The sequence below is a fragment of the Mauremys reevesii genome, linkage group 14 (assembly GCF_016161935.1).
Source record: "Mauremys reevesii isolate NIE-2019 linkage group 14, ASM1616193v1, whole genome shotgun sequence".
NCBI classification, from domain to species: Eukaryota; Metazoa; Chordata; order Testudines; family Geoemydidae; genus Mauremys; species Mauremys reevesii.
Genome location: NC_052636.1, coordinates 14,842,470 through 14,902,039, shown reverse-complemented (window position 1 = coordinate 14,902,039; position 59,570 = coordinate 14,842,470). Strand labels below are relative to the sequence as shown.

The 59,570-nt window shown below is 66.6% G+C and overlaps 6 protein-coding genes across 6 annotated transcripts; 4 read left to right on the top strand and 2 right to left on the bottom strand.

Moving 5' to 3' along the window:
- Positions 1-1,147: 1,147 nt before the first annotated feature.
- On the bottom strand, positions 1,148-23,648 carry EPHB4 (EPH receptor B4). Its single transcript, XM_039499929.1, is given in 17 exon segments — positions 1,148-2,667; positions 2,849-3,004; positions 3,337-3,530; positions 4,229-4,378; positions 4,650-4,865; positions 5,965-6,212; positions 9,797-9,892; positions 9,895-9,909; positions 10,068-10,135; positions 10,277-10,379; positions 12,128-12,293; positions 12,773-12,894; positions 13,452-13,781; positions 14,771-14,926; positions 16,858-17,542; positions 18,361-18,431; positions 21,349-23,648. Coding segments are annotated over 17 exon segments (2,952 nt in total). The 5' UTR covers positions 21,401-23,648; the 3' UTR covers positions 1,148-2,543.
- A 6,819-nt stretch (positions 23,649-30,467) lies between these two features.
- On the top strand, positions 30,468-32,807 carry LOC120381790 (stress-associated endoplasmic reticulum protein 1-like). Its single transcript, XM_039499928.1, has 3 exons — positions 30,468-30,797; positions 31,708-31,783; positions 32,386-32,807. Exons 1-3 carry the CDS (start codon positions 30,714-30,716, stop codon positions 32,424-32,426), a joined length of 201 nt encoding a protein of 66 aa, XP_039355862.1. The 5' UTR covers positions 30,468-30,713; the 3' UTR covers positions 32,427-32,807.
- Positions 32,808-35,470: 2,663 nt separating this feature from the next.
- On the top strand, positions 35,471-51,544 carry SRRT (serrate, RNA effector molecule). Its single transcript, XM_039499930.1, has 19 exons — positions 35,471-35,596; positions 35,880-36,008; positions 38,708-38,857; positions 38,941-39,129; positions 42,219-42,388; positions 42,729-42,898; positions 43,121-43,222; positions 43,371-43,479; positions 44,356-44,528; positions 44,610-44,671; positions 44,742-44,820; positions 45,930-46,121; positions 47,259-47,429; positions 48,686-48,839; positions 49,620-49,813; positions 49,906-50,062; positions 50,655-50,744; positions 51,078-51,174; positions 51,280-51,544. Exons 1-19 carry the CDS (start codon positions 35,478-35,480, stop codon positions 51,353-51,355), a joined length of 2,583 nt encoding a protein of 860 aa, XP_039355864.1. The 5' UTR covers positions 35,471-35,477; the 3' UTR covers positions 51,356-51,544.
- Positions 51,545-52,227: 683 nt separating this feature from the next.
- LOC120381778 (UDP-GlcNAc:betaGal beta-1,3-N-acetylglucosaminyltransferase 9-like) lies at positions 52,228-53,573 on the bottom strand. The gene is made up of 2 exons (XM_039499905.1): positions 53,024-53,573; positions 52,228-52,707 (listed from the first exon to the last, which is right to left on the bottom strand). Exons 1-2 carry the CDS (start codon positions 53,565-53,567, stop codon positions 52,244-52,246), a joined length of 1,008 nt encoding a protein of 335 aa, XP_039355839.1. The 5' UTR covers positions 53,568-53,573; the 3' UTR covers positions 52,228-52,243.
- A 2,106-nt stretch (positions 53,574-55,679) lies between these two features.
- Positions 55,680-56,757, top strand: LOC120381519 (UDP-GlcNAc:betaGal beta-1,3-N-acetylglucosaminyltransferase 9-like). The gene is made up of 2 exons (XM_039499697.1): positions 55,680-56,310; positions 56,720-56,757. Exons 1-2 carry the CDS (start codon positions 55,755-55,757, stop codon positions 56,755-56,757), a joined length of 594 nt encoding a protein of 197 aa, XP_039355631.1. The 5' UTR covers positions 55,680-55,754.
- A 101-nt stretch (positions 56,758-56,858) lies between these two features.
- Positions 56,859-58,525, top strand: LOC120381776 (UDP-GlcNAc:betaGal beta-1,3-N-acetylglucosaminyltransferase 9-like). Its single transcript, XM_039499904.1, has 2 exons — positions 56,859-57,411; positions 58,022-58,525. The coding sequence occupies exons 1-2, from the start codon at positions 56,859-56,861 to the stop codon at positions 58,483-58,485; spliced, it is 1,017 nt and encodes a 338-aa protein (XP_039355838.1). The 3' UTR covers positions 58,486-58,525.
- The last annotated feature ends 1,045 nt before the right edge of the window (positions 58,526-59,570 follow it).

Genomic DNA, 59,570 nt, shown 5'->3' with positions numbered 1-59,570 from the left:
CTTCCTTCCTCGCCCCCCCACCCCGCTTCCTGTTCCTGCCCCCGCTGCTGGGGGTCACATAAACAGCAGCTGCTGAAAAAAACCCCACCCTCCTCCCAGAGCCGGGAGAGAACCCAGGAGTCCTGGCTCCCAGCCCCCCTGCTCTAACCCACCAGCCCCCACTCCCCTCCCAGAGCCGGGGAGAGAACCCAGGAGTCCTGGCTCCCAGCCCCCCTGCTCTGACCCACCAGCCCCCACTCCCCTCCCAGAGCCGGGGAGAGAACCCAGGAGTCCTGGCTCCCAGCCCCCCTGCTCTAACCCACCAGCCCCCACTCCCCTCCCAGAGCCTGGGAGAGAACCCAGGAGTCCTAGCTCCCAGCCCCCCCTGCTCTGACCCACCAGCCTCCACTCCCCTCCCAGAGCCGGGGAGAGAACCCAGGAGTCCTGGCTCCCAGCCCCCCCTGCTCTGACCCACCAGCCCCCACTCCCCTCCCAGAGCCGGGGAGAGAACCCAGGAGTCCTGGCTCCCGGCCCCCCTGCTCTAACCACCAGCCCCGCTCCTCCCAGAGCCGGGGAGAGAACCCAGGAGTCCTGGCTCCTAGCCCCCCCTGCTCTAACCACCAGCCCCCGCTCCCCTCCCAGAGCCGGGGAGAGAACCCAGGAATCCTGGCTCCCGGCCTCCCCCTGCTCTAACCCACCAGCCCCCACACCCCTCCCAGAGCCGGGGGGAGAACCCAGGAGTCCTGGAACCCCGCTCTAACCCACCAGCCCCACTCCTCCCAGAGCCGGGAGAGAACCCAGGAGTTCTGGCTCCCAGCCCCCTGCTCTGACCCCCAGCCCTCACTCCTCCCAGAGCCGGGGAGAGAACCCCGGAATCCTGGCTCCCGGCCTCCCCCTGCTCTAACCCACCAGCCCCCACTCCCCTCCCAGAGCCGGGGGGAGAACCCAGGAGTCCGGGCTCCCAGCCCCCCAGTTTAGTGTCTCACCGAGTGCACTGTGCCCCCTGACCCAACCAACGTGCAACCCCAGTTGCACATGAGGGGGCGGGGCTGAATCATGCCCCTCCCTCTCTGATGCCCCCCAGGTGAAATCGACACCCCCCCCACCATGTGATACCTCGGTCGACTTCCTTCCAGAGCTGAGTGAATCCCACTTTATTTGGGGGGGCGGCGGCGGGGACACCCCAAATCCACCTCGGCTCAGGGGGGAGGGGGAGTCCGATACCCCACACGCTGTCCCAGCTCTGGGGGGGCTGGACATTAGCTCCCCCCCCGGGTTAAATTCCCCTTCAATATGAAGGCGAAAGTCCGGTGACCGCTGATGACCTCACCCCCCCCAATGTCCTGCCGCGACGACCTCATGGCCCGATGACATCACGGGCCTGCAATGATGACATCACAGGGCTCCTGATGGGGTGACATCACAGCCGCTCCTGGTGACATCACGGGGCAGTCGCTGGGGGATGACATCACCCCCTCGTTTCTGGCCGTCCCCGGTCAATGACATCACTGGGCAGCCATGACATCACCGCTGTCCATAGTCACTCTTTGGTTTCATGGGGTGGGGGGGGCAGAGCCAAGTTTATAGCCCCCCCCAATGGTGGGGGAGGGGCCTAGAGATTCAAGTAGATGCTGGGGGGGTCTCCCCCTCCCAGGGGACCCCCCCCCGATTACATCACTGCCCCTCAACTCTTTACGAGGGAGGAGGCTTCTGGCGGAAGGGCGGCCATCTTGCTCCCCAGCGGCCATCTTGGAGCCTGACCGCAGAGCGGCCATCTTGGATTCCCCACCGAAGGCCGCCCGACTTCGGAGACCACCCAAGGGCAGCCATCTTGGTCTCCCCAACCAGTGGTGGCCATCTTGAGACACCCCCCCCCCGACCACCAATTGGTGGCCATCCTGGGAACCTGACAGGGTCCTGAGGGCTGCCCGGCAACCAAGCAAGAGCGGCCCTCTTGGGAGACTGAAGTGCGGCCATCTTGGCAGTTGACCGAAGGGCCCGTCGGCCATCTTGAGACCCCCCTGACCACCAACGGGCGGCCATCCTGGGAACCTGACAGGGTCCTGAGGGCTGCCCGGCAACCAAGCAAGAGCGGCCCTCTTGGGATCCCCACGCAAGAGCAGCCATCTTGGGAAACTGAAGTGCGGCCATCTTGGCAGTTGACCGAAGGGCCCGTCGGCCATCTTGAGACCCCCTGACCACCAACGGGCGGCCATCCTGGGAACCTGACAGGGTCCTGAGGGCTGCCCGGCAACCAAGCAAGAACGGCCCTCTTGGGATCCCCAAGCAAGAGCGGCCATCTTGGGAGACTGAAGTGCGGCCATCTTGGCAGTTGACCGAAGGGCCCGTCGGCCATCTTGGAACCATCGACCAATAGCCCCCCCCAATATTCTCCCTGCTCAGATAGACAAAGTGCAAGCCCTGAGGGGTTGGGGGGGCAGGGGTCCCCCAAGTTCCTGGTTCAAGACCTGCCCCTGCAGCAAAGTCAGGGTCCCGTTAGAAACCCAGGGTCCGGTTCGTTCCCAGCTCCAGGGGACCAGGCAGGACTCGAGCCCCGAATCGGGTCAGAATCGGCTCCCGGCCGCCCCTCCGGACGGGGCGGCTTTGCTCTGGATCCGCATGTTCTGGACGCTGGAGAGAATCTTCTTCTGGTGGCCGGCCAGGGTCACCCCGATTCGGAGCAGGTCCCTGAGGGGGCAGAGAGATGGGGGGTTAGCAGCCCCCCCAACTCCGCCGGTGCCCCTCACTCCCGACCCGCAGCCCCCCCAGCTCCGCCGGTGCCCCTCACTCCCGACCCGCAGCCCCTGCCGGCCCAGCCCCCCCCGCCTCGCCGGTGCCCCCCCGCCCCACGGCCCCGGGGGTCGCTCACTCGCTGGAGATCTGGCTGAGCAGCTCGAGGGAGCTGAATCCGGCCGTGCTGAACTTCTCCTCGTAGCAGCCCATGTCGAGGGCCTGGAGCCAGTCGCTGACGGAGCCGAAGGAGGCGCCGTGGGGGGCCCGCTGGTCCAGGAGGGGGTGGGACGGCCTGGGGGGAGGGGCCGGGTTAGAGAGGGGCTGCTCCGTCTGAGACCAGGGGGGGGGTTAGCCCATGGGGGGGCCGGAATGGGGGGGTGGCTGCAGCCCCACCCCCAGGGAGCTGAGAGAGGGGGAGGTGCGGGGGGAACCCCCAAAGAACGGGGGGGAGGGGAACCGGGGGCCCCTAACCCCACCCTTCCCTTCTGTCAAGCCCCCCAATTCCTACCCCAGGTCCTGCCACTCTGAGCCCCCCCAGATCTCAGCCCCTCCCAGCCCAGCCGCTCTGAGCCCCCCATATCCCAGCCCCCCCGGCCCAGCCGCTCCCCGCCCCGAGGCTCTCACCCGGCGCCGTCCCGGGAGACGATGCGCAGACTGGCCGGGTTGCGGATCAGCTTGTCGAGGGAGCTGACGAGCTGGGCGAAGCGGGGCCGGGCGCTTCGCTCCTTCTGCCAGCAGTCGAGCATGAGCTGGTGCAGCGCCGTGGGGCAGGCGGGCGGGGGGGGCAGGCGGTAATCCTGCTCGATGGCGTTGATCACCTGCGAGCACGGCGCGGCTCAGACACGGGGGGGAGAGCTCGACGGGGACCCCTCGCCCGGCGCTGAGATGCGGCCACCTCTGGGGCGGGGCGGCCGGTTACCCAGGGACCCCTCGCCCAGCGCTGAGATGCGGCCACCTCTGGGGCGGGGCGGCCGGTTACCCAGGGACCCCTCGCCCGGCGCTGAGATGCAGCCACCTCTGGGGTGGGGCGGCCAGTTACCCAGGGACCCCTCGCCCGGCGCTGAGATGCGGCCACCTCTGGGGCGGGGCGGCCGGTTACCCGGGGACCCCTCGCCTGGCGCTAAGATGCGCCCAGCTCTGGGGCGGGGCGGGCGGTTACTCAAGGACCCCTCGCCCGGCGCTGAGATGCGGCCACCTCTGGGGCGGGGCGGCCGGTGACCCAGGGACCCCTCGCCCGGCGTTGAGATGCAGCCACCTCTGGGGTGGGGCGGCCAGTTACCCAGGGACCCCTCGCCCGGCGCTGAGATGCGGCCACCTCTGGGGCGGGGCGGCCGGTTACCCGGGGACCCCTCGCCTGGCGCTAAGATGCGCCCAGCTCTGGGGCGGGGCGGCCGGTTACTCAAGGACCCCTCGCCCGGCGCTGAGATGCAGCCACCTCTGGGGCGGGGCAGCTCGTTAACAACCACCCAGAACGGCTCTGACCCAGCCCAGGGCTGCGGGGGCGGGGGGTACTCACGTCCTGGTTGGACATGTCCCAGTAGGGCCGCTCCCCGAAGGACATCACCTCCCACATGACGATCCCATAGCTCCAGGCATCGCTGGCCGAGGTGAACTTGCGGAAAGCGATGGCCTCGGGGGCCGTCCAGCGAATGGGGATCTTCCCGCCCTGGGGACGAGGCGGGTGAGAGAGTCCCGGCTCCCAGCCCCCACCCCCCCCACTCAGCCCCCACTCCCCTCCCAGAGCCGGGGAGAGAACCCAGGAGTCCTGGCTCCCAGCCCCCCCTGCTCTAACCCACCAGCCCCCACTCCTCCCAGAGCCAGGAGAGAACCCAGGCGTCCTGGCTCCCAGCCCCCCCGGCTCTGACCCCCCAGCCCCCGCTCCCCTCCCAGAGTCCTGCCCCCCCGAGGCGGCGCGAACCCCGGCGTCCGGGCCCTACCAGGGAGCTGGTGTAGGTGGGGTCGGAGGAGTTCTCCTCCAGGAAGCGGGAGAGGCCGAAGTCGGAGACTTTGCAGACCAGGTTGCAGTTGACCAGGATGTTGCGGGCGGCCAGGTCCCGGTGCACGTAGCTCATCTCGGCCAGGTAGCGCATCCCCGAGGCGATGCCCCGCAGCATCCCCACCAGCTGGATGGGCGTGAACTGCCCCTCGTTCAGCTGGGGGGCAGACGGGGGCGGGGTCAGCGTGGGGCGGGGCCTCAGGGGCAGGGGGGGTCAATGCAGGGCGGGGCTCCAGGAGCAGGGCCGATGGGTTTGGAGGCGGGGTTCCAGGGACAAGGGCGGGGCTACGGAATCAGGGGCGGGACCCCAGGGCGCGTGGGGGTGGGGTCACAGCGGCAGGGGCGGGGCCCCAGGGGCTGGGGGCGGGGCTACAGAGGCAGGACCTTTGGGGGTGGGGTCACAGTGGCAGGGGAAGGAGTCGAGCGCCCCGTTCTCCATGGGCTGGGTGGTTTGGGGGTGTCTGGGGGTTTTCGGGGGTCCCTCCCCCCGTACCCGCAGGAAGGAGTCGAGCGCCCCATTCTCCATGGGCCTGGGCAGTTTGGGGGTGTCTGGGGTTTTGGGGGGGTCCCTCCCCCCGTACTGGGGCCCCCCGTACCCGCAGGAAGGAGTCGAGTGCGCCGTTCTCCATGGGCTGGGCGGTTTGGGGGTGTCTGGGGTTTTGGGGGGTCCCTCCCCCCGTACCCCCGAGGAAGAGAGTCAGCCCCGTTCTCCAGGGGCGGGGGGGTTGGGGGGGGCGGGGGGTGGGGGGGGGGTCCCTCCCCGCGTACTGGGGCCCCCCGTACCCGCAGGAAGGAGTCGAGCGCCCCGTTCTCCATGGGCTGGGTGGTTTGGGGGTGTCTGGGGTTTTGGGGGGTCCCTCCCCCCGTACGGGGCCCCCCGTACCCGCAGGAAGGAGTCGAGCGCCCCGTTCTCCATGGGCTGGGTGGTTTGGGGGTGTCTGGGGTTTTTGGGGGGTCCCTCCCCCCATACCCGCAGGAAGGAGTCGAGCGCCCCGTTCTCCATGGGCTGGGTGGTTTGGGGGTGTGTGGGGTTTTGGGGGGTCCCTCCCCCCGTACGGGGCCCCCCGTACCCGCAGGAAGGAGTCGAGCGCCCCGTTCTCCATGGGGTGGGCGGTTTGGGGGTGTGTGGGGTTTTTGGGGGGTCCCTCCCCCCATACCCGCAGGAAGGAGTCGAGTGCCCTGTTCTCCATGGGCTGGGCGGTTTGGGGGTGTCTGGGTTTTTGGGGGTCCCTCCCCCCGTACGGGGCCCCCCGTACCCGCAGGAAGGAGTCGAGCGCCCCGTTCTCCATGAACTCGGTGAGGATCATGACTGGGGTGCTGCTGGTCACCACCCCCTCCAGCCGGATGATGTTGGGGTGCTCGAACTGCCCCATGATGCTGGCCTCGCTGAGGAACTCCCGGCGCTGCCGCTCCGTGTACCCCCCCTTCAGCGTCTTGATGGCCACGCAGCTCTCCTTCTTCCCGGGCACCTTGAGCCGGCCCCGGCACACCTCCCCGAACTCCCCTGCCGGGCCGAGCGGGATGGGGCAGACAGAAAGAAAGAAAGGAGTGAGAAAAGAAACCAAAAGAAAGAAAGAAAGAAAGAATGAGAAAAAGATATGAATGAGAAAAGAAAGGAAGAAAGGATTAATGAGAAAGAAAGAAAGAAAGAAAGAAAGAAAGAAAGAAATGAGTGAGAAAAGAAAGCAAACGAAAGAAAGAATAAGAAAAAGAAATGAATGAGGAAAGAAAGAAAGGATTAATGAGAGAGAAAGAAAGAAAGAAAAAGAAAGAAAGAAAGAAATGAGTGAGAAAAGAAAGCAAAATAATTAATGAGAAAAAAGAAAGAAAGAAATGAGTGAGAAAAGAAACAGAAAGAAAGAAGTGAGAAAAGACACCAAAATAATTAATAAGAAAATGAAATGAGTGAGAAAAGAAACCAAAAGAAAGAAAGAAAGAAAGTGAGAAAAGAAACTGAAAGAAAGAAATGAGTGAGAAAAGAAACCAAAAGAAAAGAATTAATGAGAAAAGAAAAGAAAGGAAGAAAGGATTAATGAGAAAGAAAGAAAGAAAGACATGAGTGAGAAAAGAAACAGAAAGAAAGAAAGGAGTGAGAAAATAAACTGAAAGAAAGAAAGTGAGAAAAGAAATGAAAGAAAAAAGAACGAAAGAAAGAAAGTGAGAAAAGAAACCAAAAGAATTAATGAGAAAAAGAAATGAGTGAGAAAAGAAACCAAAAGAAAGAAAGAAAGAAAGAAAGTGAGAAAAGAAACTGAAAGAAAGAAATGAGTGAGAAAAGAAACCAAAAGAAAAGAATTAATGAGAAAAGAAAAGAAAGGAAGAAAGGATTAATGAGAAAGAAAGAAAGAAAGACATGAGTGAGAAAAGAAACAGAAAGAAAGAAAGGAGTGAGAAAATAAACTGAAAGAAAGAAAGAAAGTGAGAAAAGAAACGAAAGAAAAAAGAACGAAAGAAAGAAAGTGAGAAAAGAAACCAAAAGAATTAATGAGAAAAAGAAATGAGTGAGAAAAGAAACCAAAAGAAAGAAGTGAGTGAGAAAATAAACTGAAAGAAAGAAAGAAATGAATGAGAAAAGAAACCAAAAGAATTAAAGAGAAAGAAAAAATAAGAAAAATGAATGAGAAAAGAAAACGAAGAAAGAAAGAACGAAAGGAAGGAATGAGAAAAGCAAGGAAAGGAAGAACAAGAGCGGGGGAAGGAGGGAATGAACCAATGAGCTGGGAGAGAAACGAAAGGAAAGAGAGAAGGAGACTGATGCACGGGAAAGCGGGAATGAGACGGGCGAGGAAGGAGGAATGAAGGAGAGAGGGAACGAGGCGGGAGAGAGAAGGAAGGAGCCCGCGGGTGCAGCCAGAGAACGGGCGAGGAAGGAGGCCGGAGAGAGGCGGCAGCAGAGGCCGAGCGGCCGCGGGAGCGAACCAGGCGGGTGAACGAGGGAACGAAGAAGGGGGCTGGGCGGAGAGAGGGGGCCCAGGCCCAAGAGAGGTGGGGGTCGGGTCAGGGGCTCAGGGAGTTCAGGGGCCAGTTTGGGGTCAGGGGCTGGTTTGGGGATTCAGGGGCCGGTTTGGGGGTTCAGGGGTCGGGGCTCAGGGGAGTTCAGGGGCCAGTTTGGGGTCAGGGGCTGGTTTGGGTGGGCAGGGGCAGGGCTCGGGGAGTTCAGGGGCCGGTTTGGGGTTCAGGGACCGGTTTGGGGGCAGGGGTCGGGGCTCAGGGGAGTTCAGGGGCCGGTTTGGGGTTATGTGGGGTCAGGGCTCAGGGAGTTCAGGGGCCGGTTTGGGGTCAGGGCCAGTTTGGGGTTCAGGGGTCGGGTCTCAGGGGTTCAGGGGCCGGTTTGAGGGGCAGGGGCCGGTTTGGGGTCCGGGGCCGGTTTGGGGTTCAGAGGGTCGGGGCTCAGGGGTTCAGGGGCCAGTTTGGGGGCAGGGGCTGGTTTGGGGTTCAGGGGTCAGGGAGTTCAGGGGCCGGTTTGGGGTTCAGGGGTTGGGGCTCGGGGAGTTCAGGGGCGGTTTGAGGGGCAGGGGCGGTTTGGGGTTCAGGGGTTGGGGCTCAGGGGTTCAGGGGCCGGTTTGAGGGGCAGGGGCCGGTTTGGGGTTCAGGGTGGGGCTCAGGGGTTCAGGGGCCAGTTTGAGGGGCAGGGGCCGGTTTGAGGGGCAGAGGGTCGGGGCTCAGGGGTTCAGGGGCCGGTTTGGGGTCCGGGCCGATTTGGGGTTCAGGGGTGGGGCTCAGGGGTTCAGGGGCCGGTTTGAGGCAGGGGCCGGTTTGGGGGCAGAGGGTGGGGCTCAGGGGTTCAGGGGCCGGTTTGGGGTTCAGGGAGTTCAGGGGCCGGTTTGAGGGGCAGGGGCCGGTTTGGGGTTCAGGGGTGGGGCTCAGGGGATTCAGGGGCCGGTTTGAGGGGCAGGGGCCGCTTTGGGGGTTCAGGGGTCGGGGCTCGGGGAGTTCAGGGGCGGTTTGGGGGTCCGGGGCGGTTTGGGGTTCAGGGTCAGGGCTCAGGGGTTCAGGGGCCGGTTTGAGGGGCAGGGGCCGGTTTGGGGGTTCAGAGGGGTCAGGGCTCAGGGGTTCAGGGGCCGGTTTGAGGGGCAGGGGCCGGTTTGGGGTTCAGGGGTCGGGGCTCAGGGGTTCAGGGGCCGGTTTGGGGCAGGGCCGGTTTGAGGGGCAGGGGCCGGTTTGGGGTTCAGGGTCAGGGCTCGGGAGTTCAGGGGCCGGTTTGGGGTCCGGGGCGGTTTGGGGGTTCAGGGGTCAGGGCTCAGGGGTTCAGGGGCCGGTTTGGGGTCGGGGCCGGTTTGGGGCAGGGGCTCGGGGAGTTCAGGGGCCGGTTTGGGGCAGGGGCCGGTTTGGGGGTTCAGGGGTCAGGGCTCAGGGAGTTCAGGGACCGGTTTGGGGGCAGGGGCCGGTTTGAGGGGCAGGGGCCGGTTTGGGGTTCAGAGGGTCGGGGCTCAGGGGTTCAGGGGCCGGTTTGGGGGCTATGGGGGTTCAGGGGCCGGTTTGAGGGGCGGTTTGAGGCAGGGGCCGGTTTGGGGGTCGGGGCCGGTTTGGGGGTTCAGGGGTCAGGGCTCAGGGGAGTTCAGGGGCCGGTTTGCGGGGTCCGGGGCCAGTTTGGGGTTCAGGGTGGGGCTCAGGGGTTCAGGGGCCGGTTTGGGGCAGGGGCCGGTTTGAGGGGCAGGGGCCGGTTTGGGGTTCAGAGGGTCGGGGCTCAGGGGTTCAGGGGCCGGTTTGAGGGGCAGGGGCCGGTTTGGGGGTTCAGGGCGGTTTGAGGGGCAGGGGCCGGTTTGGGGGTTCAGGGGTCGGGGCTCAGGGGTTCAGGGACCGGTTTGGGGCAGGGGCCGGTTTGAGAGGGCAGGGGCCGGTTTGGGGGTTCAGAGGGTCGGGGCTCAGGGGTTCAGGGCCGGTTTGGGGTCCGGGCCGGTTTGGGGTTCAGGGGTCAGGGCTCAGGGGAGTTCAGGGCCGGTTTGCGGGTCGGGGCCGGTTGGGGGTTCAGGGGTCGGGCCTCAGGGGTTCAGGGGCGGTTTGGGGGGGCCGGGGGCGGTGGGGGGGGTCAGAGGGGTCGGGGCTCAGGGGGGTTCAGGGGCCGGTTTGGGGGGGCAGGGGGCTCACCGGCGCCGATCACCTCCTCGATTTTCACGTAGGAGACGTCGATCTCTTTGGCGAATTCCCGCACGGCCTCGTTGGGGTCCTCGTAGGTGAAGGGTCGATGTAGAGTTTGGTGCCTGGGGTGTCCCGGGGGAGGGACGGTTAGAGCCACTCACCCCAGCCCCTCCTTCTGCCCTGGCCCCCCACTTGCCCCCCGCCCTGCCCCCTCCTCACCCCCGAACCCCACCCCTCTTCCCTGCCCCCTCCGTCCCCCCCCATTCCCCCCCCCACTCACCGTGCCCAATGAGGTACTGGCCGTGTTTGTCCGAGTATTCGGGGTCTCGTCCCCCCGCCCCATGTTTCCTGCCGGGGGAGGGAGAGTGAATTGGGGGGGCCGCCAAGAACACCCCCCCCCCGGAACCACCCTGGGGAGAATGTGGCCAGCCCCAGCCCCCCCGCGGCCCTTCCCTGCCCCCCAATCGCCCGGGTGGGGGGGGGTCTCACCTGACGCAGATCACAGCCACTGCCACCACCGCCAGCACCAGCAGGGCCCCCACGGCGGCCGCCCCCACGATCAGCCCCAGCTGCTCCGCCCGGCCCCCCGCCTCTGGGGAGAGAGACGCCGTCAGGGGGCTGCCCCGGGGTGGGGGTGGGGCAGGCCAGCGTCACCCCCAACCTGCCCGGCTCAGGGGGAGAGACGCCGCCCGGTCTGGCCGGCGCTGAGACGCCAAAGGGCCTGGGAGGGGAAACTGAGGCAGGCCGCCCGCTGCACTGGAACAGGCCACAAGCGGGGGAGGGGCAGCCCCTGGGACGCTGGGGCACATCCCGGCGGGCGGACGGGGCGGCGCTAGGAACCCAGACGGCGGATGGGGAACACCGGCGCCGCCGGGGAGCGGAGAATCGTGTATCCACCCTCTCCGGCAGCCTGCTGTCACGGGCAGCCTGGCACCCCCGTGCAACCTTCCTCCTCGTGCAACCTGGCATCCCCGTGCAACCTTCCTTGTGCAACTTCCCTCCTCGTGCATCCTGGCACCCCCGTGCAACCTTCCTCGTGCAACCACCCTCCTTGTGCAACCTGGCACCCACGTGCAACTGTCCTCTTTGTGCAACCTCCTTCCTCGTGCAACCTGGCACCCACCTGCAAACTTCCTCCTCAAGCAACCTGGCACCCCCCGTGCAACCTTCATCCTCGTGCAACTTGGAACCCCCGTGCAACCTCCCTCCTTGTGCAACCTTCCTCCTCGTGCAACCTGGCACCCCCGTGCAACCTTCCTCCTTGTGCAACCTTCCTCCTTGTGCAACCTGGCACCCCCATGCAACCTTCCTCCTTGTGCAAACTTCCTCCTCGTGCAACCTGGCACCCCCGTGCAACCGTCCTCCTTGTGCAAACTTCCTCCTCATGCAACCTGGCACCCCCTTGCAACCATCCTCCTCGTGCAACCTCCCTCCTTGTGCAACCTGGCACCCCTGTGCAACCATCCTCCTCGTGCAACCTCCCTCCTTGTGCAACCTGGCACCCCCATGCAACCTTCCTCCTTGTGCAAACTTCCTCATGCAACCTGGCATCCCCGTGCAACCTTTCTCCTTGTGCAACCTCCCTCCTTGTGCAACCTGGCACCCCCGTGCAACCTTCCTTGTGCAACCTCCCTCCTTGTGCAACCTGGCGCCCACGTGCAACCATCCTTCTCATGCAACCTGGCACCCCCCGTGCAACCTTCATCCTCGTGCAACTTGGAACCCCCGTGCAACCTTCCTCCTTGTGCAAACTTCCTCCTCGTGCAACCTGGCATCTCCGTGCAACCTTCCTCCTTGTGCAAACTTCCTCCTCGTGCAACCTGGCATCTCCGTGCAACCTTCCTCCTTGTGCACACTTCCTCCTCATGCAACCTGGCACCCCCATGCAACCTTCCTCGTGCAACTTCCCTCCTTGTGCAACCTGGCACCCCCGTGCAACCGTCCTCCTTGTGCAAACTTCCTCCTCATGCAACCTGGCACCCCCGTGCAACCTTCCTTGTGCAACCTCCCTCCTTGTGCAACCTGGCACCACTGTGCAACCATCCTCCTAGTGCAACCTCCCTCCTCGTGTAACCTGGCACCCCCGTGCAACCTTCCTCCTTGTGCAAACTTCCTCCTCATGCAACCTGGCACCCCCATGCAACCTTCCTTGTGCAACCTCCCTCCTTGTGCAACCTGGCACCCACGTGCAACCATCCTCCTCGTGCAACCTCCCTCCCCGTGCAACCTGGCCCCGTTGGAACCTGGCCCTGGGCCCGACGCCCGGCGTGAGCGTCGACGCCCGTTGGAACCAGACGCTCGGGGGGGTTGTTCAGGCTGGGGGGGGCGGGGGGGACTCACCAGTGCCCTGCACGGGGACGAGGAACTCCGGCCCGAACTCCCCGTACCCGGCCTCGGAGCGGGCGCGGACCCGCACCCCATAGGACGCCCCCCGGCGCAGCTCCTGCAGCGTCACCTGGGCCTCCGACGCCTTCAGGAACATGGGGGACTCCCCGCCCGGCGCGCCCTGGGGGGGCCGTGGGGAGGGGGGGGTCGGTCCCGGCTCCGCGGGGCAGAGACCTCCCCTCCCCCCCGCTGCCCCCCTCCGACCCTCCCCTCACCTCCCCACGGACCCCCAATCCCCTTCCCTGGTCCCCTCTCATTCCCTCCCCCCCGCTGCCCCCCTCTTGATCCTCCCCACGGCCCCCAATCCCCTCCCCACTGCCCCTCCGATCCTCCCCACAACCCCCATCCCTCCCCTGGTCCCCTCCCCACTGCCCCCGCCGATCCTCCCCGCGGCCCCCCAGTCCCCTCCCCTGGTTCCCTCCCCCACTGCCCCCTCCGATCCTCCCCTCACCCCCCCACAACCCCCAATCCCCTCCCCTGGTCCCCTCTCCCCCCCGATATCCCCACCTCTGATCCCTGACCCCTTCCCTGTCCGCTCCCCAGCTCCTCTCCACCCCGAGGCCCCCTCCCCCCACAGGCCCTGCCGAGCCCCCCCCTCACCGTCTCGGAGTATTTCACCGCGTAGTCCAGGATGCGCCCGCGGGGGGGGGGGGGCACCGGCCAGCGCAGAACCATCCCGGTCGGGGACAGAGACCCCTGGACCTTGTCCACGGGGGGGGGCACTGGGGGGAGACGCCAAGTCAGGGCTGCGGGTCGGGAGTGAGGGGCACCGGCCGGGCAGGGGGCTGCGGGTCGGGAGTGATGGGCACCTGCCGGGCAGGGGGCTGCGGGTCGGGAGTGAGGGGCACCGGCCGGGCAGGGGCTGCGGGTCGGGAGTGAGGGGCACCGGCGGGCGGGGCTGCGGGTCGGGTGTGTGGGGCACCGGCGGGGCGGGGGGCTGCGGGTCGGGAGTGAGGGGCACTGGCCAGGCCGGGGGCTGCGGGTCGGGAGTGAGGGGCACCGGCCGGGCGGGGGCTGCGGGTCGGGAGTGAGGGGCACCGACGGGCAGGGGGCTGCGGGTCGGGAGTGAGGGGCACCGCCGGGCGGGGCTGCGGGTCGGGAGTGAGGGGCACCGGCCGGGCAGGGGCTGCGAGTCGGGAGTGAGGCACCGGCCGGCGGGCGGGGCTGCGGGTCGGGAGTGAGGGGCACCGACGGGCAGGGGGCTGCGGGTCGGGAGTGAGGGGCACCGGCCGGGCGGGGGGCTGCGGGTCGGGAGTGAGGGGCACCGGCCGTCACTCACCGTCCTTGTTGGTGGTGACGTTGACCAGCTCGGCCTGGGGCGGGTTGGGGCTCAGCTCCGACACCCCATTGACGGCCTGGATCTCGAAGCTGTAGGTGACGTAGGGCTGCAGGCCCTGGACGCTCACCCCCGGCTCCGCCAGCCCGGCCGCGCTGGGGGCGAAGCTGAGGCGGGTGCAGCGCTGGCAGGGCCGCCCCTCGGGGCACTCGGAGCAGAGCACGTTGTAGGTCACGTCCCGGCGGCCCCCACTCTCCAGGGGCTCGCTCCAGGCCAGCACCACCCCCGAGCCGTTGATCTGGGGCACGATGCTGCGCGGGGCCGAGGGGGTCGCTGCGGGGGGGGGGGAGAAGAGATGGAACCCAGGCGTCCGGGCTCCCAGCCCCCCCCCTGCTCTGACCCACCAGCCCCCACTCCCCTCCCAGAGCCAGGGAGAACCCAGGCGTCCGGGCTCCCAGCCCCCTGCTCTAACCCCCAGCCCCACTCCTCCCAGAGCCGGGGAGAGAACCCCGGCGTCCGGGCTCCCCGCCCCCCCTGCTCTAACCACCAGCCCCCACTCCCCTCCCAGAGCCGGGGGGAGAACCCAGGAGTCCTGGCTCCCAGCCCCCCCTGCTCCAACCCACCAGCCCCCACCTGCCTCCCAGAGCCGGGGAGAGAACCCAGGAGTCCTGGCTCCCAGCCCCCCTGCTCTGACCCACCAGCCCCCACTCCCCACCCCGAGCCGGGGCGCGAACCCCGGCGTCCTGGCGCCCAGCCCCCCCTGGTCCAAACCACCAGCCCCCACCTGCCTCCCAGAGCCGGGGAGAGAACCCAGGAGTCCTGGCTCCCAGCCCCCCCTGCTCTAACCCACCAGCCCCACTCCTCCCAGAGCCGGGAGAACCCAGGAGTCCTGGCTCCCAGCCCCTGCTCCAACCCACCAGCCCCACCTGCCTCCCAGAGCCGGGAGAGAACCCAGGAGTCCTGGCTCCCAGCCCCTGCTCTGACCCACCAGCCCCCACTCCCCTCCCAGAGCCGGGAGAGAACCCAGGAGTCCTGGCTCCCAGCCCCCCCTGCTCTAACCACCAGCCCCCACTCCCCTCCCAGAGCCGGGGCGAGAACCCAGGAGTCCTGGCTCCCAGCCCCCCCAGCTCTAACCCACCAGCCCCCACTCCCCTCCCAGAGCCGGGGAGAGAACCCAGGAGTCCTGGCTCCCAGCCCCCCCCTGCTCTGACCCCCCAGCCCCCACTCCCCTCCCAGAGCCGGGGGGAGAACCCAGGAGTCCTGGCTCCCAGCCCCCGCTGCTCTAACCCACCAGCCCCCACTCCCCTCCCAGGGTGACTCACTGGTGCAGGGGGAGCCGGGGGGGTCGGCGCTGGCACGGAAGTACCCGTTGCGGCAGGAGCAGATGGAGGCGCCAGGCGCTGAGGAATGGCTGTAGGGGGGGCAGGGCTGGCAGAGCCCCTCACCCTGCGCGGCCTTGAAGTTGTTGGGGGCACAGGCTGGCGAGACAAAAAGGGTCAGACGGCGCCTTCCTGGGAAACAAAGGGTTAAACGGCCCCCGCCCCAGAGGTGGCTGCATCTCGGCGCCGGGCGAGGGGTCCCTGGGTAACCGGCCGCCCCGCCCCAGAGGTGGCCGCATCTCAGCGCCGGGCGAGGGGTCCCCGGGTCACCGGCCGCCCCGCCCCAGAGGTGGGCGCATCTCAGCACCGGGCGAGGTCCCCGGGTCACCGGCCGCCCCGCCCCAGAGGTGGCTGCATCTCAGCACCGGGCGAGGGGTCCCTGGGTAACCGGCCGCCCCGCCCCAGAGGTGGCTGCATCTCAGCGCCGGGCGAGGGGTCCCCGGGTAACCGGCCGCCCCGCCCCAGAGGTGGGCGCATCTCAGCGCCGGGCGAGGGGTCCCTGGGTAACCGGCCGCCCCGCCCCAGAGGTGGCTGCATCTCAGCGCCGGGCGAGGGGTCCCTGGGTAACCGGCCGCCCCGCCCCAGAGGTGGCTGCATCTCAGCGCCGGCGAGGGTCCCTGGGTAACCGGCCGCCCGCCCAGAGGTGGCTGCATCTCAGCGCCGGGCGAGGGGTCCCTGGCTAACCGTCCGCCCCGCCCCAGAGGTGGCTGCATCTCAGCGCCGGGCGAGGTCCCGGGTAACCGGCCGCCGCCCCAGAGGTGGCGCATCTCAGCGCCGGGCGAGGTCCGGTACCCGGCCGCCCCGCCCCAGAGGTGGCTGCATCTCAGCGCCGGGCGAGGGGTCCCTGGGTAACCGGCCGCCCCGCCCCAGAGGTGGCTGCATCTCAGCGCCGGGCGAGGGGTCCCTGGGTAACCGGCCGACCCGCCATTGGAGAACCCGCGATTCAGCCTGCCAGCCTGGAACCCAGGTGTCCGGGGCCCCCCAGAACCCAAGCCTCCAACTGCTCCAGAACCTGAGTTACCAGCACCCCCCAGAACCCAGGTGTCCAGGGCCCCCACCCTGGGAACCCCGTGTCCGGCACTGCCAGACCCTGGCATCCAGTCCCCCCGAACCCCGGCGTCCATCTCTGGTGTCCGCGCCCCCCTCCCCAGAACCCAGGCATCCAAGTCTGCATCCAGGGAACCCAGGTGTCCGGGCCCCCCCTCCCCAGAACCCAGGCATCCAACTCCCCATCCTGGGAACCCAGGCGTCCGGGCTCCCCAGCTCAGAACCCAGGCGTCCGGGCCGCCTCGGAAGCCTGGCGTCCTCTCCCCCCTTCCCCCCACAACCCAGGCATCCGGCTCCCCACCCTGGGAACCCAGGCGTCCGGGCCCCCTGCTCAGAACCCAGGCATCCAACTCTGCATCCCGGGAACCCAGGTGTCCGGGCCACCTCGGAAGCCCGGCATCCGCCCCGCCCTTCCCCCCAGAACCCAGGCATCCGGCTCCCCACCCTGGGAACCCAGGCATCCGGGCCCCCCAGCTCAGAACCCAGGCATCCAACTCCGCATCCAGGGAACCCAGGCGTCTGGGCCACCTCAGAAGCGTCCGCCCCACCCCGTTCCCAGCAGCACCCCGGTGTCCGGGCCCCCCAGCTCAGAACCCAGGCGTCCACCTCCCCATCCTGGGAACCCCGGCGTCCGGGCCCCGCAGCTCAGAACCCAGGCGTCCGGGCCGCCTCGGAAGCCCGGCATCCGCCCCCCCCCCCCCGTTCCCAGCAGCACCCCGGCGTCCGGGCCCCCCAGCTCAGAACCCAGGCGTCCAACTCCCCATCCTGGGAACCCCGGCGTCCGGGCCCCGCAGCTCAGAACCCAGGCGTCCGGGCCGCCTCGGAAGCCGGCATCCGCCCCCCCCCCCCGTTCCCAGCAGCACCCCGGCGTCCGGGCCCCCCAGCTCAGCACCCAGGCGTCCGGCTCCCCCCCCCCGGACCCCCGGCGTCCGGGCCCCCCAGCTCAGAACCCAGGCGTCCGGCTCCCCACCCCGGCGCCTCACCTCGGCACTGCGTGTTCCCCTCGGCGGCCTCGTGGCCGGCCAGGCAGCCGCAGCCGGCGGGCGCGTGCTCGGCCCAGCGCCCGTCCTCCCGGCAGTACATGCTGAGGGGCCCGGGGCCCTCGGGCTCGGCCCCGGCCACGCAGGCGCCGGCCACGGGCGTCACCAGCTCCCGGGGCACCGTCTCGGGGAAGGCGGCCAGCCGGGCCACGGCCGCGGGGCACTTCTTGAAGTAGAGCCGGACGCCCAGCAGCGCCATGCAGGCCCCCTGGTCCTGGAAGGCCACGTAGAAGCCGGCTTTGCTCAGCGGCCCGAGCCGCAGGGTCTTGACGTTCACCTTGCCGGTGGCCTCGGCTCCCGGCCGCTTGCGGGTCAGGTGCTCGGCCGCCACCGTGTCCACCTTGACCCAGGGGTTCTCCAGCCAGGGCGGCTCGGTGGCCGTGGCCAGGTCCCGCTCGGCCTCGTAGAAGAAGACGTTGAAGGTTTCCTTGCAGGCCCGGGCCGGGCGCGGGAGGGAGAAACACTCCACCACCGTGTAGCGCAGCTCGGCGTAGACGTGGGTCGCCCCCCGGCGCGGCACGAAGCCGCTCCGCAGCCAGGCCTCCCGGCCCGGCCCCTCCACCGCGCACACCTCGAAGGTGCGGACCGAGCGCTGGCGCTCCTCGTCCAGCCCGCTCAGCTCCTCCCACTGCCGGGGGGACGGGGCAGAGAGCAGGCGAATCGGAGATGGGGTGCACGGGGAGATGGGGTGCAGGGGGTGGGAGCGATGGGGGATGGGGTGCACAGGGAGATGGGGTGCAGGGGGTGGGAGCGATGGGGGATGGGGTGCACAGGGACATGGGGTGCAGGGGGTGGCAGAGACAGGGGATGGGGTGCCCAGGGAGATGGGATGCAGGGGGTGGCAGAGATGGCGGAATGGGGTGCCCGGGGAGATGGGGTGCAGGAAGTGGCAGAGATGGGGATGGGGGCAGGGGAGGAGACGGGCAGACAGCAGGTGATTAGGAGATGGGGTGCAGGGGAGATGGGGGGATGGGGTGCAGGGGAGATGGGGTGCAGGGGTGGGAGCAATGGGGATGGGGTGCACAGGGAGGTGGGGATGGGGTGCAGGGGAGGAGACGGAGCAGACAGCAGGTGATTCGAAGATGGGGTGCCCGGGGAAGATGGAGTGCAGGGGTGGCAGAGTTGGGGGGATGGGGTGCCCGGGGAGATGGGGTGCAGGGGGTGGGAGCGATGGGGGGATGGGGTGCAGGGGGAGATGGGGGATGGGGGCAGGGGGAGGGGGCAGGGGAGGGAAGATAATTCAGTCAGCGGGGCAGACACCCAGCTCCCCTATTCCTCCACAGGCCCCCCCCAACATGCCCCCACCGGCCCCCCCACCTCCCCAGAACCCACCGAGCTCCTGCACGCCTGGGGTCCCCCCATCTCACCGAGCCTGCGACCCGCCCGGCCCCTCCCCCCTTCACCTGCCCCTCCCCGGCCCCCACCCGCTTCCCGCCAGCCCCTCACCTGGCCGTCTGTTTGGGGGTACGTCGTCCACTTGAGATCCGACGTCTCCAGCCAGGTGTTCAGCAGGGTCTCTGGGAGACGGAGAAGGGGGGGGAAGGCTTACGGTCTGGAGTGAGGAGCGGAGAACCCAGGAGTCCTGGCTCCCAGCCCCGCCCCTGCTCTAACCCACCAGCCCCCACTCCCCTCCCAGAGCCGGGGAGAGAACCCAGGAGTCCTGGCTCCCAGCCCCCCCGGCTCTAACCCACCAGCCCCCACTCCCCTCCCAGAGCCGGGGAGAGAACCCAGGAGTTCTGGCTCCCAGCCCCGCCCCGCTCTAACCCACCAGCCCCCACTGCCCTCCCAGTGCTGGGGAGAGAACCCAGGAGTCCTGGCTCCCAGCCCCCCCTGCTCTGACCCACCAGCCCCCCTTCACCTCCCAGAGCCGGGGAGCAAACCCCTGAATCCTTTCCCATGCGCACAGGTGCTGTGGGGTGGTGGGTGATGGATCATTACGGGGTGAATCTGAGTCTGTTCGGGCCGAGGGTCTGACCCAGGGGAGCCGCGTACCCCTGGGGTACACAGAAGCCTTCCTGGGGGCACATGGAGACGCCTCTCTCGCTTTCCCCCAGGCCGCGGCCTCCTTCGCACGGCCCTGGTGCCACATGCTCGCACGGTCGTGCGAGGCTTCTGTCCCACTCGGGGGCCACACGGGGAAACCAGGAACCGGCCAGACTCCATGGCGGGGACTGGCTGGCTCTGGGGGGTGGGGAATGGGGCAGGGGCCTGTCCCCTCTGGGGGGCGCCGGCTCCCACCCGGCCCCAGGGCGGGGACTGGCTGGCTCAGGGGGGTGGGGAATGGGGCAGGGGCCTGTCCCCCAGGGGCGCCCGGCTCCCACCCGGCCCCAGGGCAGGGACTGGCTGGCTCGGGGTGGGGAATGGGGCAGGGGCCTGTCCCCTCTAGGGGGCGCCGGCTCCCACCCGGCCCCAGGTCAGGGACTGGCTGGCTCGGGGGGTGGGGAATGGGGCAGGGGCCTGTCCCCTCTAGGGGGCGCCGGCTCCCACCCGGCCCCAGGGCGGGGACTGGCGGGCGCAGGGGCGGGAATGGGGCAGGGGCCTGTCCCCTCAGGGGCGCGGCTCCCATCCAGCCCCAGGGCAGGGACTGGCTGGCTCATGGGGGTGGGGAATGGGGCAGGGGCCTGTCCTCTCTGGGGGGCGCCGGCTCCCCCCGGCCCCAGGGCGGGGACTTGCTGGCTCAGGGGTGGGAATGGGGCAGGGCCTGTCCTCTGGGGCGCCGGCTCCCCCAGCCCCAGCCCCGTCCGTCCCCTTCTGGGCCTCCCGGCTCCAGCTGCCAAACCGTGACCCCTCCCCCCCCAATCTGTTTTCTCCTCCGTCCCGGGCTAAATCCATGCCAGATGTGAACGAACTCCCGGCCGCTGCGCCCGCCCGGCTTCCCAGAACGGGGTGGGTTGTTCCCAGCAGAGGGGGGCTCAGAGCCAGGACGCCTGGGTTCTCTCCTGACTGGCGCCAGGGATCCAGGCTGCGAGTTCGAATCCCGCCAGCCCCCCCCCCCAAAGAATTGGGGGCAGGAGAAAGGAGTTAAATCCCTGGACAAGGAGGACTGTTCCCACTTCATGGGACTAACAGTGGGGAGAGAACCCAGGAGTCCTGGCTCCCAGCCCCCCCTGCTCTGACCACCAGCCCCCACTCCCCTCCCAGAGCTGGGGAGAGAACCCAGGAGTCCTGGCTCCCAGCCCTCCCTGCTGTAACCCACCGCCCCACTCCTCCCAGAGCCGGGAGAGAACCCAGGAGTCCTGGCTCCCAGCCCCTGCTCTGACCCACCAGCCCCTCCTCCCAGAGCCAGGAGAGAACCCAGGAGTCCTGGCTCCCAGCCCCTGCTCTGACCCACCAGCCCCCACTCCCCGCCCAGAGCCGGGGAGAGAACCCAGGAGGCCTGGCTCCCAGCCCGCCCTGCTGTAATCCACCAGCCCCCACTCCCCTCCCAGAGCCAGGGAGAGAACCCAGGAGTCCTGGCTCCCAGCCCCCCCTGCTCTGACCCACCAGCCCCCACTCCCCTCCCAGAGCCAGGGAGAGAACCCAGGAGTCCTGGGCGGAAAGGTTGGGGGAGAAAGGGACGGAGGCGAAATCCAGGAGTACGCTACCTCTGCCATTGCCTTTCGGGGGCAGGGGAAGGAGGGGTGAGACGGGAGGGGGGGGCTAATGAAGGAGGAAAGTCTCCGCCAGGGCTGGGCCATGGAGCCGCAGAGTTTTCAAAGGCAAAAGAAAATCTTCGCTTGGCGGAACAAACCCCGGGGAAGAAAGAGCCGGAGGGCAAGAAAGACAGAATGAAAGAAAAGAGTGAAAGAGGGTGGGGGGGGGGTTCTTGGTTTCCTTCACGGCCTGTTTTCTCTTTCAACAAGCCGCCTTCCGCGCTCTGCTGCTTTTCAGCAGCGGAACTTGCGCGAAGGAAAGAGAGAACTTTGCCAAACCCACTTTTTCTTAGTGTAAAAAACACAGTCACCCCCTGCTCGACCCACCAGCCCCCACTCCCCTCCCAGAGCCGGGGAGAGAACCCAGGAGTCCTGGCTCACAGCCCCCCTGCTCTAACCCACCAGCCCCCACTCCCCTCCCAGAGCTGGGGAGAGAACCCAGGAGTCCAGGCTCCCAGCCCCCCCCCGCTCTAACCCACCAGCCCCCACTCCCCTCCCAGAGCCGGGGAGAGAACCCAGGAGTCCTGGCTCCCAGCCCCCCTGCTCTAACCACCAGCCCCCACTCCCCTCCCAGAGCCGGGGCGAGAACCCAGGAGTCCTGGCTCCCAGCCCCCCCTGCTCTAACCCACCAGCCCCCACTCCCCTCCCAGAGCCCGGGAGAGAACCCAGGAGTCCTGGCTCCCAGCCCCCCCTGCTCCGACCCCCCAGCTCCCATTCCCCTCCCAGAGCCGGGGAGAGAACCCAGGCGTCCTGGCTCCCAAAGACACAGAAACCTGCACAGATCCCCCCAGTTTTCACTCACCCTCCACCGCCTGCATGAGGGGAATCCAGAGACAAAGCAGCCAGAGCTCCATGGCCGGGGTCCCGAATTCCTGAGCAGGGGAAAAGCTGCTGTCGCAAAATCCTGATCAACCAAGGGTGGGGGGGGGGGGGAGTAAATCCCCAATCGGGGAAACTTTACTCCAGAAAAATAATCCTTTGCCCAGAAACACGGCAGCCCCAACCCGCCTTGGTCCGGGACACCCGAATCCCGCAGATTTCCCTCTCTCGGGAAGGACTCCGCTAACCCCGATAGCCAGAAAAATCGACCCACCAGAATATTTACGTCCTAATAAATGACCAAGTCTGGAAAAGATTAACCTGTGAATACATTTCTGGCGTGGAAAAATCAACTCCCTCCCGCCACAAATTGTTTCTATTCTAGAGGAAATTCTCCCTAGGCTAAGAAGCGAATCAGCCCCCCAAAACGTCCCTAATCTGGAAACACTCAGCCCCCAAGCGCCTCTCGCCGAGCACAAAATGGACACCCCATTTCCCCCTAGTCTAGAGGGGAACGATCACTTTTCCCCCAGTCGGCAAAAATGGAAACCCCCAAATGTCTCCGAAGCTCCGAAACTTTTAACGCTCCATTTTTGCCCGGTCCAGAAACTTTTAACTCCTCACTTTGTCTGACTCCTCGATTCCCCCAACTCTAGAAAAAGGAAACCCTGGGTTTCCCCCGCCCCAATCTACAAAAATTAAACCCAGGTTGCACCCTGATCTCGAAAAATAAACCCAGACTTCTCTCCAATCTAGAAAGAAATAAACCCTGATTTCATCCCAATGCAGAAAATAACAAACCCAATTTTTGCCCCGATCCAGAAAAAATAAACCCAGAAATCACCCTGATCCTGAAAATTAAAACTACCTTTCTTCCCAATCTAGAAAAACAACAACCCAGATTTCACCCTCATCCAGAAAAATAAACCCAGAGCTCTCCCCAGTCTAGAAAAAAAACAGAGTTCTCCCCATCTAGAAAAAAATTAAACCCAATTTTTGCCCCGATCCAGAAAAAAATATACCCAGAAATCACCCTGATCCAGAAAAATTAAACCCATATTTATCCACAATCTAGAAAAAGTGAAGCCCAGATTTCACCCCAATCCAGAAAAGAATAAACCCAAATTTTGCCCCGATCCAGAAAAAAATAACCCCCCAATTTCGCTCTGATCCAGAAAAATTAAACCCGGATTTCTTCCTGATCCAGAAAAATTAAACCTAGATTTATCCACAGTCTAGAAAAAGTTACGCCCAGTTTTTGCCCTGATCCAGAAAAGATTAAACCCTGATTACATGCCAATCCAGAAACAATAAACCCAGATTTCACCCTGATCCAGAAAAATTAAACCTAGATTTCTTCCCAATCTAGAAAAAAAATAAACCCAGATTTCTTCCTGATCCAGAAAAATTAAACTGAGATTTCTTCCCATCTAGAAATATTAAACACAGATCTCACCCCAAGCTATAAAATTACCCCAGATTTCTCCCCAGTCAAGGAGGGTTGGAACAAATCCAGATTTGCCTCCCAATCTAGAAAAAATAATCTCAAAAATAAGTTTCTTGTCGGAGGGGAAATCAGGTTTCCCTACAAATGTGGACTCTGGCAAATCAACGGAGCCAAACACCGTCCGGCTAGAAAACCTGGATTCTCCAGAACTCGCCGACCCTGGCAAAAAGTTGGTTCTGGAGAAATTCCTGAGCCGGGATCCCCTAGAAAAGTCCGGCGTCTCGGCGCTCCCGAAAAGTGGTGGGTCTAGAGCAGGGGGTCTGGAAACCTCTCGAGTCGGGGACGCTTCGACCCCCGGCCGAGGGCCCGTCTCTGGAATAGCTGGTCCCGAAACAATGGGCGAATCCAGAAAAGTGAAGCCGCCCGGCTGGACTAGACGCGCTCCCACGAGCCGGTCCCGAGCCCGCTCCCGGTGGACAAAGGAAGCCCCAAAACTGCAGAAACTGGGGGCAAGGGGGGACCCCAAGATTTTTGGAGGCAGCTGGAAAAAGAAAGAAAGACAAAACCAACTAGCATTCAGGCAGGGGGAAGGCGTCTGCCCCCACACTTCCAGCTCTTTGCAAGAAGCACCCCCAATTTCCTCCCTGGTCCCCCCAAATATATAGGGCCCCCCCAAACATGGGCTAGCACTGCCTCTGGAGGGCGAGCCCCCCTTCCCTCGCACCTGGGGCACGCAAGGCCTTTTGCAGATGTGCCCCCCAAAAGTTTTTCCCAGTCTCCCAAAGCGGCTGCCCTCAAAGGGCCCCCCCCAATCTTGCTGAGAACCCCCCCGAAACTCTTGGCCGAGCGGTGGCCCCCCCTCCCCCAGAAATCCCGCCCACCAACGCTGCACCCCTAAGCCTCGGCAAAGATCCCCCCCAACCTTTGCAGCCCCCCCAAAACCTCGTCCCTCCGGGGGGACCCCTGGAACTTTCTTGCCAAGGGTCCCCCCAAAAAACCACTTTCCGGACCCGCAAACTCTTTGGAATAAGTTTCTCACCCCGCCCCAGATCTGCGCACAACTCAGCCCCACCCCCCAAAAATCTTGGGGGCCCCCAGAATGAGGCTTCGCCCTGCCCGACAGCACCCCGAGATCCTGGCGGGGGGGACCCCAAAGTTTGCAAACCCGCCCCCGCCCCCCCCGCCGCGAGTCGCTGCCCCGGGCCCCAGCCCAGCGCGCCCGGGGGCACAGCGGCGGGGTGAAAATCCCCCCCCCAAAGCCCCCCCTCGCTCCCGCCCTGGGGATCCCCCCAACCCCCCCGCGCAGCCCCCGAGATCCCCCCGCTCACCCCGGGCTGCGGCTGCAACTTTCTGAGCCCGGCGGCGGGGGGGAGGGGAGGGGTCTGCGGAGGGGCGGGGTGTGGGGGGGTGTTTACGGGAGGGGGGGCGTGGGGTGTGTGGGTGTGTGTGTGTGTGTGAACGGGTGTTGCAGGCTGCGCTGTGTGTACCGGGGCAGCACGATGTGTTGTGTTGAGTTGTGTGTCTGTGTACAGGGGTTGTAGCAGGGGGTGTGTGTGTGTGTGTGTGGAGAGGGGTTCTTGCAGGCTCTGTGTGTGTGTGTGTACGGGTGTTGCAGGCTGCGCTGTGTGTACCAGGGCAGCACAATGTGTTGTGTTGTGTTGTGTGTCTGTGTACAAGGGTTGTAGCAGGGTGTGTGTGTGTGTGTGGAGAGGGGTTCTTGCAGGCTCTGTGTGTGTGTGTGTACGGTTGTTGCAGGCTGCGCTGTGTGTACCAGGGCAGCACGATGTGTTGTGTTGAGTTGTGTGTCTGTGTACAGGGGTTCTAGCAGGGTGTGTGTGTGTGTGTGCGCAGAGGGGTTGTTGCAGGCTGCGGGATGTGTGTTGTGTAGGGATTGTGTGTACTGGGGCAGCGTGAGGTGTGCTGTGTGTGTGTGTGTGTGTGCAGAGGGGTTGTGGCAGGCTGCGCTGTGTGTACTGGGGCAGCGTGAGGTGTGTGCTGTGTGTGTGTGTGTGTGTGTGTGCAGAGGGGTTGTGGCAGGCTGCGCTGTGTGTACGGGGGCAGCGTGAGGTGTGCTGTGTGTGTCTGTGTGTGTGTGTGTGTGCGCAGAGGGGTTGTGGCAGGCTGCGGGATGTGTGTTGTGTAGGGATTGTGTGTACTGGGGCAGCGTGAGGTGTGCTGTGTGTGTGTGTGTGTGTCTGTGCAGAGGGGTTGTGGCAGGCTGCACTGTGTGTACTGGGGCAGCGTGAGGTGTGCTGTGTGTGTGTGTGTGTGTGCAGAGTGGTTGTTGCAGGCGGCTCTGTGTGTACTGGGGCAGCGTGAGGTGTGCTGTGTGTGTGTGTGTGTGTGTGTGTGCAGAGGGGTTGTGGCAGGCTGCACTGTGTGTACTGGGGCAGCGTGAGGTGTGCTGTGTGTGTGTGTGTCTGTGCAGAGGGGTTGTGGCAGGCTGCGCTGTGTGTACGGGGGCAGCGTGAGGTGTGTGTGTGTGTGTGTCTGTGTACAGGGGTTGTAGCAGGGTGTGTGTGTGTGTGCATGCACAGAGGGGTTGTTGGGGCAGCGTGAGGTGTGCTGTGTGTGTGTGTGTGTGTGTGTGTGTGTGCAGAGGGGTTGTGGAAGGCTGCACTGTGTGTACTGGGGCAGCGTGAGGTGTGCTGTGTGTGTGTGTGTGCAGAGGGGTTGTGGCAGGCTGCGCTGTGTGTACTGGGGCAGCGTGAGGTGTGCTGTGTGTGTGTGTGTGTGTGTGCAGAGGGGTTGTGGCAGGCTGCGTGATGTGTGTTGTGTATGGATTGTGTGTACTGGGGCAGCGTGAGGTGTGCTCTGTGTGTGTGTGTGTGTGTGTGCAGAGGGGTTGTGGCAGGCTGCACTGTGTGTACAGGGCCAGCGAGAGGTGTGCTGTGAGTGTGTGTGTGTGTGTGCAGAGGGGTTGTGGCAGGCTGCACTGTGTGTACTGGGGCAGCGTGAGGTGTGCTGTGTGTGTGTGTGTGTGTGTGTGCAGAGGGGTTGTGGCAGGCTGCACTGTGTGTACTGGGGCAGCGTGAGGTGTGCTGTGTGTGTGTGTGTGTGTGCAGAGGGGTTGTGGCAGGCTGCACTGTGTGTACTGGGGCAGCGTGAGGTGTGCTGTGTGTGTGTGTGTGTGTGTGCAGAGGGGTTGTGGCAGGCTGCGCTGTGTGTACTGGGGCAGCGTGAGGTGTGCTGTGTGTGTGTGTGTGTGTGTGTGTGTGTGCAGAGGGGTTGTGGCAGGCTGCGCTGTGTGTACGGGGGCAGCGTGAGGTGTGCTGTGTGTGTGTGTGTGTGCGCAGAGGGGTTGTGGCAGGCTGCGCTGTGTGGGGTGGGTCCTGCGTTGAGCAGGGGGTCGGACTAGACACCTCCCGAGGTCCCTTCCCACCCCGATAGTCTGTGGTTCAATGAGCCCGTGTTGTGGTGGTGTGTTGTGCTCTGTGTGTGCGTTGGGGAGGGAGGTGCAGTGAACGGGGCGTGTCCCCCCTGCTGGCTGCCATGGGAACTGCCCCTGTGTGTCAAAAGCCCTGTACTGCCGACACCCGAGGGGGATGTGGCCACGTCTCAGCCCCAGGCGAGGGGTCCCCGGGTAACCGGCCACCCTGCCCCAGAGGTGGCCGAGGGCTGGTGGGTCAGGGTAGGGGGGGTTGGGAGCCAGGACTCCTGGGTTCTCTCCCCGGCTCTGGGAGGGGAGTGGGGGCTGGTGGGTTAGCGCTGGGGGGGGCTAGGAGCCCGGACTCCTGGGTTCTCTCCCTGGCTCTGGGAGGGGAGTGGGGGCTAGTGGTTAGAGCAGGGGGGCTGGGAGCCAGGACTCCTGGGTTCTCTCCCCGGCTCTGGGAGGGGAGTGGGGGCTGGTGGTTAGAGCAGGGGAGGGGCTGGGAGCCAGGACTCCTGGGTTCTCTCCCCGGCTCTGGGAGGGAAGTGGGGGCTGGTGGTTAGAGCAGGGGAGGGGCTGGGAGCCAGGACTCCTGGGTTCTCTCCCTGGCTCTGGGAGGGGAGTGGGGGCTAGTGGTTAGAGCAGGGGGGCTGGGAGCCAGGACTCCTGGGTTCTCTCCCCGGCTCTGGGAGGGGAGTGGGGGCTGGTGGTTAGAGCAGGGGAGGGGCTGGGAGCCCGGACTCCTGGGTTCTCTCCCCGGCTCTGGTCTCCTCCTCCCTGAGGGTGACAGAGAGGGGAAGATAAAAAGAGACGTTAAAAACACCCCGCAAATGCGGCCCAATAAGGAACATCTGGACAGATGTGTCAAAGAGACGAAGGAACATCCCTGCTCCCCCCCACCCCCAGCTCTGCCGGTGCCCCTCACTCCCGACCCGCAGCCCCTGCCAGCCCAGCCCTGCCCCCTCCCCTTTTAACTGGAAGCAGCCCCAATTTATAGGGTGATTGAAGGAGCCGCCCCCCCCCCACTGGCCCGGGGTCTGTTTCCTGACCCCTCTGGCCTGGCAGGGCCGGGTGGGGAGATAAGGCCGGGGGAGCCGGGGGGGGGGGGGAGTTTCCATGGGGCCGGGGCCAGGATTGGGGGTAACGAACTTGTGGCAAATGAGTGTTCGTTGGGCTGGCGCCTGGGAGTAACAGGTCTCTGATGGGGGGGGCAGCGAGGACACGGCCCCCAGCACCCGCCCCACAGCCCCCTCCATACACGGACCCCCCCCCAGATCTTGGCCTGGGCCGAGCTGGGTATAAAATCTCCATCCCCCCACACCCCGTCCTCCCCCCCACTCCCTCCAGCTCCATCCATCAATCCCCCCCCTTGTGGGCCGCAGGGCCTGCGCCACCCTCCCCACTCCCTGCCTGGTGACCCCAGCTGTCATAACCACCCCAATCTCAGCCGGGGAGCCCGGACGCCTGGGTTCTCTCCCCGGCTCTGGGAGGGGAGCGGGGGCTGGTGGGTTGCAGCAGGGGCGGGGGCTGGGAGCCAGGACTCCTGGGTTTTCTCCCTGGGTCTGGGAGGGGAGTGGGGGCTGGTGGGTTAGAGCAGGGGGGCTGGGAGCCAGGACTCCTGGGTTCTCTCCCGGCTCTGGGAGGAGTGGGGCTGGTGGGTTGGAGCAGGGGGCTGGGGGCCCGGACTCCTGGGTTCTCTCCTGGCTCTGGGAGGAGTGGGGCTGGTGGGTTAGAGCGGGGGCTGGGAGCCAGGACTCCTGGGTTCTCTCCCGGCTCTGGGAGGAGTGGGGCTGGTGGGTTAGAGCGGGGGGGGCCGGGAGCCAGGACTCCTGGGTTCTCTCCTGGCTCTGGGAGGAGTGGGGCTGGTGGGTTAGAGCAGGGGGGGCTGGGAGCCAGGACTCCTGGGTTCTCTCCCCGGCTCTGGGAGGGGAGTGGGGGCTGGTGGGTTAGAGCAGGGGGGGCTGGGAGCCACAGCCGGGGTGCAGACACCAGATACCCTCCTGGCTTCTCTCTGATGTGCCCCCTGGCCCTGCCGCCGCGCGGAGGCGGGGGACAGCGGAAGGGGCAGGGCGGGGTGTCCTGGGCCTGTTTTCCTTGGGCTGGTTGGAGCCAGGCAGGAAACCTGCTCAGAGAAGAGCGAACCACAGGCCCCCCCTGGGTCAATGCCGGGGACAGGGGGAAGCCAAGGGGTTTGGTCTCTCTCAGCCCCTGGTGGGGCGGGTGGGTGTCCCAGGCTAGAGCTGCCAACCCCTGCTCAGCACAGCCAGTCCTGGCAAGGCCCAGAACCCAGGAGTCCGGGCTCCCAGCCCCCTGCTCTACCCATTGGCCCCCGCTCCCTATTCTCCCGGCAGTCAGGAAACTCCCTTTGTTCTGCCGTTTCCGTGGGAGGGGAGCGGGGTCAGGGCAGGATGTGACACCTCATTTCCCCAGCTCCTCCGGCTCCGCCAGTCCCGCGGCCCTTGACCTGCCGCGGGGCTGCAGCTACTCCAGCCCTGGCCGCTTCCATAAGGGAGCAGCTGCGCCCCGCCCCAGAGGTGGCTGCATCTCAGCGCCGGGTGAGGAGTCCCTGGGTAACCGGCTGCCCTGCCCCAGAGGTGGCTGCATCTCAGTGCCGGGCGAGGGGACCCTGGGTCACCGGCCGCCCCGCCCCAAAGGTGGCTGCATCTCAGTGCTGGGCGAGGGGTCCCTGGGTAACCGGCCGCCCCGCCCCAGAGGTGGCTGCATCTCAGCGCTGGGCGAGGGGTCCCTGGGTAACCGGCCGCCCCGCCCCAGAGGTGGCTGCATCTCAGCGCCGGGTGAGGAGTCCCTGGGTAACCGGCTGCCCTGCCCCAGAGGTGGCTGCATCTCAGTGCCGGGCGAGGACCCTGGGTCACGGCCGCCCGCCCCAAAGGTGGCTGCATCTCAGTGCTGGGCGAGGGGTCCCTGGGTAACCGGCCGCCCCGCCCCAGAGGTGGCTGCATCTCAGTGCTGGGCGAGGGGTCCCTGGGTAACCGGCCGCCCCGCCCCAGAGGTGGCTGCATCTCAGTGCCGGACGAGGGGTCCCTTGGTCACCGGCCGTCCCGCCCCAGAGGTGGCCACATCTCAGCACCGGGCGAGGGGTCCCTGGGTCACCGGCCGCCCCGCCCCAGAGGTGGCCACATCTCAGCACCGGGCGAGGAATCACACCTCCCTTCACGCCCCCAACCCTGCAGGAACCTAACCATTATCTGGGCAGATGAATGTCTGGCACCAGAGGTGGAATTTCCTGGACAGAGGGAAAAATAAAACATAATAGATTCTGCTGACTGTCAGATTACAGCGGGGAGGCGGAGGGGCTGGCAGACCTGAGGGGTGTGTGTGTGGGGGGGAGGGGGGGTTGGAGAGCCAGAGGGCAGGTGATCTTCTTGTGGCTGCCGTGAATTTAGGGACAAATACCCCCAAACAGCCCAAATCTATCCAGAGCAGGGGGGTGGGAGCCTGGACGCCTGGGTTCTCTCCCCGGCTCTGGGAGGGCAGTGGGGGCTGGTGGGTTAGAGCAGGGGGGGCTGGGAGCCAGGACTCCTGGGTTCTCTCCCCGGCTCTGGGAGGAGTGGAGGCTGGTGGGTTAGAGCAGGGGCTGGGAGCCAGGACTCCTGGGTTCTCTCCCGGCTCTGGGAGGAGCGGGGCTGGTGGTTAGAGCAGGGGCTGGGAGCTCGGACTCCTGGGTTCTCTCCCCGGCTCTGGGAGGGAGTGGGGGCTGGGGGGTTAGAGCAGGGGGGTTTGGGAGCCAGGACTCCTGGGTTCTCTCCCCAGCTCTGGGAGGGGAGCGGGGGCCGGTGGGTTAGAGCAGGGGAGGCTGGGAGCCAGGACTCCTGGGTTCTCTCCTGGCTCTGGGAGGAGGGGGCTGGTGGTTAGAGCAGGGGGGGCTGGGAGCCAGGACTCCTGGGTTCTCTCCCCCGCTTTGGGAGGGGAGTGGGGGCTGGTGGGGGAGGGAGAAGCTCGGACTCCTGGGTTCCCTTCACGTTATTTTCACAAGGGGCGGGGCTATTGATTTCCCTTTATCACATGACAACTGGGAGGCAAGATGGCCTCCCCCAGGTTGGCATCGCTCGCGGAACACGTGACCCATGGCGGCCGCAGAAGCCAAGATGGCCGCGCCCATGGGGGCGGCCGTGCAAAATGGCGTCACTGGTTCCCTGTCACGTGATATGCCGGGACCAATGGCTGCGCTCGTGTTGGCTTCAACCTTCTGCGCATGCGCGTTAGAAGAGCCGTTCGAAAATATCGGCTGATCAGTGACGGCCTCCCCGGGACAAGGCGCCGGACGTGCCGCACATGCGCAGTAGTGCCGCCCGGCGGAGGAGCGCGGCCTAAAGGCGTCACGTGTCCGACCAAAGTTCGCCACGTCAGGCACGCGCACAGGGCGGGACGTCGCTTCCGCCCCGCCCCTTAGTGGTGCGGCGCATGCGCCCTGCGGCGCCCCGCGACTTTTTTCGTCCTCCCTCCCCGGCGCATGCGCGGTTGGTGACGCGGAGTCTAGACCAGTCCGGGCGGGGGGGGGCCCGGTGGGATCATGTCCGGGGTGCAGCGCATGAGGGTGGCGAACGAGAGACACAGCAAGAGCATCACCCAGCGGGGGGGGCTGCACCGCGCCCCGGTACGGGGGGGGGCTGCAGGTCGGGAGTGAGGGGCACCCCAGAGCTGGGGGGGGCTGCAGGTCGGGAGTGAGGGGCACCCCAGAGCTGGGGGGCTGCAGGTCGGGTGTGAGGGGCACCCCAGTGCGGGGGCAGGTCGGGAGTGAGGGGCACCCCAGAGGGGGCTGCGGGTCGGGAGTGAGGGGCACCCCAGGGGGCTGCGGGTCGGGAGTGAGGGGCACCGGCAGAGCTGGGGGCAGGGGCTGCAGTTCGGGGTGAGGGGCACCGGCAGAGCTGCGGGGGGGGGCAGGGGCTGCGGGTCAGGAGTGAGGGGCACCGGCAGAGCTGGGGGGGCAGGGGCTGTGGGTCGGGAGTGAGGGGCACCGGCAGAGCTGCAGGGGGGGGCAGGGGCTGCGGGGCGGGAGTGAGGGGCACCGGCAGAGCTGGGGCAGGGGCTGCTGGTCGGGAGTGAGGGGCACCGGCAGGGCTGGGGAGGCCGGGGTTGTGGGTCGGGAGTGAGGGGCACCGGCAGGGCTGCGGGTCGGGAGCGAGGGCACCGGCAGAGCTGGGGGCAGGGGCTGCAGGTCGGGAGTGAGGGCACCCCAGAGCTGGGGGGGGCAGGGGGCTGCGGGTCGGGAGTGAGGGGCACCGGCAGAGCTGGGGGCAGGGGCTGCGGGTCGGGAGTGAGGGGCACCCCAGAGCTGGGGGGGGGGGCTGCGGGTTGGGAGTGAGGGGCACCCAGCGCTGGGGGGGCTGTGGGTCGGGAGTGAGGGGCACCGGCAGAGCTGGGGGGGGGGCAGGGGCTGCGGGTCGGGAGTGAGGGGCACCGGCAGGGCTGGGGGGGGGCTGCGGGTCGGGAGTGAGGGGCACCGGCAGAGCTGGGCGGGGGGGGGCGCGAGTTCCCATCTCTAATGCTCTCTGCGCCCCACACAGAAAGCCCCCCCAGAGGAGAAAGCCGCCGTGGGGCCGTGGCTGCTGGCCCTCTTCGTGTTCGTGGTCTGTGGCTCAGGTGAGTCGGGCGGGATGGTCTGTCTGTTCACTCTGGATCCTAATGATGGAGGCCAGGGACAGAGATCCTCCATTGGGAAGGATTCAGAGTGTTAACTCTGAAGCCTAGTGGTGGGAGAGAGAGCTGCAGGGGGGTGTTAAGCTGCTTTCTTGTTATGGCATCCTGGTCCGTTGGATGGTGTTTACCCTGAGACCTAACAGTGGGAATCCGGTGGGACTAGAGGCAGGAGCGCCCCCTATCTGAGGCACCTACACAAGAAGCTAAGAATGAGGGCAATGGGGGTGTTAACTCTTGAACCTAGTAATGGGGAGCCTGATGCCCTTCAGCCCCATATGTCGTCTTAGTCCCGACATTTCCTGTTGGGAGCTAGAGACAGGTGGATGCTCCATGCAAATGTGTTGACTCTGGAACCTACTAATGGGACCAGAGAGGCGGGCTCTGAATTAAGGCTTCGGCTCTTGGCCTGCTCGTCCCTGTGGTGGGTGCACAACCCAACTGGCCTTGGGAGGGGGTGGAGCCAGAGAATAAGCCCCTCCCATTACCCCAAGCTGTGCCCCTGAGAGCCCCCCCCACCAGCCTCACTCTGCCCCCTATCTCCCCAGCTATCTTCCAGATAATCCAGAGCATCCGCCTCGGAGGATGATGGGAAACGCCGCTCTCCCTGCCGCTCCTCTTCTCAGGGAATTCTGGGATACCTCCTGGACCTCCAGTGACCCTCTGTGATGTGTTGCTGCCGCGCTCCCTACCCCCCCCCAGCGTCCGCCTGCCAACGCTGCCCCCCTTCTTTTTGCCTCCTTGTATGTTTCCAGCCCCGGGGGCGGGGGAAGAGGGCGGCTCCCCTTGCGTTCCCCTCCCCGCCGCACAAAGTGGGGGTGTCCCCCTGAGGTCCTGTGAAGGCAGCCTGGAGTTCGGTCATGGTGTGTGGGGGGGAGGATTTTCCCTTAAAATCTGATTCCCACCCCCGGGTTTCGCAATGTCTGATTGTTTACTGGAAATACATTAAATGTTGGAATTTTTAATATAACAGCCGCCAGGTGCTTTGTGTCCCCCTGGGGCCAGGAAGATGGGGGGGGCACTGAGCACAAGGAGAGAACCCAGGAGTCCTGGCTCCCAGCCCCCCTGCTCTGACCCACCAGCCCCCACTCCCCTCCCAGAGCCAGGGAGAGAACCCAGGAGTCCTGGCTCCCAGCCCCCCCTGCTCTAACCCTCCAGCCACCACTGCCCTCCCAGAGCCGGGGAGAGAACCCAGGAGTCCTGGCTCCCAGCCCCCCCTGCTCCAACCCACCAGCCCCCACTCCCCTCCCAGAGCCGGGGAGAGAACCCACGAGTCCTGGCTCCCAGCCCCCTCCTCCAACCCACCAGCCCCACTCCTCCCAGAGCCGGGAGAGAACCCAGGAGTCCTGGCTCCGCCCCCTGCTCTAACCACCAGCCCCACTCCTCCCAGAGCCGGGAGAGAACCCAGGAGTCCTGGCTCCCAGCCCCTGCTCTAACCCACCAGCCCCCACTCCTCCCAGAGCCAGGAGAGAACCAGGAGTCCTGGCTCCCAGCCCCTGCTCTAACCCACCAGCCCCACTCCTCCCAGAGCCGGGAGAGAACCCAGGAGTCCTGGCTCCCAGCCCCTGCTCTAACCACCAGCCCCACTCCTCCCAGAGCCGGGAGAGAACCCAGGAGTCCTGGCTCCCAGCCCCTGCTCTAACCCACCAGCCCCACTCCTCCCAGAGCCAGGAGAGAACCCAGGAGTCCTGGCTCCCAGCCCCTGCTCTAACCCACCAGCCCCTCTCCTCCCAGAGCCGGGAGAGAACCCAGGAGTCCTGGCTCCCAGCCCCCCTGCTCTAACCCACCACCCCCACTCCCCTCCCAGAGCCTGGGAGAGAACCCAGGAGTCCTGGCTCCCAGCCCCACTGCTCTAACCACCAGCCCCCACTCCCCTCCCAGAGCCGGGGAGAGAACCCAGGAGTCCTGGCTCCCAGCCCCCCCTGCTCTAACCACCAGCCCCCACTCCCCTCCCAGAGCCGGGGAGAGAACCCAGGAGTCCTGGCTCCCAGCCCCCCTGCTCTAACCCACCAGCCCCCACTCCCCATCCAGAGCCGGGGAGGGAACCCAGGCGTCCTGGCTCCCAGCTCCCCCTGCTCTGACACCCCCACTCCCCTCCCAGAGCCGGGGAGAGAACCCAGGAGTCCTGGCTCCCAGCCCCCTCTGCTCTGACATCCCCACTCCCCTCCCAGAGCGGGGCAGAGAACCCAGGAGTCCAGGCTCCCAGCCCCCCCTGCTCTAACCCACCAGCCCCCACTCCCCTCCCAGAGCCGGGGAGAGAACCCAGGAGTCCGGGAGGGGGGGGGGGGGGGCTTTAGCATCATAGAGTTTTTTTCCCTCCCTAGAGTGTCCCGTTATGCACCATAGAGTTGGGCTGTGGTTTAGAGCGGCGCTCCTGCCCAGCACCATAGAGTCCCAGCGCCCTAGAGCGTCCCCGCTCCCCACCCCTCCGCCTATCAGAGAACCGCCCCGCTCACCTGCCTGCTCGGAACATAGAGTTGGCGCCTTGTCCTAGAGCGTCGCTCGCATGTACCGTCGAGTTTTCTGCGGCCTAGAGCGTCCCTTCCGTCAGTATCATAGAGTTCTCTCGACCTAGAGTTGTCCCGGCGTCCCGCACCATAGAGTTCTCCCGACCTAGAGCGTCTCTGCCTCCCGCACCATAGAGTTCTCCCGACCTAGAGCGTCTCTGCCTCCCGCACCATAGAGTTCTCCCGACCTAGAGCGTCCCGGCCTCCCGCACCATAGAGTTCTCCCGACCTAGAGCGTCCTGGCTTCTCTCACCATAGAGTTCTCCCGACCTAGAGCGTCCCTGCCTCCCGCACCAGCGAGACCGCTTCCGTAGAACGCCTCCGCCTTCACCCCGTATCATAGAGCGGAGAACAGCTGCCCTAGAGTGTCTCCCTCGCCTGCACCATAGAGGGGGCTGCACCCGCGGCCTAGAGCGTCTCTCCTGCCGCCTGCTTTACCATAGAGTCGCGCATTCCTAGAGCGCGTGTCCCCCCCCCCAGCACCACAGAGTCCTCCCGCCCTAGAGAGAGCGCCCGGCCCTGCCCCCGCCCCGGCGCCAGAGAGGGGGCGGTTCCTTCCCGGAGCGCGGCTGGGCGGCACCATAGAGTCGCGGCGGCGGCGGCGCGGCCGCTTCCGGTGCCTCCCGCTTCCGCTTCCGCCTCCTGCATCCGGGCACTTGGCGGGGCGCGCGCGCGTGCGGCAGAAGGAGCCGGAGCCGGAGGCGGCAGCAGCAGCAGCAGCGCGGGGCCGAGAGTGAGACCCGGGGCCGGGGCTGAGCAGGGCCGGGGCCGGGCCGGGGCCGGGGTGAGTCGGGGCGGAGCCAGGCTCGGGGTGAGCCGGGGCGGGGCCAGGTTCGGGGCGGGGCCGGCTCGGGGCGGAGCCAGGCTCGGGGTGAGCCGGGGGCGGGGCCAGGTTCGGGGGCGGGGCCGGGCCGGGGGCGGGGCCAGGCTCGGGGTGGGCCGGGGCCGGGGCGGGGCCGGGCCGGGGCAGGGCCGGGCTCGGGGTGGGCCGGGGCCGGGCGGAGCCGGGTTCGGGGCGGAGCCGGGGCGGGGCCAGGTTCGGGGCGGGACCGGGCCGGGGCGGAGCCAGGCTCGGGGCCTGCCCGGGGCAGGGCCAGGATTTCCCGGGTCTCTCACCCCGCCCCGCAGCCCCCATGGGGGACAGCGATGACGAGTACGACCGGCGGCGGCGCGTCACGTTCCGGCGCGAGCGCAGCGACTACGAGCGATCCCGGGAGCGCGACGAGCGGCGGCGAGACGACGGGCGCGACCGGTGGGTGCGGGGGCGGGGCAGAGACGTGTATCGGGGGCAGGGGAGCGGCTCCCGGCAGAGACGCGTGTATCGGGGAGGTGCGGCTGCCCCGGGCAGAGACGTGTATCGGGGGGGGATGCAGCTGCCCCCCCCGGGCAGAGATGTGTATCGGGGGGGGGGCAGGGGGTGCGGCTGCCCCCCCCGGGCAGAGACGTGTATCAGGGGTGGGGGGGAAGGGGGTGTAGTTGTCCCCTGGTGCAGGGATACATCAGGGTGTGATCGGTCTGTCTCCCCCCCCCCGCAGGGAATGGGACCGCGGCCGGGAGCGCCGGAGCCGGGGCGAGTACCGGGACTACGACCGCAACCGCCGGGAGCGTTTCTCGCCCCCCCGGCACGAGCTCAGCCCGCCCCAGAAGCGCATGCGCCGGGACTGGTGAGTGACCCCGTGCAGGCCCAGGCGGGTCCGACCTGGCGGGCGCACGGGCCGCGGCTGGAGCAGGGCCGAAGGAAGCTAGACTGTTACGCGCCCCAGGCGGAGAGTAGGTGGGGCAAGGTGCCCGAGGGACAGGGACCCAGATAACCCTAGCAAGTGTCCTGTGCCCCATACTGCAGAGCAAGGAGAAACCCTCCCCAAGGTCCAGCGTATGAGCAAGAACCAGCCAGCCCAGTACCCAAGAGAAGGAAGAAGGAAATTTAAAAATAACCTCCCTGAACACATTGAGGTTTTATTTTTAAAAAAAACCCTTCCTGACCTCGGACACTGGCTGGCCGCAGCCCTGACACATGAGCATTGGGAACATAAAGGCACCCGTCCAGCCCCCCACTAACCCAAGCTCCAGTAGCTCTTCGCCTGCCGTGACGTATTCCCAGAAAGCGAGCAGCCCCCGCTCAGTTTGTGAGCATAACGAGTCAGATTCCTAGACTTAAAGGTCAGAAGGGCCCGTTATGATCATCTAGTCCAACCCCCTGTATAACGCAGGCCACAGACTCTCACCCACCCACTCCTGTAACAAACCCCTGATCTATGTCTGAGTTATTGAAGTCCTCAAATTGGGGTTCAAAGACCCCAAGCTGCAGAGAATCCTCCAGCCAGTGACCTGTGCCCCACTCTGCAGAGGAAGGCGAAAAACCCCCAGGGCCTCTGCCAACCTGCCCTGGAGGCAAATTCCTTCCCGACCCCAAATATGGGGATCGGCTAAACCCTGAGCATGTGGGCAAGACTCACCAGCCAGCACCCAGGAAAGAATTCTCTGTGGTAACTCAGATCCCACCTAACATCCCATCACAGACCACTGGGCATATTTACTGCTAATAATCAAAGACCAATTAATTGCCAAAATTAGGCTATCCCATCCTACCATCCCCTCCATAAACTTATCAAGCTCAGTCTTTAAGCCAGATACGTCTTCTGCCCCCACTGCTCCCCTTGGGAGGCTGTTCCAGAACTTCACTCCTCTGATGGTCAGAAACCTTCGTCTAATTTCAAGTCTAAACTTCCTAGTGTCCAGTTTATACCCATTTGTTCTTGTGTCCACATTGGCGCTGAGCTTAAATAATTCCTCTCCCTCCCTGATATTTATTCCTCTGATCTATTTATCGAGAGCAATCATATCCCCCTCGACCTTCTCTTGGTTCGGCTAAACGAGCCGAGCTCTGAGTCTCCTTTCATAAGGCAGGTTTTCCAGTCCTCGCATCGTCCTGGTAGCCCGTCTCTGTACCTGTTCCCGTTTGAATTCATCCTTCTTAAACACGGGAGACCAGATCTGCACACAGGATTCCAGACGAGGTCTCCCCAGTGCCTCGTACAATGGCACTAACACCCCTTATCTCGGCTGGAAATACCTCGCCTGATGCATCCCGTCTCCCCTCATAAGACGGGCCCTCCGTCACCCTCCTCCTTCTCTGCAAGGGTTCACGTTCGAAGCGGCGACGTTTTTTTCCTTCTTTGTAGTATCCCCCAAGAATATTGGGGTGCCCCCCTTTTTCATAGGGTTATAGTTTTTGAGTCTCACTGGTATTTACGCACGTCGGTTAAAATGTGACTACCGGGCGTCTTGGCATCCAAAATCAACCTTACGGTCAATTTTTCCCAGTACACGTTTTCCTTGTAATCCTGGGGCATTCGTTGGTCACTTGTATCGGTGGCTTGCGACCTTCCCAGACTGCCCTCCCCCTTTCAGGAGTCTGATTTCTCTCGGGTACCCCCCAAGTTACACCTCACTTTAAAACCTCACTCGTTGTTACCGTATAATTATAAAATGAATCAATTGGAATTTAAATACCGGACTTCCCTTCAGCGTATAGTCTATGGAGCTGTATCGACAAATCACCCCATCTGTAGGAAATCTCAGTTTGTACTGGCTTCGCCGGGGCTTTTTATGTCTTCTTTTAAACTAGGCAAATATCGGAAGCGGGGGGTCGGCGACCCGTGAGAAGGGGTGGGCCGAGTCTGGGTTAATTTATGGGTTTTGCGTGGCAGTAAAAGGTTTCGCGTGCCAGACCGGCAGCGCTGGCGGCAGGCGGAACCCCAGACCGCTTAGCCCCTGCCAGCCGCGGTGCTGGCCCCGCTCAGCCCCCTGCCACTCTGGGGTTCCAGCCGCGGGGCCGGTGGCCAGGACCCCGGCTGGCAGAAGTGTGCCACTAAAAAATCAGCCCCTGGGCCGCCTTTGGCCGGTTGCCGACCCCCGTGGATGGACCCCCTGGAAGACCTCTGCGTGCCCCTGGTCTGGCCTTGGCCTTCGCGGCGTCCTCTGGCGAGGAGTTCCCCGGGTTGCCGGTGCGTTCTGCGTGAAGAAATCCGCCCTTTGGTTTCTTTCCAACCCGCTGCCTCTTCGTTTCATGGGGTGACCCCTAGTTGGTGCGTTAGGAGAAGGAGGAAACCACGCGTCCTTGTTTGCGTTCGCCGCGTCGGTCCCGATTTTATCCACCTCCGTCGTGTCCCTTCCAGTTACTCATCGTCTGTCATCCTGCAGCTGAACTGTAGCCAGCCTGTGATGATTACACGGGACGCGTTAGTTAATCGTGACCTCACCCGATAAACGAACTAATTGAACCCCCCCCCCCCAGGACTTTCTAGCAGACCCCCAGCCTCGCCCAAAGCGATTTTGACCTCTCACCTATCCACCCCCACAGGGATGAGCACAGCGCCGACCCCTACCACAGCGGGTACGAGATGCCGTACAGCGGGGCGACCGCCGGCCCCACCTACGGGCCCCCCCAGCCCTGGGCGCACCCCGACATGCACGTCATGCAGCAGCACCATCTCCTGCCCATCCAAGCCAGGTAAAGACCCCACCTCCCGACCCGCCTCCCCCACCTCAGCTTCCCCTGTGCCCGCTGATGGTCTCGCGCCCCCCCCGAAGCAGACTGGGCAACATCGCGGAGGTGGACGTCGGCATGGCCCCGCCCGTGATGAAGAACTTCAAGGAGTTCCTGCTGTCCCTGGACGACTCGGTGGACGAGACGGAGGCCGTCAAGCGCTACAACGACTACAAGCTGGATTTCCGGCGCCAGCAGATGCAGGACTTCTTCCTGGCGCACAAGGACGAGGAGTGGTACGTCCGCCTCGGGGCGCGGCCCCCCCCGGCTTCCCCCTCCCCCCCGTGTGCGTGTGTGAGGTCTGGGGCGTGGGCGGGATTGGGGGCCGAGGAGGCTGGAATTCGCAGGCCGCGCGTTCCGATCCAGCGCCGCGAGGAGGTGGGGGGGGTGCCGTTCTGATCCGGTTGCGGGGAGTCGGCCAGGCGGTTCTGCTCCAGCGGAGGGGAGCCGGGGCGGCGGCTGCCCACGGGCCGGCGGTTCCGATCCCCTGCCGTACAACGCAGGCTGGCCGGGTGCGGCTGACCCCGCGGCCACATTCCTCGCCTCTTCTGTCTTAGCTATTCCCCCCCCGAGCCCAGCTCCGGGCCCGCGCCAGTTCCCGAGAGGTCTGGGGGGGTCCGATCTCTCCCGTGGTTTCCCCCCGGAAAAGGGCTTGTGGGGGGGTCGGTTTAGGCCTCGTTCGTTCGAGCGAAGAGACCCCCCCCCCCGTCTCCGCAGGCTGGGAGCTCCCCGTGAGCTGATCCTGGCCCCCCATCTCCCCGGCGCTCGGTGCCCGCGCCGGAGCGGGCGTTGGCCTTGCGGGCGCCTGATTGGGATTGGCCCAGAGCAGGCGAGCGCGGAGAGAACGGGGGGGGGGTAAGGAGCCAGCCCTCTCGATTCTGCCGAGTGGCTCCTCCTGCCTCGGTTTCCCCCTCTGTAAAACAGGCAGGGTTTGTTGGACGTGTGACAGCGGCGGCTAGAAGCCCGAGAGCAAGGAGATTGGGGGTCCCGTGGTGCTGGCCGCATCAGAGAACGACCGATGACAAGGCCCCGCTGAGATCGGGGGGGAGGGGGGAGGGACCTTGTGCCAGGCACCAGCAAGCCACAGGCCCTGTCCCAACGTTTCCAGTCCAGATAGGCAACCGGGCGGGAGGGGAAACTGAGGCACGGCGAGACATGGTTTGCCCAGAGCCACGTATCTGAGCCGGGTATAGATCCCAGGCACCCTGACTTCTTGCCACTAGACACACTACCTCTCAGCCCCCACTCCCCTCCCAGGGCCCGGGAGAGAACCCAGGAGTCCTGGCTCCCAGCCCGCCTGCTCTAACCCACCGGCCCCCACTCCCCTCCCAGAGCCGGGGAGAGAACCCAGGAGTCCGGGCCCCCAGCCCCCCTGCTCTAACCCACCAGCCCCCACTGCCCTCCCAGAGCTGGGGAGAGAACCCAGGAGTCCTGGCTCCCGGCCCCCCCTGCTCTAACCCACCAGCCCCCGCTCCCCTCCCAGAGCCGGGGAGAGAACCCAGGAGTCCTGGCTCCCAGCCCCCTGCTCTAACCCACCGGCCCCACTCCCCTCCCAGAGCCGGGAGAGAACCCAGGAGTCTGGGCCCCCAGCCCCCCTGCACTTACCCACCAGCCCCCACTCCTCCCAGAGCCGGGAGAGAACCCAGGAGTCCTGGCTCCCAGCCCCCCGCTGCTCTAACCCACCACCCCCCACACCCCTCCCAGAGCCGGGGAGAGAACCCAGGAGCCCTGGCTCCCAGCCCCCCCCGTTCTAAGCTCCCACATCCCTTCCAGAGCGAGGGCATAATGCACCATGCCTCAGTTTCCCCTGCCGACAAACCAGCTTTACCGACCCCGCGGTGGATGTAGGAGCGTTGTCTGTGTGGCGACTTCTGCGTGTGGTTCTTGGGTCCCAGCCTACACGCGTCTCTTAATTTCTTTCTTTTTTGGGGGGGGGGGGCGCGGAGGGGGTGTGCGTGTGTGGGGCTGATAACTGTTAACTGACCCTTTTCTCCCCTCCTCCCAAGTGCCAGAATCAAGAGAATTCAAACTCTGAAGTCACTTTTGCCGTCAGCCTGGAGAATCTAAATCTCTCTTGATTTTTTTTGGTTTTTTTTTTTTGTTCCGGCTCCTCTCTCTCGCCCGTGATTTTTTTGTTTTTAGCTAGATAGCCAGGGCCGAGCACTGCGCACAATGCAGTGCCTAGCTGAATGTACAGTGGTCAGGACTCAGACAGCCAGCCGCGGGGGAAACAAAGCAAACCCACCCGACCCGGGAGTTTTTTTTTTTTCCGTTTGTTTTGTTTTCGGTTGCCACTAAAACCGCCCGGCGAGAGAGAACGAGGGCCCGCCACTCCGTAGCCAAAATAAAGCGCCCAGTGGTTTAAAAAAAAACAAAAAAAAAAACAAACCACCGAAGGAATTTCTCAGGCGCCCGTCGGAAAAAGCTGGAGTTGATCCTGAGTGTATGTATGACACACGTTCTGTCTTATTCGATCGGACCTCAGCTCTTTTAAAAAAAAACAAAACCAACTAACCGGCCAACACAGTGCGAGAAAACAATCGGCTCTGCCTTCCCTCCTCCTTCCGAGGTGGGAACGGGGGCGGGGGGGTCTCGATTGCCACCCCCCCGCCCTTTGAAAACCGGGGCGAAAACTGAAATTCCAGCCCCGAATCTTGGTTTAGTTCAAGGCGTGTGGAGACCCCAAAGACCGCGCCCTCCAGCTAGCCACGGGCTAGGGGAAGCGATTGGCGTGAGACTTAGACGTAGAGCGAAGAGCAGAACCCGGGGGTCCGGGTCCCAGGCGTCCGGGGAGGGATCTGCCCCCTCATTCTGCCCCGCAGAGCGATGGTTGATTGATCCCGACAGACACACACACAGAGCTCCCCGTCTGAACAGCAGCGGGGAGAACCCAGGAGTCCTGGCTCCCCTCCCAGTGCTGGGGAGCGACCCCAGGCATCTGAACCCTCAGTCCGCCCCGATTCCCCCCCCCCCCTCGGCTCCCTTGCCTCTGCGCAATCCGAGCGAGGATCCAATTCGAACGGCGTCCCCCCCCAGGCACTGCTCTGAGAGGGTCGAACCTGCCCGGTAGCGAACCCGATGTGGCGAAATGATTGTTTCCTCCCCAGTGTCCGGCGCGAATCGTCAATAAATAAGATCCAGGGGCGGGGTGGGGGGGGCTCATCCCTGGCTTCCTCCCCGCCCCGAATTTTTTCCAATGCAACCTGCATGTGCAGTTCCTTTTTAGAGGCCCGAGCTAAGCGTCTTCCCTCCCCGCGCCCCGTTCTGATCTTTCCTCGTCTGCCTTTCCCCCCCCCCCCGCCCGCCCTTCCCTGCCGGCTCGAAGGTTTCGCTCCAAGTACCACCCGGACGAAGCGGGGAGGAGGAAACAGGAGGCCCACGGCGCCCTGCAGAACCGGCTCCGGGTCTTCCTCTACCTCATGGACAACGGCTGGTTCGAGAACTTGCAGCTGGACATCGACAAGGCCCCCGCCATCGTGAAGATGCTGGACGCCGGTAAGGGGGGGCCCGGAACGGGGCGGGCGTTGGTTTCGACGGTATCGGGGGGGGGGGCCCGAAACCCACATCGTTCGGCTCCAGAGACCCTGGAGCCGAAAGGGCTGGAAACACCCAACCTTGGAGGCCAAAGACGGGCGCCTCCTACCGCTGGAGCTGAAGGGAGATCCTCCCCCGGCGGCAGCAGTAGTAGGTCTTTTATCCGCTGTTTCTTTTCTCTTATTGGGAAGCAGCTCGGCCGCGGCGGAGCAGGGGGCTCGGCCGCGGCGGAGCAGGGGGCTCGGCCGCGCCGACGACCCCAGACTGAGCCGCGCCCATTTTTTTTCTCCTCCTCCTCCAGCCGTTATCAAGATGGAGGGAGGCACCGAGAACGACCTGAAGATCCTGGATCAGGAGGAGGAGGAGGAGAGGCAGGACAAGGCCGAGGCGGGGAAGAAGGACGAGGCCCGGCTGTCCGACGCCGACCGCAAGGGCTCGGACAAAGAGGACAAGAAGGAGGAAGGCAAAAAGGTCAGGGGGGGGCGCCGCCGCCTCCCGGCGCCGCCGTGCCTCGGTTTCCCCACCGGGCCCGCTCGCCCAGGCGCCAGGGTGCTGGGCGCTATCCGAAGGGGCTGGGTAGCCAGCCGTGATCCCGGCACCTTGCGGGGGAGGCAGGCGGGGTCCCTCGGGGTGGAGGGCCGGCTTGTTGGGGGGCGGTGCAGGGTCTCTGACGGGTGCCCCCCGCTCCCCCAGGCTGACGGCGACGAGCCGGTGGAGGAGAAAGCCAAGAAGTCCGAGGAGGAGGAAGAGGAGAAGCCGGAGAAGGAGGAAGAAGCAGAGAAAGAGCCCAAAAAGGTGGGTCCTGGAGCCCCACCCCATGCCAGTCCCTGCCTGCCCTGTGCTCCGCCCCTTTCTGCAGGCTCCGCCCCTTTCTGCAGGCTCCGCCCCCTGTCCATAGGCTCCGCCCCTTTCCTGCTCACCGGGCGCCCCCTTCCCCTCTCAGGCCAGCAAGAAGCGCAAGCGGAAGCGCAGTGGGGACGACAGCTACGACGAGGGGAGCGTCTCCGAGTCCGAGAGCGAGTCCGAGAGCGGCCGTGCCGAGGACAAGGAGGGTGAGAGACGCAGGGGCCTGTCCCCCCTGGGGGGCGCCGGCTCCCACCCGGCCCCAGGGCAGGGACTGGCTGGCTCAGGGGGGCGGGGAATGGGGCAGGGGCCTGTCCCTCTTGGGGGCGCCGGCTCCCCTCCAGCCCCAGGGCGGGGACTGGCTGGCTGGGGGATGGGGAATGGGGCAGGGGCCTGTCCCCTCTAGGGGGCGCCGGCTCCCACCCGGCCCCAGGGCAGGGACTGGCTGGCTCAGGGGGGGGGGGGGGAGTGGGGCAGGGGCCTGTCCCCACTGGGGGGCGCTGGCTCCCACCCGGCCCCAGGGCGGGGACTGGCTCGCTCGGGGCAGGAACGGGCTATGGGGCTGGGACTGGCTGGCTGGGGGCAGGGAGCGGGCTATGGGGCAGGGACTGGCTGGCTCGCGGGGGCAGGGATCGGGCTATGGGGCAGGGACTGGCTGGCTGGGGGGGCAGGGAACGGGCTATGGGGCAGGGACTGGCTGGCTGGGGGGGCAGGGATCGGGCTATGGGGCAGGGACTGGCTGGCTGGGGGAGCAGGGATCGGGCTATGGGGCAGGGACTGGCTGGCTGGGGGGGCAGGGATCGGGCTATGGGGCAGGGCCTGGCTGGCTGGGGGCAGGGATCGGGCTATGGGGCAGGGACTGGCTGGCTGGGGGGGCAGGGATCAGGCTATGGGGCAGGGACTGGCTGGCTGGGGGGGCGGGGATCGGGCTATGGGGCAGGGACTGGCTGGCTGGGGGGGCAGGGATCGGGCTATGGGGCAGGGACTGGCTGGCTGGGGGAGCAGGGATCGGGCTATGGGGCAGGGACTGTCTGGCTGGGGGGCAGGGAGCCGGACACCCCCTGACTCTGCGGCGTGGGGTGCAGCGGAGAAGCCCAAGGAGGAGAAGGCGGCGAAGGAGGAGGAGGACGAGGCGGCGGCGGCGCCGAAGGCCAAGGAGAAGGAGGGGGGGGAGTGCAAACCCCGCCCCCTCCACAAGACCTGCTCCCTCTTCATGCGCAACATCGCGCCCAACATCTCCCAGGCCGAGATCGTGGCGGTGAGCCGGGGGGGCTGCCATTCGGGGGGGGGGGCACAGACCCAGCACCCTTCCTAACCCCCCCCGTCTCCGTCCCCCCAGCTCTGCAAGCGGTACCCCGGCTTCATGCGCGTGGCCCTGTCCGACCCCCAGCCCGAGAGGAGGTAGGTGCCGTCCGCCGGGGGGGGGCAGGGGGGGTCCTTGTGCCCGGGCGCTAACGCCGGGCGTCTGCAGGTTTTTCCGCAGGGGCTGGGTGACCTTCAACCGGAGTGTGAACATCAAGGAGATCTGCTGGAGCCTCCAGAACATCCGGGTAAGGCCGCGGCCCGGGGGGGCCGGGGGCTGCGCCCCGAGGGGAGATTGGGGGGGCGCTGTCTGTCCCTGGGTCACCGGCCGCCCCACCCCAGAGGTGGGCGCATCTCAGCGCCGGGCGAGGGGTCCCTGGGTCACTGGCCGCCCCGCCCCAGAGGTGGCTGCATCTCAGCGCCGGGCGAGGGGTCCCCGGGTAACCGGCCGCCCCGCCCCAGAGGTGGCTGCATCTCAGCACCAGGCGAGGGTCCCGGGTAACCGGCCGCCCGCCCCAGAGGTGGGCGCATCTCAGCGCCGGGCGAGGTCCCGGGCAACCGCCCGCCCCAGAGGTGGGGGCATCTCAGCGCCGGGCGAGGGGTCCCCGCCCGCCCCAGAGGTGGGGGCATCTCAGCGCGGCGAGGGGTCCCGCCCCAGAGGTGGGCGCATCTCAGCGCTGGGCGAGGGGTCCCTGGGTAACCGGCCGCCCCGCCCCAGAGGTGGCTGCATCTCAGCGCCGGGCGAGGGGTCCCTGGGTAACTGGCCGCCCCGCCCCAGAGGTGGCTGCATCTCAGCGCCGGGCGAGGGGTCCCTGGGTAACCGGCCGCCCCGCCCCAGAGGTGGGCGCATCTCAGCACCAGGCGAGGGGTCCCTGGTAACCGGCCGCCCGTCCCAGAGGTGGCTGCATCTCAGCGCCGGGCGAGGTCCCTGGGTAACCGGCCGCCCGCCCCAGAGGTGGCTGCATCTCAGCGCCGGGCGAGGTCCCTGGGTAACCGGCCGCCCCAGAGGTGGGCGCATCTCAGCGCCGGGCGAGGGGTCCCTGGGTCACCGGCCGCCCCGCCCCAGAGGTGGCTGCATCTCAGCACCGGGCGAGGGGTCCCCGGGTAACCGGCCGCCCCGCCCCAGAGGTGGCTGCATCTCAGCGCCGGGTGAGGGGTCCCCGGGTAACCGGCCGCCCCGCCCCAGAGGTGGCTGCATCTCAGTGCCGGGCGAGGGGTCCCCGGGTAACCGGCCGCCCCGCCCCAGAGGTGGCCGCATCTCAGCGCCGGGCGAGGGGTCCCTGGGTAACCGGCCGCCCCGCCCCAGAGGTGGGCGCGTCTCGGCTCAGTCCGTGTCTCCCCCCCCCTCCCCCCCCAGCTGCGGGAGTGCGAGCTGAGCCCCGGCGTGAACCGCGACCTGACCCGCCGCGTCCGCAACATCAACGGGATCACGCAGCACAAGCAGATCGTCCGCAACGACATCAAGCTGGCGGCCAAGCTCATCCACACCCTGGACGACCGCACCCAGCTGTGGGGGGCGGGGGAGCCCCGCGAGGCCCCCCAGGTCTCGGTCAGTCCCCGGGGGGAGGAGGGGGGGGGTCACGGCCTCTGCCCCACGGCTTCCCACCATCCTTCCCCCTCACCGCGGCATCCCATGGAGACCCTGCAAAGGATTCTGGGGCGTGACCTACGGCCACGGGGACTGTCTATCCCCCCCCTTCCCAGATGGCCCCGCGGGCTCGTGGGAGGCGGCTGAAGAGGGAGCCCCGCCCCGCAGGCTCGTGGGAGGTGGCTAAAGAGGAGGCCCCGCCCCGCGGGCTCGTGGGAGGCGGCTAAAGAGGAGGCCCCGCCCCAGAGGCTCGTGGGAGGCGGCTGAAGAGGGAGCCCCACCCCGCAGGCTCGTGGGAGGTGGCTAAAGAGGAGGCCCCGCCCCACGGGCTCGTGGGAGGCGGCTAAAGAGGAGGCCCCGCCCCAGAGGCTCGTGGGAGGTGGCTAAAGAGGAGGCCCGCCCCAGAGGCTCGTGGGAGGCGGCTAAAGAGGAGGCCCCGCCCCAGAGGCTCCTGGGAGGCGGCTAAAGAGGAGGCCCCGCCCCGCGGGCTCGTGGGAGGCGGCTAAAGAGGAGGCCCCGCCCCAGAGGCTCGTGGGAGGTGGCTAAAGAGGGAGCCCCGCCCCAGAGGCTCGTGGGAGGCGGCTAAAGAGGAGGCCCCGCCCCAGAGGCTCGTGGGAGGCGGCTAAAGAGGAGGCCCCGCCCCGCGGGCTCGTGGGAGGCGGCTAAAGAGGAGGCCCCGCCCCAGAGGCTCGTGGGAGGCGGCTAAAGAGGAGGCCCCGCCCCAGAGGCTCGTGGGAGGCGGCTAAAGAGGAGGCCCCGCCCCGCGGGCTCGTGGGAGGCGGCTAAAGAGGGAGACCCGCCCCAGAGGCTCGTGGGAGGCGGCTAAAGAGGGAGCCCCGCCCCAGAGGCTCGTGGGAGGCGGCTAAAGAGGGAGACCCGCCCCAGAGGCTCGTGGGAGGCGGCTGAAGAGGAGGCCCCGCCCCGCGGGCTCGTGGGAGGCGGCTAAAGAGGAGGCCCCGCCCCGCGGGCTCGTGGGAGGCGGCTAAAGAGGAGGCCCCGCCCCGCGGGCTCGTGGGAGGCGGCTAAAGAGGAGGCCCCGCCCCACGGGCTCCTGGGTGGCCCCCATTGGCTCAGCTGTCCCGTCCCCCCGCCCCCCAGAGCCTGCCCTCCCAGAACCCCATCCTGAAGAACATCACGGACTATCTGATCGAGGAGGTGAGCGCCGAGGAGGAGGAGCTGCTGGGCAAGGCCGGGGAGGCGGCCGACGAGCCCCCCAAGGAGGGGAACCCGGCCGAGATCAACGTGGAGAGAGACGAGAAGCTCATCAAGGTGAGGGGGGCGGGGCAGGGGCCTGTCCCCTCTGGGGGGCGCCGGCTCCCACCCGGCCCCAGGGCAGGGACTGGCTGGCTCAGGGGGGCGGGGAATGGGGCAGGGGCCTGTCCCCTCTAGGGGGCGCCGGCTCCCACCCGGCCCCAGGGCGGGGACTGGCTGGCTCAGGGGGGCGGGGAATGGGGCAGGGGCCTGTCCCCTCTGGGGGGCGCCGGCTCCCACCCGGCCCCAGGGCTGGGACTGGCTGGCTCTGGGGGGCGGGTAATGGGGCAGGGGCCTGTCCCCTCTGGGGGGCGCCGGCTCCCACCCGGCCCCAGGGCGGGGACAGGCTGGCTCAGGGGGGCGGGGAATGGGGCAGGGGCCTGTCCCCTCTAGGAGGTGCCGGCTCCCCCCCGCGCCCCGGGCCGGGAGTGGCTGGCTCAGGGGCGGGAATGGGGCAGGGCGCCGGCGCCCACCCGGGCCCAGGGCCGGGACGGGCTGGCTCTGGGGGGCGGGGTGGGGGGCTGGGGCCTGTCCCCTCTGGGGGGCGCCGGCTCCCCCCGGCCCCAGGGCAGGGACTGGCTGGCTCGGGGCCGGGAATGGGGCAGGGGCCTGTCCTCCGGGCGCCGGCCCCACCCGGCCCTGGGGTGGGGACTGGCTGGCTCAGGGGCGGGAATGGGGCAGGGCCTGTCCTCTAGGGGCGCTGGCTCCCACCCGGCCCCAGGGCGGGACTGGCTGGCTCGGGGCAGGGAATGGGGCAGGGCCTGTCCTCTAGGGGCGTCGGCTCCCGGCCCCCGGGGGGGGACGGGCGGGCTCTGGGGGGCGGGGAATGGGGCAGGGGCCTGTCCCCTCTGGGGGGCGCCGGCTCCCACCCGGCCCCAGGGCAGGGACTGGCTGGCTCAGGGGCGGGACTGGGGCAGGGGCCTGTCCCCTCGCGGGCGCGCCGGCTCCCACCCGGCCCCAGGGCGGGGACTGGCTGGCTCAGGGGGGCGGGGAATGGGGCAGGGGCCTGTCCCCTCTGGAGGGCGCCGGCTCCCACCCGGCCCCAGGGCAGGGACTGGCTGGCTGAGGGGGGCGGGGCATGGGGCAGGGGCCTGGCCCATCAGGGGGGCGCCGGCTCCCACCCGGCCCCAGGGCAGGGACTGGCTGGCTCAGGGGGGCGGGGAATGGGGCAGGGGCCTGTCCCCTCTAGGGGGCGCCGGCTCCCACCCTACGGCTATGGGGGGCAGGGAATGGGGCAGGAGCCGGCTCCGGACCTGACCCCCCCGTGCCCCCAGGTGCTGGACAAGCTGCTGCTCTACCTGCGGCTCGTGCACTCGGTGGATTATTACAACACCTCCGAGTATCTCAACGAGGACGAGATGCCGAACCGCTGCGGGATCCTGCACGTGCGGGGGCCCATGCCCCCCAACCGCGTCAGCCACGGGGAAGGTACCGCCGGACGCCTGGGTTCCCCCCCGCCGGGAAAGGGGGGGGCTGGGAGCCCGGACTCCTGGGTTCTCTCCCCGGCTCTGGGAGGGGAGTGGGGGCTGGTGGTTAGAGCAGGGGGGCTGGGAGCCAGGACTCCTGGGTTCTCTACCCAGCTCTGGGAGGAGTGGGGCTGGTGGGTTAGAGCAGGGGGCTGGGAGCCAGGACTCCTGGGTTCTCTCCCAGCTCTGGGAGGAGTGGGGCTGGTGGGTTAGAGCAGGGGGGCCCGGGCGCCAGGACTCCGGGGTTCTCTCCCCGGCGCTGGGAGGGGCGGGGGGGCTGGTGGGGTAGAGCAGGGGGGGCTGGGAGCCAGGACGCCTGGGTTCTCTCCCCGGCTCTGGGAGGGGAGTGGGGGCTGGTGGGTTAGAGCAGGGGGGGCTGGGAGCCAGGACTCCTGGGTTCTCCCTGGCTCTGGGAGGGCAGCGGGGACTAGCGGTTAGAACGGGGGGAGTCAGCGCTCAGGACTCCTGGGTTCTCCCTGGCTCTAGGAGGGCAGCGGGAACTAGCGGTTAGAACAGGGGGGGCTGGCGCTGAGGACTCCTGGGTTCTTCCTGGCTCCGGGAGGGCAGCGGAGGCTGGCGCTCAGGACTCCTGGGTTCTCCCTGGCTCTGGGAGGGCAGCGGGGACTAGCGGTTAGAACAGGGGGAGTCAGCGCTCAGGACTCCTGGGTTCTCCCCGGCTCCGGGGGGCCGGCGCTCCGCACGGGGGGGGCCGGCGCTCAGGACTCCTGGGTCCCCCCCGCAGTGGCCGAGTGGCAGAAGACCTTCGAGGAGAAGCTGGCCCCGCTCTCCACCGTGCGGGAGTCGCTGTCGGACGAGGAGGCGCAGAAGATGGGGAGGAAGGACCCGGAGCAGGAGGTGGAGAAGTTCGTCACGGCCAACACCCAGGAGCTGGGCAAGGACAAATGGCTCTGCCCGCTGAGCGGCAAGAAATTCAAGGTGCCTGGGGGGTGATCGTGGGGCGGGGGGGGGGGTGAGGGGCTCCCCTGCCTCGGTTTCCCCAACTCACCCCTGTCGTCCCCCCCCCGCAGGGCCCCGAGTTCGTGCGCAAACACATCTTCAACAAGCACGCCGAGAAGATCGAGGAGGTGAAGAAGGAGGTGTCCTTCTTCAACAGCTTCCTCATGGACGCCAAGCGCCCGGCGCTGCCCGAGATGAAACCCAACCAGCCGCCCGGGCCCGGGCAGGGTACGTGCCCCCCCGGGAGACGGCGGGGGGGGGCATCTGCCCTCCTGGGTCTCACACGGGAACCCTGCTCTGTATGGGGCAGGGAGCTGCGTTCTCCTCTCCCACCCCCAGGGGAGGTAGTGAGTGAAAGCAAGGGGGGGCTGGGAGCCAGGACTCCTGGGTTCTCCCCCCGGCGCTGGGAGGGGAGTGGGTCTGGTGGGTTAGAGCAGGGGGGCTGGGAGCCAGGACTCCTGGGTTCTCCCCCTGGCTCTGGGAGGGGAATGGGGGCTGGTGGGTTAGAGCAGGGGGGGCTGGGAGCCAGGACTCCTGGGTTCTCTACCCGGCTCTGGGAGGGGAGTGGGGGCTGGTGGGTTAGAGCAGGTGGGGCTGGGAGCCAGGACTCCTGGGTTCTCTCCCCTGCTCCGACAGAGCAGGGGGGGCTGGGAGCCAGGACTCCTGGGTTCTCCCCCCGGCGCTGGGAGGGGAGTGGGTCTGGTGGGTTAGAGCGGGGGGGGCTTGGAGCCAGGACTCCTGGGTTCTGACCCCAGCACTGGGCGGGGAGCAGGGGTGGGGACCCCAGTGTCTCACACCTCTGCTCTTCCCCTCCTTCCAGGTCTCACCCCTGGGCTGCCCTACCCGCACCAGACGCCCCAGGGGCTGATGCCGTATGGACAGCCCCGCCCGCCTATTATGGGATACGGTGGTAAGTTGGGGTGCGGGGTTCAGTAGGGGATTGAGTGTTGGGCAAGGGGTTCCCCGCCCCAGAGGTGGCTGCATCTGGGCGCTGGCCGAGGGGTCCCTGGGTTACCGGCCGCCCCGCCCCAGAGGTGGCCGCATCTCAGCGCCGGGCGAGGGGTCCCCGGGTAACCGGCTGCCCCGCACCAGAGGTGGCTGCATCTCAGCGCCGGGCGAGGGGTCCCCGGGTAACCGGCTGCCCCGCCCCAGAGGTGGCTGCGTCTCAGCGCGGGGCGAGGGGTCCCCGGATAAGAAGTTTTCTCTGCTGACGCGTGTCCGTTTGTCGTCCCCCCCCCCGCAGGCGGCCCCCCCTACCCTCACGCCCCCTACGCCGCCGGCCGCGGTAACTACGACACCTTCCGGGGCCAGGGCGGCTACCTCAACAAACCCCGCAACAGGTAGGTGGGGAGCGGTGAACCCGTCGGAGAGAGGCCTGGCCGGGGGGTGGCTCTGGGGCAGAACGGGCCCGTGGCTCTCACCCACTCCGTCTCTTCCCCCCCCAGGATGGTCCGGGGCGACCCCCGCGCGATCGTCGAGTACAGAGACCTGGACGCCCCCGAAGACGTGGATTTCTTCTGAGTGAGACGGGCCCCCCCCCCTCGTTTTAAGCCCCGCCCTGTTCCCCACAGACTGCCCCTCTCACCCCTCCCCGGGTTTTTTATACGCGTCTCCGCCACCGAATTCCCCACCTCACCCCACCGCCGACTGTTTGTATATTTCACCTTGTTGGTCCCTACGCGATTTCAATAAATACCTGGATGTAAACGCCAGCTGGGTACCGTGTGTCACTTAGCAACGGGGTCGGGGGGGGGGCGGATTTTATACCTCAAATTCCTTATGTGCCCTGACACTTCAAATCAGCCATCATTAGGGACCAGAGTGAACGGCATCATGTTGCTGCCTCGACTCGGCTTCCCTTTGCCACAGCTGCACAGCAGTCGGGGGCTTGGCGGTGGAGCCCTCCTCGACTCCCCACCTGCCCGTTTCCCATAGGCAGCCATTTTTGTGGGTCCCACCCAGTCGAGGCGCTCGGCCACGTGCGCAGCCGCACCATCTGCTGGCATTGCCGTTGCGCACCGAGGCACAGAGCTGTCGTCACGCTGACCACATACATGGATCAGTCTGTTAGTTTGGGGAGGCGTTAACTCTGAAACCTAATGATGGCTGGTAGTAAAATCTTTCTTGCCAGCATTGGGGTGACCCAGGGGAGTGGGGGATATGGGGACCTGTGCTTAATTCCCAGAATTTTGAGACACCCCCCCCAAACACCCACCCCCCAGCAGACTCTGAACCCTGACAATAATGAATCAAAAGTAGGGCACAAAAAATCACATTTAATCCAGATACTTGGGAAAAAGCCCCCCTGCGAAATTCGCCCCCCCTAGAGCCAGCCAGTCCCTGCCCTGGAGCCGGGTGGGAGCCGGCGCTCCCCAGAGAGGACAGGCCCCTGCCCCATTCCCTGCCCCCCTAAGAGGGGAGATGCCCCATCCCGTTGCACCGTCGCTCCGTGTACAACCCCCTCCACACCTCCTCCGCCCTGCCCAGCGACACCCCGTGCACCATGAAGGCCTCCCCGTACAGACACAGCTCGTCCTTCACGCCGTACACCCGGAATCGGGCGTCGTGCCGGTACCGCAGCCCGGCGGCCAGCGCCAGGAAGCCCAAGTAGACGTCGTCCAGCGGGAAGACGGGGATGCGCTCGGAGGCCGCGGCCAGGGCCGGGACGCTGGCCCTGGGCATGAGGAACCCGCCCCCGGAAGGGAAGTCGGGGTACGTGTCCTGGGGGAACAGGGCGGAGGAGACGCGATATTTCGTGGTTCTCATCACGGCCGAATGGTTGCGGATGTAGCCGTGGATGACGTGGGCGGCGTCAGGCGTCTGGCGCACGTAGGCCACCAGGGCGGGGGGGTTCACAAACTCGTCATCATCCCCTGCAGGAGGGAAAAGACGCTGGGGAGGGTGCAGCTGGGGGCCAGATGGCCTCGCCAGAGCCGGGGAGAGAACCCAGGAGTCCTGGCTCCCAGCCCCCCCCGCTCTAACCCACCAGCCCCCACTCCCCTCCCAGAGCCAGGGAGAGAACCCAGGAGTCCTGGCTCCCAGCCCCCCTGCTCTAACCACCAGCCCCCGCTCCCCTCCCAGAGCCGGGGAGAGAACCCAGGAGTCCTGGCTCCCAGCCCCCCCTGCTCTAACCCACCCGCCCCCCCTCCCCTCCCAGACCCGGGGCAGGACCCAGGCGTCCGGGCTCACCTTTGAAGATGAAATCCGCCTGCCCGCAGTGCGCCCCCACCCAGCGCAGGAAGCAGCGCTCCTTGAGCGACAGGTTGTGGTGGCTCTCGCCGAAATCCCACAGCACCACGTCCCCGTACAAGCCGCTCTCCCGGCCCAGCAGGGCCATGTGCCGGGGGTCAGGGGACACCCCCACGAGGAAGACGGCTCGGACCCGGTAGCCCCCCAGCACCCCAGGCCGGGCCCACGTGCGGCGGGCGGTGGCCCGTCTGGCGCTGGACTCTGGGTGGGATTTCACGGCCAGGAGCAGCAGGGGCGGCCCCGGGGGCCCGGTGCAAACCCCGTCCCCTGGGATCAGCTCCCGGCACCGGTAGCTCTGCAGCTGGGGCAACTCGGCCCGGAAGGCGGCGGGATCCAAGCGGAAGGTGAAGGTCCCGTCGGGCAGCTCCACCGCGCCAGGGCCGGGGATCCCCTGCGGGGTCTGTCTCAGTTTGATCCTCACGGTGTGAAGGAGCCAAATTACCGCCCCCCCGACCAGCAGGATCCAGGCTCCCCAGCGCTTCATCTCTGCTCCCACCCGGGCCTCAGCTGGAAGTGAAATGAGCCCGGCGGGTGTTGCACCCTTTGACCCTCACGGGGTGAAGCAGCCCCCCCGCCCCCCCTCAGGCAGCAGCATCAGGGCGGGGGCTTCCGTTTCAGTTCCTCCCGGGCCTTGGCCACAAGGGAACGAAAGGCAGATTCCAGAGATAGAGAGAGGTGTTAAAATACTTGTGCGCAGGCAAAGACTGAATAGAGAACCCAGGAGTCCTGGCTCCCCACCCCCTCTGCTCTAACCCACCAGTCCCCTCCCAGCACTGGGGAGAGAACCCAGGAGTCCTGGCTCCCAGCCCCTGCTCTAACCACCAGCCCCCACCCCCCTCCCAGCACTGGGGAAAGAACCCAGGAGTCCTGGCTCCCAGCCCCCCCAGCTCTAACCCACCAGCCCCCACTCCCCTCCCAGAGCCGGGGAGAGAACCCAGGAGTCCTGGCTCCCAGCCCCCCCAGCACTGACCCCCAGCCCCACTCCTCCCAGAGCCGGGGAGAGAACCCAGGAGTCCTGGCTCCCAGCCCCCCCTGCTCTGACCACCAGCCCCCACTGCCCTCCCAGCGCCGGGGAGAGAACCCAGGAGTCCTGGCTCCCAGCCCCCCCAGCTCTAACCCACCAGCCCCCACTCCCCTCCCAGAGCCGGGGAGAGAACCCAGGAGCCGAGAACCTCAGCTCGGAAAAGAGGCGGCGAAGGGGGGGGTAGGAGAGCGGTCGGTAAACTCAGGGCTGGTGCAGAGAGTGGATGGGGAGTGTAGTTTACACAAGGAGTAGGAGGTCACCCAATGCAACCAAAAGGCGGCAGGTTTCCAATGAACCCAAGGACGTATTTCCTCACCCGACGCCCTGTTAACCTGGGGAACTCCTCGCCGGGGGACGCTGCGAAGGCCAAGACTAGACCAGGGGTCAAAGAAGTTCACGGAGGACGGGTCCGTCAGTGGCGATGAGCCAGGCTGGGCAGGGAGGGGGTCCCTGGCCTCTGTTTGCCCGGAGCTGGCAATGGGTCACTTGGGGATTGCCTGCTCTGTTCGTTCCCTCCGGGGCACCCGGCATCGGCCGCTGTCAGCAGATGGGACCCAGGGGTAGACGGACCTTTGCTCTGACCCCGTGCGGCCGTTGTGATGTTCGGGGACACGGCCCAGGCTTCGGTTTTTGATCGTCCGCGGGGATCTCCTCGGCCTGGCTGAGTTTCCAAGTTCAGAGCCGGCCTGGAGGGGTGGGGGGTCGGGGCTGGGGCAGGAGGAGGGGGTGTGGGGGACGGGCTCTGGGAGGGAGTTGGGGGGCAGGGTCAGGGCTGGGCAGGAGGAGGGGGTGCGGGGGACGGGCTCTAGGAGGGAGTTGGGGGGCAGGGTCTGCGCTGGGCAGGAGGAGGGGTGTGGGGTGGGGCTCTGGGAGGGAGTTGGGGTGGGGTCTGGGCTGGGGCAGGAGGAGGGGGTGTGGGGGTGGGGCTCTGGGAGGGAGTTGGGGGGCAGGGTCTGGGCTGGGGCAGGAGGAGGGGGTGTGGGGGTGGGGCTCTGGGAGGGAGTTGGGGGGCAGGGTCTGGGCTGGGGGCAGCGTCGGGGACGGGGCTCCGGAGTCCTGCTCCCGTGTCGGAAAATCGGCCCCGGAGGCTGGCGACCGAGAACCACGGCGATTCGGGCGCCTGCATTGGAGCAACCGGCTCGGCTCTCCGGGAGAAGCGACCGCCCGGCGACTGCTTCAGCCCCCCAGACAAGCATCTGGCCCGCGGTCCGGAATGGGGGGGGCTGGGAGCCAGGACTCCTGGGTTCTCTCCTGGGCTCTGGGAGGGGAGCGGGGGCTGGTGGGTCAGAGCAGGGGGGGCTGGGAGCCAGGACTCCTGGGTTCTCTCCTGGGCTCTGGGAGGGGAGTGGGGGCTGGTGGGTCAGAGCAGGGGGGGCTGGGAGCCAGGACTCCTGGGTTCTCTTCCCGGCTGTGGGAGGGGAGTGCGGGCTGGTGGGTCAGAGCAGGGGGGCTGGGAGCCAGGACGCCTGGGTTCTCTCCCCGGCTCTGGGAGGGGAGTGGGGGCTGGTGGTTAGAGCCAGGGAGGGCTGGGAGCCAGGACTCCTGGGTCCTACATTAAGTCTTGACCTGCCCATAAATGGTGTGAGTTTGTTTCTTTTTCGCAACCGCATCTCTTCCCCTTTCGGCCGAGCCCCGAGGGAGCGGACGATGAAGCGCTGCGGCGCCCGGATGCTGATGCTGATGATCGGGGGGGCTTTTTTTTGGCTCCTTCACACCATGAGGCTCAAGCAGAGAAAGACCCCACAGGGGACCCCCGGCCCCGGCCCCGGCGCGGTGGAGCTGCCCGACGGGACCTTCACCTTCCGCTTGGATCCCGCCGCCTTCCGGGCCGAGTTCCCCCAGCTGCAGAGCTACCGGTGCCGGGAGCTGATCCCAGGGGACGGGGTTTGCACCGGGCCCCCGGGGCCGCCCCTGCTGCTCCTGGCCGTGAAATCCCACCCAGCGTCCAGCGCCAGACGGGCCACCGCCCGCCGCACGTGGGCCCGGCCTGGGGTGCTGGGGGGCTACCGGGTCCGAGCCGTCTTCCTCGTGGGGGTGTCCCCCGAGCCCCGGCACATGGCCCTGCTGCAGGAGGAGAGCCAGGAGTTCGGGGACGTGGTGCTGTGGGATTTCGCCGAGAGCCACCACAACCTGTCGCTCAAGGAGCGCTGCTTCCTGCACTGGGTGGGGGCGCACTGCGGGCAGGCGGATTTCATCTTCAAAGGTGAGCCCGGACGCCTGGGTCCTGCCCCGGGTCTGGGAGGGGAGTGGGGGCTGGTGGTTAGAGCAGGGGGGGCTGGGAGCCAGGACTCCTGGGTTCTCTCCCCAGCTCTGGGAGGGGAGTGGGGGCTGGTGGGTTAGAGCAGGGGGAGCTGGGAGCCAGGACTCCTGGGTTCTCTCCCCGGCTCTGGGAGGGGAGTGGGGGCTGGTGGGTTAGACCAGGGCGGGTCAGGGAGCCAGGACTCCTGGGTTCTCTCCCCAGCTCTGGGAGGGGAGTGGGGGCTGGTGGGTTAGAGCAGGGGGGCTGGGAGCCAGGACTCCTGGGTTCTCTCCCCGGCTCTGGGAGGGGAGCGGGGGCTGGTGGGTTAGAGCAGGGGGGGCTGGGAGCCAGGACTCCTGGATTCTTTTCCCAGGTGGTGGGGGAGAGCGTGGGAGGTGCCAGGTCTCCTAAGTTACATATTCACTCCTGCCCCAGTGTTTGTTCAACACACACCAGGCTAGTTTCCACCGGCCTTTGTTTCACATTCAGGCAAACCCCCGGGGGGAGCAGAGATGAAGCGCTGGGGCACCCGGATCTTGCTGATTGGGGTTTTTTTTTGGCTCCTTCACACCATGAGGCTCAAGCAGAGAGAGACCCTGCAGGCCGGCCCCGGCCCCGGCCCCGGCCCCGGCGCGGTGGAGCTGCCGGACAGGACCTTCACCTTCCGCTTGGATCCCGCCGCCTTCCGGGCCGAGTTCCCCCAGCTGCAGAGCTACCGGTGCCGGGAGCTGATCCCAGGGGATGGGGTTTGCACCGGGCCCCCGGGGCCGCCCCTGCTGCTCCTGGCCGTGAAATCCCACCCAGCGTCCAGCGCCAGACGGGCCACCGCCCGCCGCACGTGGGCCCGGCCTGGGGTGCTGGGGGGCTACCAGGTCCGAGCCGTGTTCCTCGTGGGGGTGTCCCCTGACCCCCGGCACATGGCCCTGCTGGGCCGGGAGAGCGGCTTGTACGGGGACGTGGTGCTGTGGGATTTCGCCGAGAGCCACCACAACCTGTCGCTCAAGGAGCGCTGCTTCCTGCGCTGGGTGGGGGCGCGCTGCGGGCAGGCGGATTTCATCTTCAAAGGTGAGCCCGGACGCCTGGGTCCTGCCCCGGGTCTCGGAGAGGAGTGGGGGCTGGTGGGTTAGAGCAGGGGGGGCTGGGAGCCAGGACTCCTGGGTTCTCTCCCCGGCTCTGAGAGGGGAGTGGGGGCTGGTGGGTTAGAGCAGGGGGGCTGGGAGCCAGGGCTCCTGGGTTCTCTCCCCGGCTCTGGGAGGGGAGCGGGGGCTGGTGGGTTAGAGCTGGGGGTGCTGGGAGCCAGGACTCCTGGGTTCTCTCCCAGGCTCTGGGAGGGGAGTGGGGGCTGGTGGGTTAGAGCAGGGGCTGGGAGCCAGGACTCCTGGGTTCTCTCCCTGGCTCTGGGAGGGGAGCTGGTGGGTTAGAGCAGGGGGGGTCTGGGAGCCAGGACTCCTGGGTTCTCTCCCCGGCTCTGGGAGGGGAGTGGGGTTGGTGGTTAGAGCAGTGGGGCTGGGATCCAGGACTCCTGGGTTCTCTCCCTGGCTCCGGGAGGGGAGTGGGGGCTGTTGGGTTGGAGCAGGCGGGGCTGGGAGCCAGGACTCCTGGGTTCTCTCCCTGGCTCTGGCGAGGCCATCTGGCCCCCAGCTGCACCCTCCCCAGCGTCTTTTCCCTCCTGCAGGGGACGACGATGAGTTTGTGAACCCCCCCGCCCTGGTGGCCTACCTGCACCAGACGCCCGACGCCGCCCATGTCATCCACGGCAACATCCAGCGCCATGCGGTCGTGTTCAGAGGGGGGAAATATCGCGTCTCCTCCGCCCTGTTCCCCCAGGACACGTACCCCGACTTCCCCGCCGGGGGCGGGTTCCTCATGCCCAGGGCCAGCGTCCCGGCCCTGGCCGCGGCCTCCGAGCGCATCCCCGTCTTCCCGCTGGACGACGTCTACTTGGGCTTCCTGGCGCTGGCCGCCGGGTTGCGGTACCGGCACGATGACCGATTCCGGGTGTACGGCGTGAAGGACGAGCTGTGTCTGTACGGGGAGGCCTTCATGGTGCACGGGGTGTCGCTGGACAGGGCGGAGGAGGTGTGGAGGGGGTTGTACATGGAGCGACGGTGCAATGGGATGGGGCCTCTCCCCTCTTAGGGGGGCAGGGAATGGGGCAGGGTCCTGTCCCCTCTGGGGGGCGCCGGCCATCGGGGAGATGCTGGGTGAGTGTGATGCTCTGTACCTCGGGGTCATTTTCATCCTTATCATAGAAGATCAGGGTGGGAAGGGACCTCAGGAGGGATCTAGTCCAACCCCCTGCTCAAAGCAGGACCAAACCCAACTAAATCATCCCAGCCAGGGCTTTGTCAAGCCTGACCTTAAAAACCTCTAAGGAAGGAGATTCCACCACCTCCCTAGGGAACCCATTCAAGTGCTTCACCACCATCGTAGTGAAATAGTGTTTCCTAATATCCAACCTAAACCTCCCTCACTGCAACTTGAGTCCATTGCTCCTTGTTCTGTCACCTGCCACCACTGAGAACAGCCGAGCTCCATCCTCTCTGGATCCCCCCTTTCAAGTAGCTGAAAGCGGCTATCAAATCCCCCCTGGCTCTTCTGCAGACTAAACAATCCCAGTTCCCTTGTGACAGATTTTCGTTACCAATCTGCCTGAGGCCACCGTTGGTCCGGCTGTGGCCACAGGATCTTTTTTGGGGAGGAGGCGACGGGGCACACCGAGGGTCTCCATTTGAAAGCGTTCTTGATAAAATAAGCTCCTCGCCGCGGAGAGCGCTGTGGACATTCCCACGTCGCTCAGGGGAAGAAAGGACGCGTTAGCGGCCCCCGAGCCCGAACCCGTTTTCAGACTCACGCACGCACGGCCCAGACTGGCCAAGCCCGGGGGTAGTGTCAGACGAAGACGGGGTGGGGACGTGCTGTCGGCCAGGTCTGCTGCGGCGCTGCAAATTGCTCCAGCTCGCAGGAGGGTTTTAAGTCCTGGCGCCTCAGCGGGGTGAGGGAGACCCTGCTCTGGGTGCCCTCTGTGCCAGTCCAAACGCGGTTTCTGTGGTCTCGTCAACGTTCCCAACACAGCCCGGTCCCAGGGACACGAGGCTCGGCTCCCCCTTTCGCTGTCTCGTCGGTGTTTTCCATCCCTGCAGCCCCTGGACTTTGTTTTCCTTCCTGCTGGCAGCTGGAGTTCTTTCTCACGGCCTCTTGGGCACATTCAAGCCACCGTCTTT

Excerpts from the sequence above, each read along its gene's own strand:
- LOC120381778 (XM_039499905.1), bottom strand. The coding sequence starts at position 53,567 with ATGAAGCGCTGGGGAGCCTGGATCCTGCTGGTCGGGGGGGCGGTAATT. Across the intron at positions 52,708-53,023 it reads GGCGGATTTCATCTTCAAAG|GGGATGATGACGAGTTTGTG; the intron begins GTGAGCCCGGAC and ends TCCCTCCTGCAG.
- LOC120381790 (XM_039499928.1), top strand. The coding sequence starts at position 30,714 with ATGTCCGGGGTGCAGCGCATGAGGGTGGCGAACGAGAGACACAGCAAG. Across the intron at positions 30,798-31,707 it reads GGGGGCTGCACCGCGCCCCG|AAAGCCCCCCCAGAGGAGAA; the intron begins GTACGGGGGGGG and ends CGCCCCACACAG. Across the intron at positions 31,784-32,385 it reads GTTCGTGGTCTGTGGCTCAG|CTATCTTCCAGATAATCCAG; the intron begins GTGAGTCGGGCG and ends CTATCTCCCCAG.
- SRRT (XM_039499930.1), top strand. The coding sequence starts at position 35,478 with ATGGGGGACAGCGATGACGAGTACGACCGGCGGCGGCGCGTCACGTTC. Across the intron at positions 43,223-43,370 it reads CAGAGAAAGAGCCCAAAAAG|GCCAGCAAGAAGCGCAAGCG; the intron begins GTGGGTCCTGGA and ends TTCCCCTCTCAG. Across the intron at positions 47,430-48,685 it reads GAGACGAGAAGCTCATCAAG|GTGCTGGACAAGCTGCTGCT; the intron begins GTGAGGGGGGCG and ends CCGTGCCCCCAG.
- LOC120381519 (XM_039499697.1), top strand. The coding sequence starts at position 55,755 with ATGAAGCGCTGCGGCGCCCGGATGCTGATGCTGATGATCGGGGGGGCT. Across the intron at positions 56,311-56,719 it reads GGCGGATTTCATCTTCAAAG|GTGGTGGGGGAGAGCGTGGG; the intron begins GTGAGCCCGGAC and ends TTCTTTTCCCAG.
- LOC120381776 (XM_039499904.1), top strand. The coding sequence starts at position 56,859 with ATGAAGCGCTGGGGCACCCGGATCTTGCTGATTGGGGTTTTTTTTTGG. Across the intron at positions 57,412-58,021 it reads GGCGGATTTCATCTTCAAAG|GGGACGACGATGAGTTTGTG; the intron begins GTGAGCCCGGAC and ends TCCCTCCTGCAG.